The sequence below is a fragment of the Pteropus medius genome, unplaced genomic scaffold (genome assembly GCF_902729225.1).
Source record: "Pteropus medius unplaced genomic scaffold, Ma_sr-lr_union100, whole genome shotgun sequence".
Lineage (NCBI taxonomy): Eukaryota > Metazoa > Chordata > Mammalia > Chiroptera > Pteropodidae > Pteropus > Pteropus medius.
The window spans coordinates 7527997-7599631 of record NW_024349796.1 but is presented as its reverse complement, the minus strand read 5'-3'; the positions used below and the strand labels follow the sequence as shown (position 1 = coordinate 7599631).

Below are 71635 nucleotides of genomic sequence, written 5' to 3'. Positions count from 1 at the left end.
TGGGCACAGTAAGACAGCCGGCTGCATTCTGGGCCACTACTTTCAAGAGGCCACAGCACACGCACTCCACCCTTTTCCAGCCCTGACAACTAAAAGTGTCTCCAGACATCCCTAAATGCCCCCCGAGGGGCATAACCACCCCCGCTGAGAACCACGCCCCTCACACTCGTTGCTCCCTTCCGGAGGCTCACCGATGGCCTCCGGACAAGTTCTTAGGAAGAAAACAGTTTTTAGGAGATTCGGAAATCATGTTTCCTAGTTACGATTTCCTCTCTCTTGAGGTTTTGGGTTTAACCACCTTTGGGCTGGGGTTCACACTGTCCTGGGGGAAAGGGGTCTTCAAAGGACAAGCAGACAGGGCAGCGGACAAACTCCTCCTCAGTCTGGCACCTGAGGCTCTCGTGGCTGAGTGCCCCCTGGCCTGGAGGCAGGGAGGCAAGGGGCGGTGGAGACACCAGGGCCAGGGCCGATGGCTTGGATTGAGACCTGCCAGCCCCGCCATTTCCTAATCCGGGACCTGGGGCCTGCCCTTCGGTCAGCCTCTCTGCTGTGCTGTACTTGCCTCAAAATGAGGATGAACAGTACCTCATTTACAGGGTTAAGTGAGTTAATATATATAAAGCAGTTAGAAATGTCTGGCATGAAGCAAGTAATTGATAAACAGTAGCCATCCTCTTCATCATCATCATTACTACATTTCCAGCCTGAATGTGTCCAAAACACGCTCTCAGTTCAGGTCAAAGTGAGTCCAGACCTGACATGAACACAGCTTATCCTCGCCCACGGCAATGCCCATGCTCATGCTCTTTGTTCTAAAATTCTCGGTTCTCCATTTCCTCCTGTTGAAATTGTACACGCTTTCCAGGCCTACCTCAGAGGAGTCCTCTGTTACAAATGCTGCCTTCGTCAAGCCAACCGGAAGCCATCTTTCCCACCACTGGACCCTGCGATGTTCGGATTATGCCCTCGACACGTACTTCCTTCTGTTACAATCACAGGGGACAGAATCATTTCCCACCTAAATGTGTCTCAACCCGCAAGGCCAGAAGTCCCACCTTAGAGATCACTCTACACAACCTGCGATACTGCCCTTCACAGAGTGAGTACTTAGTAATTCTAACTTGAACGCATAAGTGAGATAAATAATCTAAGCCACTACTTTATAAAACTGTGATGTCTTAGCTGAGATGAGCATTTTAAGGCATACGAAGACCTGACCTCCACCCTACTGGGCTGGGTATCCTTGCTAATGCAGACTTTTAAAAGAAAAGTTTTCCAATTTTCGGTTCTTAGTTACAAGGTCTTAAGCGTGACAAATATCAATTATCTACTTTCCTTTAGCATGTTGCGTTGAATTAACATTCTCACACAAATCATTAATTGCTTCATGGGACCACTGCTTCTGTGTTGGCTTTGCTGATTCCACCGTAATAAGGCGTAGTAAGACCTCACGGTCTACGCTCACGAGTGTGACGTTCTCAGCACCAAGGGCAGGGTCCCTCCTCTGCCTGCTCCCGCGCTGCAGTCTGAGCTCAGGGAAAATGAGTCACACCACACAGCCTTCCTGCACCGATGGGCTCCCAGCCACCCACTACCACACAAAACGGTGAAGAGTTCGCACTTACATTCTCTGGAAGTAATATCGCCCAGCATGCTGCCGGAAACGGAAGCAGAGCTGTCAACAGCATTCTGGATGTCATCGGAAAGCAACCTGCCAACTGGCCTTGGGCCAGCCCACTGCCAGGGGCTCTCGGCTAAGCCTCAGGGGACTAGGGAGCCCCAGCCCAGCCACGGCAGAGGAAAGATGAAGAGACGTGGTTGGGGTGGGTGAGGGGACACAGGGTGACCTTCCCAGGGAGATGAAGACTGAAAACAACAGCATATTTAAATGCTACCCCCAAAATTGCAAGGTTTACCTGCACGTCCCCTACAACTATACATGTTCTGAGGGAAATTATAAGAAGTGCTTAGCAGCTCATAAGCACATGAAGTACATTACGCAAGACACGGAAGGGAAAAGAACCCATTCGAGAACGAGTAAATGAATTTGTGGAGAACGAGATTCACAGGAGGGAAGGAATAAGAAGCAATGAGGGCCGGCATTCGTGGAGCTCGAGTCCTGGGCCAGGCCTGTTTTAAGGGCTTTCCCGTGCATGATCTCATTTAATCCAAATAACCCCCAAAAGGTGGGTCCTATTGCCACAATCTCCAGTTGTCTGAAGGATGGCAAACGAGATTATGGAAAAGCCCCACTAGGGAGACGGCATCCCGGGTCCAGCCCTGGCCCTGGCCGGCTGTGAAACGGGTCCTCCCGGGGCCTCGTTTCTACACGGGTAATGAAGACAGCCTCGGGGACCCTCCAGCTCTAACTCCACTCACCCAAAGCTCAGACTGGGTAGCCCAGCGATCTCATCACCGGGGGCATTTATTATGTTCCTAATAGTCATTCCGGCAAAAAAAAAACAAACAAAAAACAAACAAACGAAAAACTTTTTTTCAAGTGCCACTAAACCATCATCTTATAACACTAAAAAGAGTAGCATAATCACAGTTATAAAGTCTGTAATGCCCAATATGTCATAACAACGTGGGGAATTATTGGGATACATGAGACAAAAGCGTCACTTTCGCCTGTTGATTGGAATATTTCACATTCCGCCTACATTTTCAGGGGGAAGAAATACAGATGGATGCCTTCCACACATGGTTTTCGGTACCAGCACAGGATTTGGGGTCCTGCCTGTCTCCTTCCGACTCTCCCGCCCTGTCAGGCCCCGTGCCTTACACACGGTAAAGGCTCGATAAATGTTTATTGAACCAAAGATCTTCCTACTGCTTCTGTATCTATTTATTCTTCTAATATTTATAGAGAACCCACTTAATAGCAGAGTTCTTTTTTAATTGCACAGGGAGGGTGAAGGGTTAAATTGAAGGGGCAGCTCTCTGACGGCCGTGGGTCCAGATGACTCTGTCGGACGCCCTGCTTTTCTTCTTCAGCCCTGCTTTCCCCCAGAACACCTTGAACCCCGGTCCATCGGTGTCCAAGTCCCAGACTTCAAGAGAAAGGAAACAGAAAGTCGGAAAAGTAATTTCACCAGCCCTTGAAAATGGCTTCCTTCTCTGCAGGATCTGTCAGTAGGTTAACCACAGACTCACTCCAAGCAGTCGGTTCTGTGCCTGTGATTTTTTTTAAAAAAATTCTTTTTTGGGTAATGAACCCATCTGAGAACCTGTTGAAAGCTACAGACGCTCGGCAGAGAAGTGCCTACACAAGTCTTCACGCGTGTTCTGGGGTGTGGGTGGGGTGGCCCACGGCACAGGGCTGAGAACGCCCAGGATGTGAGAAGCAGAGTTGGGGAGCCAGGGCAGGCAGACCCCAGTCGGCCTGGCCACCGCCTTCTCCGTCGAGGCCCCTTCTGTAATGAAAAGGGCCACAGGTCTCATAACACAGGCCCCGAAGAATGGCACCTCAACCAAACCCGGACCCACAAATCACTCAGACGCTCCATTTGTTTCAACTTAAAGTATCAGAAGAAGAAAAAGAGGAACAAAGGAAATGTTTTGACTAGGAGAGAAGACATTGCGCCATAAAAGAAAGATCCAAAATGACCTAAAAACACGATTGGAGATAGCCTCCTATTACAGTAGATATTAACCAGTCACTTCTCCTCAGGGTAACTCCACGTAATAATTCAATATTTACCTGACCTAAACCAGGGGTGGGCCCACTGGGTGGCCTGCAGAGCTGCTTGCAATTGATTTTTTAGTGGCCAGTAGCTATAATTGAATAATGGGAGTGTCTAGCAGTAGGTTGATTAGGTTAGAGCAAACATGATGGCCTTGTAATTTGGGAAACTCTACAAATTTGAGCTTCCAGATCATCTCTGGACCCTGCCATCAGTGTCTTAATATTAGTCTGTGTAGACCAAACCTCAGGAAATGTTTGGTGAATGACTTAATGACATGCATGAATAGGTAAGTAAACAGCTTGTAAACTCCCCACGCCCCCACCTCACCCCCAGACGCAGGCAAGTTCATGTGGCTACACGTTTGTTCATATTGCTTCTTCCTCCCCTTCTTCACCTAATTGCCACTCCTCCTTCAGAACTCAGCTCTACTATCACTGCCTCCTGGAAGCCTTCCCTGATCTCCCCTGGCTAGGACAAGAGCTCTGGGTCCTCAAATATTCATCAGAATGAACATTTATCCTTAGTATCTTTTAAGGACTGAATTGTGCCCACCCTCCCCGCCCCCCATATGACACGTTGAATCCCTAAACCCCAATGTGACTATATTTGGACACAGGGCCTATAAGGAGGTAATTCAGTTTCGATGAAATCCTAAAGGTGAGGTCCTAAGCCCATATGACTTATGCCCTTACGGGAAGAAACACCAGAGTGCTCCCTCCCCTTCCTCCCGCCCCCTCCACGCACACACGGCAAGGAGAGGCCAGGTGAGGACGCAGCTAGTGGACAGCCACCTGCAAGCCAGGAGGAGAGCTGTCACTCGACACCAACCCCGCTGGCCCCTTGATCTTGGACTTCCGGCCTCCAGAACTGTGAGCGCATAAATCTCTGTTGTTTAAGGCCCCCAGTCTGTGGGATTTTGTTATGGCAGCCTGAGCGGATCGATCGCATATCAGCACATAAACTCAAGCTCCTTGAGGGCTGGGGATATATCGGACTCCTGTTTCTAATCACCTACTTGACACAGTCCTTGCACCTAGCAAGCGCCTAACCAATTCCTGCTGAGTAAACATAACAGCAGATGATGGAAGATAAGAGGCTGAAAGACGTCCTCGCTTCTCACCCTCAGAGCTCAAAGCCACGTTTGAGTCTCTTCAGGTCAAAGTGAAACACTCAGACCCTCCTGGTGCTGTCGCTCACCAAGGAAGGGACAAGGGATCTGGGTCTGGGAGTAGCTAAGGCTGGCTGCGCTTTGAGAGCTCACCCAGGGACAGCCTGGTGCCCACCCTGACGAGGTGCGTCTGACGTCAGGGTACTCTCTCAGTAACCCCGAGTATCTAAGAACACACACAGCATGGCCAAGTGAAAAAAAAAAAGACAAATCAGCTGTGGACCCTAGCTTCCAGGAGCTTCTACAAGAAAAACAGAACAAATAACAATAATGAAGACAATGAGGACACTGACGGTCAACACTTACTCAAATCCCACGACATGCCAGGCTCTGTTCTGTGTGCCTCCCACGAGCGAACCTATTTGATCCTCACGACAGTCTGTGGCACGGCTCTTATCATGCCCATTCTACAGGCGAAGAAGCCGAGGCCGAGACAGATTAAGTAGTTGGCCCCGCATGTAAAGCCACCAAGCAGTAGAGCTGGATTTGATCCCAGGGGGTCTATCTCTAGACTCTTGTTCTTGGTGAGCACCTTAAAGTGTCACATGGGTGACTGAGACCTCCTGTGTCCCTCCTCATCAGAACGACAGGGTTGGACTGGGTATGGTGCTTTCATAGGTTGAGAGATGAGGCTCAGCACAGAAAGCAGGTGAGCACTCAGCGAAGGCAGGTAGGGGCCTGGGGTGGCATGCTCAGCCATGTCCCCTCAGTCCCCACTCTGTCCAGGCGGGCCCCGTGGGGGAGCCAAGGGTTTCGTGTCAACCCCCCTGGACCAGACCATGTCCACGGTCCTCCCCAGCCCAACGGTCCATGCTTCTCATATTCTGAGAATTCTCAGAGCTAGAGAAGGCAGGAGCCATCCACGAGCTCACGGGAGGAGTAGAAGTGAGATGCAAGCTGTCTCTTAAAGACAAAAAGGCCCTGTGAAGGCAGAAAGGGGGTGACGTAAGGGAACCCAGCTCCCAGGAGCCGCCGAGGGAAGGCCAGCCGAAGGGACCAGCGCACAGGGCAGAGCACACGAACGCGGTCAGCAGACTGAACTTGAATTTTGCCCCCTCCCCCCCGCACCGTTTCTCCAGGTCACAGGGCCATCCTGAGTGCGGCATCTGCCTTCTGGAACTCGTAATGAACACGTGGCCATCTTGCTCTTCACCTCCAGGACCACGACCGTGTGTGTCTGTCTTTCTTCAGGAACAGTCGGAGTTGAAAGGAAATCGAGGGTGCGGGGAGAAACGAGCTTGGTACAATCTCTCGCATGTCCGAGGAAGTGAGCTTCTGCTACATCGCCGGGAACGTGACTCAGTGTGGCAGTGACATCAACACAGCAGGTACTAGAGGGCATGCCAAGTCGGAGGTGCAATGAACACGGCTCACGTAGCAGAGCGGCGGTAGAGACCAGCCACCAGCTCTGCTTTCGATTAAAGCCCCTGGTAACCGCACTGCAAGGAAGAAGCTGAGAAAGAACAGTTTGAACAGCAGCGGCGACGAGGGACTCACCCGAATCTGCCCTTGAGCGCGGCTGCAATTCGCCCAAGGCGCAAAGGTGACTGCTGCAGAGACGGGGCAGGATCACTCCTGTTTTCAGACCCTCCGTGTGTTTAGGGGGCCTCCCAAGAACGAGGTCTTCCTTCATCTGGAGATGACAGAGGGCAGAAGCTCTGCACGCTGATTACCATGTAAATGGAACGGCAGAGGCGACTTTCAGCAAAGCCCCTCTCTGGGGAATAAATGCCCAGCTACCTCACGAAACCATGCGAGACCCTTTTAGATTAATTCAAAGCCCGTTGATGGGGTTTTATTTTAAGGACTCCCTCCCCAGATCAGACTCTGGAATTCCAGGAGCCCATGTGTGGCAAAGGGCTGAGGACGGTCGGGGGCCAGGAAGGGGCTGCGGTGAGGTTTTCTCGGCCGGCGGGCTGCTTTCCTGAAGGGCTCTGAGGCTGGAAGACGGAGAGAGAGGATTTCCAGGCATTCCCGCTAAGGACTAGGAATCCCAAGCTCTCCAGCCCACAGACACCCAAAAGCAGCATCCCACCTGCAGAGCTATAATGGGATTCTCAAGCATTAGAGACAGCCAGCCGACAGCTGGAGGTGAGAGGAGGCATTCGACACGGAGGAAGCACTCAGCGATTCTCTAGATCTAAATGCAGCTCCCAGTTCATCCCACTGTCCCACCTGAGCCTGCAGACGCTGGCCCGCTGTGCCCAGATGCTTCCAGCAGCAGAAACGCCACTCAGGATGATGGGGAGGCAGACAGGGACACAAGGAGCACCGGCCTCCCCCACGAACCTCTGAAGCACCTGTGATGAATCGCCAGCCTGCCTCACATGTTCAATCTCTTTTCCCCGAGGCTTCTGCGAGCCCACAAAAGGGGCCGACTAGGCATGGGCCCACAGCTATTGAGAAGTCGCTCTCAATGGCACAAGGACCTTCTCCATCTCCAGACATGGCCATTCACTGATCACGCCAGCCGCAGGAATAGAGCACAGATCGGCACGTCCCATTTTGCAGCAAAAGAGCTCCTGCAGCTGCCTGACACGGCCACACAAAATGAGCTTTCGCAGGGGTCAGGACCCACGTGCGGAGCAGCCCCGGCCCCTCCCTGCAGACCTGGGCGAGCGAAAGGCAAAAACAGCCCCAGGCGCAGTGCAGAGAGGTGTCCTTCCACGTGGGCAATCGCAACTGTTTTGTAGTTATGAAACACCTGTCTTCTGATCCTGCCTCCTCCACACCTGCACACCCCGCCCCCTGGGAAGTATAAAGGAGCAGCCTTATCACCCCTATTTCCAGATGAAGAAAGCAAAGCGTAGAGAGGGTAAGTGAGTTGCTGCTAGGTGACAGAGCTGGTCACGGGGTGTGTGTATGGGGGGTGACAGAGGGATCACTCTCTAACAATCACACCTTTGAAGATTAACTGACAGGCCAAGAAGATGACAGGGCTGCCAGCGGATGCGGGAAGGAAGGGCATGCCCAGGAAGCACTGAGCCCGTAAAAAGCCCCGGCGCCCCCAGGGATGCAGAAGAAGGGGCGACAGCAGGAAGTCCCCCGGCCACCATCACTGCACTCACCCACATGGTCCCCTCTGCTCAACATCCCCAGGAGGAACACACCCCCGAGCTGTTCGTGGCCACCTAGTGGCCCTGTTCTCTGGTTAGCCCTGTCCTCCCAACGAAGGATGGGAAATAGGCTGACTCCTCTGCAACTGGGCTTCAAACGTGGCCATGCAGATCCTCCGCCACCCATCCACAGCCTTCCTCCCTCCCGACCCTGCTCTCCTTTTGGTCCAGCTGGTATGAGCATCCGGAACTCAAAGTGCTTAAACATCATCCTAATAATAACATAAGGATGAATGTCTTGTCCTGGAATCGAACTGGGTAATCAATAGCCAAGATCAAGTTCTGTTGTTGTTGTTGTCGTTAGTTTTATTGTAACCGACATGGATCATCAGCAAGCTCCTCCTCCCTGTTACTGGAGTCTCCTCTTGACATTTAAATGTGACGTTTCCTGAGCTTGGTCCTCAGACCTTCTTCTTGGCTCATTCTACACCGTCCTCCTGCGAAAGCCCAGTCCTTCCCACCCTCCCCATGTAGATGACACAGAAATCTACGTCTCCAGCTCTAACCTCTCTCCTGAGTACCAAAGCAAGTGTTCAACAGCCTAATGGACAGATGGGGCCCAAATGGATGTCCCTCAGGCAGAGCAAGTGTCCTCATCCAAAATGAACTCATTAGCCTCCCTCCAGATGACCATTGCCAGGTCCCTACTAGCAGCCCTCGCTCCATCCCCACGTCCAGCCAGCTGCCCGGTCTCTTTATGTCTGTTGCACGCATTGATTCCTCGCTAGTGAAAGCCCCATCATGCTCCTCCAGGACCAACGCGTCAGTTTCCTAACTGGCCCCCAGGGCAGGGCTTTGTTTTGTGCCCACTGCACCTTCCACCTAGGTGCTGGTAGATGCACAATAAGTGTTTAATGCACGAGGGTCTATCTCTTCTCCATCTTCCATATTGCTAAAAAAAAATTCTTGTCCGATCCTGCCGTGCCCCTGAAGACATATTTTGTAGGCTCCCGGCTGACTAGAGTGTAACATTCAAATTCCTCAGCCTTGTCGTTAGCGGCCGTGTAGGTCCCATCTGCCTGTCCAGCCTCTTCCTCAATCTCTTTGCCCTGCACTAAGGCTGCCCAGAGCTAGTCCTTGTGTTCGGGACATGTTCTCTCTCATTCTGAGCCTCTGCTTATGTTATCCTCTCTCTGAGGCCGTGGCGGGAGGGGAGGTGCGGGGAAGCCCCTCTCAACACCTCTCTGCCTTGAAAATTATTTTATTGCTTAAGATTTAGCTCAAATTTCATCTTGGGGGAGCCTTCCCCTGCTCCGCCCCCATCTCTACAGCCTCTGAGATAAATCTCCACTTTGGGACCTACGGCACCGTGTCATGACAGGGGATTCTATGGGACTACTGAGACCAAGGCTCAGCGGCCACCAAATGCTTTCAATAGCACACACCCATCTTGGCCTGTGACACTGGGTATTGCCATGTGTTTGTCATGCTACATCCCTTCAGGACAAAGGGAGCTCTTGGTGACCCCGGCACAGTGAAAGCAGCAGGCATTCATCGCTGGTTTGTGGCTGATGATGTTGAGACCTCAAACACTTACACTTTCCCCTATTAATGCACTTGATTCTCACAGGCACCATGGGAGGCAGAGGGTGCAAGTATTATTCCCGTTTCATAGATAACGATAATAAAACTGAGGCAGTGATTAGGTCGCCATCACTTAGGCAGTTAGAGACCGTAGCAAGGGAAACTGGACCCTACACCTCTCCAGCTCTTCGCCTGAAGAACTAAAACATATCCACTAGGTCATTATGACAAGAAAATGAGCACCTCCCACCTACAGAACAATGGGATGAACAGAACGATGACAGAGAAAAGCCAGGTGCCCCATTTCCAAAGGCAAAAATCTGGGCAAGCCCTTCCCAGAAGAACCGCGAGGGTTTCTAAACGTTATTTCCCCGTTTTGTGTAAGTACGATTTAAACATAGAGGTGGCCCCAATCAGCCATTGAGGATGTGCTGTCATACTATCACTTCAATTTGCAGATGTGCATCCCCCAAAAGAAACAGTCAAAATGTATCCTCGGATTAGATTCTAACACCGAGACTCCCGAGTTAAACAGACGCAGTCTAATAGGACAATCAGAGCCTCTCACAGGATTAAGCCTCTAAACCTATCAAATTTCCACATGACGGGCAGATCCTGTTGTTTCTCGCCTGGAGAGAATCAGAGTCTTCTGAGGTTAAGTGTTTAGGGAAATCCTACAGATTCTATCGCATACTGAGAACCCCAATTTGGAAAGCCGCTAGGTCAGGAACAGCCTTGTGTGCACACAGATTTTGTAGAACCCACTGTAAGGCTGGATTTCATTTTTCTCAAAAGAACTTCCCTTACTGGCTCACTCAATTCAATCATATATATCTGCGATAAATGCAATCAGACCAAAGAAATAAGGTCTTTTTGGATTTCATTACACTGAGAAAAAGCACAGGAGTGACCCTCGTTGTATAGCTCTGCTCCCACACTGGTAATTCCAGGAGATGAAAGTCACCGATTTCAAGCAGAAATGTGAGACAGCCAGGTCGAACCTTCATAAAACAAAAACAAAAAAAAACCCACCTTACTCATCCTCTCTCTTGAAAAGTTCAATTTATTGGGATAGCAATGAAATGGTCATTGATCAGGTTCGCCGAGCTCTGCACTTCCTCTCACTTCCAAGAATAAAAATCCATGCCTGGAGCCCAGGCATCTGCTTTGTAGCTTCACACTGGTGTCCGCCCACAAGCCCTGCCCTCCAGGGGCCGGACGGGCCTCCGCTCCCAAGTTTATTGTCATTTCCAACTAACGTCAAGGATTATTTCTACTTCTTTGATGTTTCCAGTTTTACCTTGTTCAAGATTAATAAAGCGATTACGATCCTCTCAATTAAGAAGCTGTTTTAAAATGCACTTTTAATTCCGGTTTGTGAGCAACTCAATTATTTCTATTTGTTTTTCTTCTCGAGTGGATAATTTCTTCTGTCTTAGAGTAGTACGGCGATCTTTTTCTTAAAGAAAGAGGAAATATTGGGCCAAGTTTTTCCCTAGAACTTAGCATCTTAGGCTCAAATCATCAAACACACCTTCCTGGACAGAAGAGTAAGCAACTCTCAGATCTCATAAACCATCGTCTCTGTTCTCACTTCAAAGTTAACCTTTCTGATGGGCCTAGAGGGCATTACGCTGAGTGGAATAAGTCAGACAGGAAAAGACAAATACCATATGATTTCGCTTAAATGTAGAATTTAAAAACAAACAAACAAACAAAATAAACGAATAAACAAAACAGAAACAAACTCACAGATGCAGAGAGCAAACTGATGGTTGCCAGATGCAGTGGGGGGCGGGGCGGTGGTGGCGGGGGTTGGAGGGATGGTAAAAAAGGTGAAAGGGATTAAGATGTGCAAACTGCCAGTTATAAGAATAGTCACAGGGCTGTAAAGTACAGTGCAGGAACAGTCAATAATATGGTGATCACTACGCACAGTGCCAGGCGGATCTCTTCGTAAGGTATAGAAATGTCTAATCACTACGTTGTACACCTAAAACTAATATAACATCGTATGTCAACCGTAACTGAAAAGTAAAAATAAATTTCTTTAAAAAGAAGTTCAACTTTCTGAGGTGCTCCAACCATCCCCTCCCTCGGACCCCATCCTTGAGGTGCTACCTCTTCTCTAGAGCCTTTCTAGATTTTTCTTCCAGCCTCCTAGACCACCGCCAAATGGAAAGTGCCCTCAGCTTCCATGAAATTCTTGCACTTTTGCCACCAACCATGGTAATTATCTTCTAAATGATGTGGTAGGAATTTGGGAATCGTTTTTCTTGCTGTCAACCGACATCGAGCATCTCTATGTGTCAGATGCTGTGCTGGGTGCCCAGGACACAAAAATAAATAAAGTCGAGGTTCTGGCCCTCAGTGGGCTTACGGTCCCTTGGGGGAGACAACACTAGAATGAGGTGACGCTAGGGCAGGGGGGGAGTCAGTGACTAGGGAAATATGACAGCGATTAGGGCATTGGAAATTGGGTCTTGAACAGAAGTTTGACCATTGGGCAAAAAAATAGCAAGGGAGGGTTCTTCTAGGTAAAAAGGACATTGTGTACAACAGTGCTTGGTACAGGGTGGGGACAGGCACTCGACGTGCATTAAATGAATGAAGCAAAGGCCCGGAAGGTCCCAGCATTGACTCCGCCCACCCTCACTACTACGTCTCCATTTCTGGAGCGGCAACATGATGCCGCCCCTCGTGTCCGGCCCATAAATTAAGCAGCATCGTCCTAATTTTCCGGATGAGAAAACTGGAGTCTTCAGGACCCCAAAGCTATCAAGAAGCAGAGCCTGGCCTGCGTTCCTCATAATAGAGGGACGTGTGAATGAGCTCACCTTCGGGGACCGATTTCTAGAGCAAACCCTTAGCTCTCTTATTCTGCTCCTAGGTGGACCGCTCCAGGCAGCCCTCAAAGGCCCCCGAACACCACCTCTGGTGACACACACTGGGATGGAGGGAGGGAGAAGCAGCCATGCAGATTCTGGGGGTAGCGGGCACCTGTGTCGGCCTATAAACCTATCGTTAGTCCTCTCGGGGTGTTTGGTCTCAGTGGCCCCACATGAGGGCCCCTTTTCCTAATTTACAAAAGACAATCTGGAAAGAGCCGCCCAAAAGTCACCCAAGGCCAATTCGGGCTCATAAAGCTCTCCTGGGGCTTAAAGAATTGAGCGGATTCTCTGGCTTTCCGGGACAAAGCATTTCGTTTTTGATAGAGTTCTTTTTCCCCCTTTGCTTCATCTGATCATTTTCTCAATTTCTCTCTGGTTCGGGCTTTTTCTGTAACACTTGTATCGGGCACGAGCTTTTTTTCTCCCAGCTGAGACTATTATATCTCGCTATTGTGATGTTCCTTTTCCCCTGAAAGCAATCAAAAATGAAAATCCACATTTCAGAACAATGTCTATTAAATATACACCTTTTGTGGATAAAATAAAAGAAAGCGCTCGCCGAAGGCTGATTTTCAGCTCCGTGTATCACCTGAAGATTAGCTACGAGGGGGGACCTGCTCCCTCATAGGCCATCTGCATTTGGATAACTGAGAGTAATGGCGGAAAGTCTGGAGTCAAGTGGACTCATCTTCAGGAATGCCTCAGCCTACCGCATCGCGAATGAAGTGTGGTCCTCGGACCAGCAGCAAGGGCATCGCCCGTGAGCTGGTTGGAAACACAGACCCTCCGGCGCCACCCCAGACCAAGAGAAGCAGAATCTGTCTTTAGCAAGAGCCCAGGTGGCTCTATGCACGTTCAGATTTTAGAAGCGCAGGTCTAAAACGAAGGCGAATTTCCTTTTATCGTCATCCCGGAGCCTCTGCGTGGGTTTCTTCTCTAAGGAAGACACCTCCGCATAGTGAGCTCCATAAAACATCCCCCACCACCCTTCTCCCCTCAAACTGTTTATTCCTAGAGGGATTCTGAAATGATCAATGTTCTTCCAGAAATCACACTCTCAACCTGAAGGAGTCCGAGATGAAACAAAGCCGATGGCTAGCCTCCCTGTAGCATGCGAACACCTAGAAGGGGAGCTCTCTGCAACTGGGTGGTGACAGGCCATCCTTACTCCCAGCTTCTTATTCAAGGCTCTCCACCGTGTTGCTTGATAACTTCTCCCCTCGGAAGAGAGGCATAAAAGACGTGTCATACAGCGGATGGGTGACTGACATGAGACCGAAGGGGCCACGCCGTACACCGAGCTCTGAGATCTTTGAGCCAATGGCCGAACCAAGAGCACGGCCTTCAAATCCGAGCTGTGTTCAGACCTCGCACTTCCGGTAATAACACTGGAAACATCCATAGATGAACCCTGATGAATCTATTGTCTAGATGGGAGAAACGGGCCGAGAGGATGGAAAATCACGTGCGCCGGGTCTGCGGGAATGAGAGCTAGAACTGCGGGCAGAGAAGAGCAGGAGGAAGGAGATGACGCAGGCCCGCTCGTGCTGCCCCGCCCACCCGCTCCCCTCGCCCGCCAGGCAGAGCCAATGTCCGGGCTGGACAGGGGCTGTGAGCAGAGCCCTGGCGGCCACACAGGTATTTCCTTGCCATCCTGTTTGACCTGGTCCTCTATGAAGAGGAAACCTGCCTCAGAGACATTTCTATAAAATAAGAGAACCAAAAAAGTTACCCCTTGTCAAAACAAAAAACAAAAAAAAAAAACAAAAAATGAGTCCCCACCTAAAGCGAGTGTTTTCTCACTAATTCTGACAGACAGGGACATCACAGAAAGCTCCTGGACACTCAGGGCGTCGTTCAGACCTCTAAGCGGAAGGCCTGAGTTATTGATTACTCTGTGTTAAAGCCCAACTTGTTATTCCCCTCCCCCACATTGCTAATTATTGTTCAGTTTTTCTTTTTTCATCTTCACCTTGGATTTCTCTGAAACAGCAATATTTTCACACACTAAAATGGTTTATATATATTAATCAATACCTGTTTTTCCTCCAATTATAATTGGTTTCTATATCAGCAGTAGCTTCTACGAACGTGTCCTTCTACGAACGTGTTAGCAAGCTCTCAGAAAATCTGGAATGGACGGCGATGACGGACAGCGATGAGCGGGCTCCGAAACTCAGACGGGCAGTCCATCTGTCCTCCTCGACCACAAGCCAAGGACAGCCCTCCCCCGCAGAACCGAACTTGTTACAGGTGAGCCACCGATGGCCACCGAGGCTACCACTTTTATTTCGGCTAATAAACTTCATAGAAAAGCACTTGATTTTACTCCTCCCTGTAAATCAGACCTGGAGAAGCCAAACAATCCTCTAAAAACACATCTGAAAGAAAACCTCTCCGCGCCCACATGCACAGACATGAGGGAACACACCACCACCTTCCAAGGAAAGAGAAAGTTAACTTTCTAATAAGCCTGTCCTGCAGTCAGTCCCGCCAGGCCTTCAAATCCTTCCCATCCACAAAGGTGGTTCAAGTAACTGAAACCTGACCTGTCTGTCTGCTGAGGGTATAAATAAGGGGTCAGAGGTCACAAACACAGGTAACCCACAAACAGGCCACCTCTCTCCTCTCTCTCTCTCTCTCTCTCTCTTTCTCTCCCCCCCAAAGTGAGAATATGGGCCAGGCTCATTGTTTTTCCTTCAGAGAAGCCAGGTTGTGCCCGGTGGGAGCTCCAGACAGGAGGTGGGTGTGTGAAGCTAAGCGGGCTCCACACAGCGATTTCCTGGGAACTCCAGGGGTGTGGAAGAAGGTAGTCTTAGGCTGGGACCCAGGGGCTCGTTAGCTGTCAGGTACCCCCCAGAAGTCTGGATGTACGGGGGAGTGGCCGGGCTGTCCTGCCAACCAGGCTCCCTGTTTCTGCCTTCTTGGGCCCTCCTGGTCTCAGCAGGGTCACTCACCTCCCGTGAGCTGTGCAGGACCGAAGCACAGCGCCAGCTGAAACCACAGGATCACGGCCAAGAGTCTCTGGGGGGACTGAGGCTGCTGCTGTTGCTGCTGCTGCTGCTGCTCTAGAAATCCATCTCCATGGCTCGGGTTCATTCCATAATACATCTTTCATCCACAGAGGGCATCCGGCGTGCAAGAGTCTGCAACCGCGAGCGAACACGACAATACCCCAGGCTGCCGGGGTTCCGGGGGCGACGCTCCCCCTCCTCAGCCCCGGGACCGGGAGCCCCGGCTTCCCCGGTTTCATCCCTGGTCCTCCCCCACGCGGCCCCCGCCCCTTTCCCACAGCGAGATCCCCCAGCTTCCCCCCAGCGCGTGTACACCGAGTAACAGCCGCCGCGGGATGCTGCGCGTGTGGGAGGGATGGAGGAGGGGGTAGCACATATTGGCTTTGCGCCGGTCCCCGGGATCCAGCGGCTGTGACCGTGACAGTAAAGTCTAAAGCCTCCCAGCGTCTCCGAGCTGGAAAAACACTTTTCCCCGGGCCTAGAAAGGTCTCTCTTAGTAATCTCACGATGTGGCGCCGGATCCCCCCAGATACTTCTCTGATTTTCCCCAGCGTGGGGATGGATCCTACTGCCCGTTCCCCAATGAAATTGCTCTGCGCTGTCAAAAAAAAATTCCTCCCCGGGGGCGCAGAACCAGGCACCAAGTCCCCCTCCTGGGCCTGCGCACGCCTCCCCGGGATGCAAAGCCCCTTCCGGGGCTCTGGGTCTTACCTGTGGGTCTCATGCATGCAGCTTCCTTCCCTCCTCCGCCTCCTCCCCCTGCCGGTCTCACCCGCATCTGTGCGCGACCTCTGCTGCCGCCGCTGCGCGAGCCAGGGAGACAGAAGCCTCGGCGGCGGCGGCGGCGGCGGCGCCCGGCCCCGGCTCCCCCGCCCGCACCCTTCCTCCTCAGGCTCCCGGAGCGGCGGGGTGCGGGGTGGTGGGGGAGGACCGCAGCCCGGCCGCGCGCCCCCGCGCAGGCGCCCGCGCGCCCGCCACCTGCGCTCGCGAGCTGGCGGCGGCGCGCGGCGCGGGGACGCGCACGGGCACGAGCCTCGGCCGACTGAGCGGTCGCGGCGGCGGCGGCGGCGGCGGAAGGGGACCCGCGCGGGCCGCAGTGGGAGGGGTCCCGCCGCCGCCGCCGCGACCAATAGGAAGCGCGCGCGCCTGCACCTGTCGGGGCGCGGGGCGCGGGCGGCCACTCCGCCACACGCCCGGGGCCGGGTCGCCACCTCCCCGGCGCTGGACCGCTGTCCCCGCCTGGGCTGCGCGCGAGCCCGGGTGCCCGCTGCGGCCTCCACGCGCTCGGTTTACGCCGCTGCGGCGGCGGTGGCGCCAAACCGTGGGACGAGAGTCTGCGGCCGGGCCGGTCTCCCCCACCCCAGGACCCTTGTCACCAACAGGGTTAACTTGGCGGGGCGGGGCAGGGCGCGGCCGATTGCTACAGCCTCTTATTTTCTGTCGTTGTCGTCGGTTTTCAACCCCCACGCCCGGGCCGAGGTTCTGCGTGTCCGCTTGGATCCCGAAGGACATCCTTACTGGTCCCCAACTATTTGCCTTTTTTAGAACTATAGACGTCGTGCACGAGGACTCGGCCTGTCCTGGAGATGCACTAGCCCCGCTGAACCTCCGCCGGGGGGCGCTCTCCGGGAGGCAGGTTGGGTACCGAGGAGCCGGTAGGACGGAATCCAAGGGGGTCGGGAGTGTTTGCAATCCCAGCCCCCAGTGTTCGCCTCGTCCACGCTGTCTCTCTGTGTCCTTTCTTGTGCCCTCGCCCGCCTCACAGCGGGTGCGACTCTCACTCTCCACTGGCTCTGGCCACCCGCTGTCCCCTCCCAAGACTGGCCTTCCTCAGCCCGTCTGGCTCTGTGGGCCAAAGTTCCAGCTACGGTAGTCGAGGGGCGTGAACTAACGAGGTGGTGCCGGCAGGCAGCACTGTACAGCCAACGGCACCCCATTATTCAGGACAATTTGTTACTGTGAAAACCATGTTTCTGATACTGCCACCAAATCATCCCTCGCCTCTACCAAGTTTCCCCAAATCTCATATACTGACGGTAGTCGGGGAATGACAGCTCTTACTGGGTCGACTCTTGGAGTAATTTTAACAATTTCTTTCAAGATAGATGAACTTCTGGTAAATACACTCAGCATTTTATTTACATATTTAGTTATTTTTGCTTTCTAAAGTTGAGATGGCACCTAGGCACAAAATGAGTTTAAGACTTTGAGTGGCACAAGTTCATTGCTGCTAAAGCTTGTACTTTGGGACACTCCAAAAGGTTAGCCGGCTACCCTTCAATGTTTCCCAGGTCCTATGAGTGACTTCTACAATTTGAATATTTATTTCACTTTTTTCACAGCTTTTCTGATAGCCATCAAATCACCAAAGCTCAAAAATATTTGTTGACCACGAACATGCTTTTCCAGTCACAGAGATATATCTAAGCACTATTGAAATCCATTCTTCAGCTGGAGCAAATCCGTTTGTGCAGAGTATTCCAGGGTTGAAAGGAACATCCGGTTTATCTGGTTCAAACACCTGATCCGTACTTGAGCCCCCTTTGTGACATTTCAAATAAGTGGTCATCCATCCCCACTGAACACTTCTTGAGCAAGCCTGTTATATTTGCCAACAGCTCTCTTAGAAAAGCCCTCCTCGTATTGAACTGAGATCAACCTCCCAGAAACTTTCACCCGCTGGCGATGGCTCTCCCCTCTGTGCCCGCAAAACCGAATCGAATTCCTCTTCCTTAAGCACTTCATCCGTTCAGAGACAGCTTCGTGCCCCCTTGAATCTTCCCTTCTCTGGGTCACACTTAGCTCCTTCCTTCAGTGTGACAATTCCCGGACTCCTCACCAGCCTTCTAGCTTTCCTCTGGAGGTGACCCAGTTTCTCAATGCCACCCACCCCATAACAGCCAAGGTTGGTTTCCAGAAAAGGACTCGGCTTCCACACCGTGGGTTCTGACCAGCACGCGACAGGGCTACCAAATTGTTTTCAACAATTTGCTTCTATTGATGCAACTTCAGAAGACAAGCATTGGAGGGCGGCCACAGCATGTCACATGGTCAGTTTTCTACGTTATTCCGTGTATCAGTTTGCTAGGACTGCCATAATAAAATACCACCGATTGGATGGCTTAAGCGACAGTGATTTACTTTCTCACAGTTCTGGAGGCTGGAAGTCCAAGATCAAGGTGTTGTCAGGTTTGGTTTCTTCTGAGGCCTCTCTCTTGGCTTGTAGATGGCTGCCTTCTTGCTGTGTCCTCACGTGGTCATCTCTCTGTGTGTGCATGTGTGTAGTGTCTCTCTCTATGTGTTCTAATTTCTTTTTCCTGGCCATATTAGGGACCACCCTAAGGACCCCTTTAAATAGTATTGCCTCCTTAAAGACATTATTTCCAAATACAGTCTCATTCGAAGGTACTAGGGGTTAGGGCATCAACATATAAATTTTGAGGGGCCACAGTTCAACCCGTAACATCTCGCAACAAAAATAAAGCAAGTGTTACACTCATTTTACAGGTGAGGGTGATGAGGACGAAGGAGTCAATCCATTTACACCCAGCCAGTGAAGGCCCCAGACAAATCGAAATCAGGCCGACCCCAAACTAATTGTCTCCACCATTCCACGGCTATGGCTGTGAATACTTGCCACCGCAGGGTCTACAAAACAAGTTATTCTGAATATATTTTAATATAGATTTGTTTCCTCAAGAAGAAGAAGAGAATATGAATAGATGGAATGCAGGAGAAAGCATGACCTCCTACTAAGTGGAAAAAAATACTTATTTAATCGTTTTTCCTCCCTTGTGTAGGAGTCCAAAACCAATATCGACGGGGAGACATGCTAAAGCAAAGCCTGGACGTGTCCCTCCCAAACACGGGAGAGCTGGAGGGGCTTCTGCAGGGGGGGCTCCTTCCTCCTTGGACCCTACCCCTTCTTTCCACCCTCCAGGCATGAAGTTCCTCACCGTTTTCACTCATTTTTTCCTTCCCATCCCCCTTTCTCTTCCCGCATGGCCCCTTGCCCCAGGATTATTTTTCAAAACTTACCGAAGCTCTTTCTTTGTGGCGCAGACTGTGATTTCACTTTCAGGGGAAAATAATATTTCATTCCAACTATATTCATTGAGCACCTACTATGAACTGAGTGCTGGGGATGCAATAGTGAATAAAGACACAGAAATCCCTGCCCTAGAAAAACTTCCAATCTCCAATCCAATTAAGAAAGACAGATGGTAAACGAAAGGAGGAAAATGTTGGCGATGGTAGACGGTGCTCCGTGAGAGGCAGAATAATAAATCACGGAAATGGGTAGAGGGGCTGTGTAGGTTGAAATATAGGCCAAGCAGTTGTGACAAAATGATCCAAATATACAACAACTTAAATAGCTTAGTTCTCTCTCACGTAAATGTCTTACCTTGCGAGGTAGGTGAGACCTCTCTTCTCCAGAGTCACTTGGGGATGCAGATTCCTTCTGCCTCATACTCCATCACCCGCTAAGATGCTGTCTTCATGTGTGTGCTTGTAGCTGGGTCGCTGGCATGTCTGGAATCCAGCCTGAGGGAAAATGGTAAAGAAAGGAAATTTAAGGTAAATGATTGCCTTTTAGGCAAGTGAGGCAGAAGTTATACAAATTTGTTCTCTCACATTTCATTCATGAGAACCTTAGTCATATGGTCATGGCTAGCTGCAAAGGAGGCTGGGAAACAGTCATTACCGGGCAACCAGATGACCAGAAAGAAGAAGGCGGAGGGGTTGAGGAGCACTACTGGTCTACCGTATGTTCTGTGCAAGGCTCGACGTGGTGATTTTTGATGAAGTGGCCAATTAGGGCATGTCTCTAGTGACCCCAGAGTGTGAGTGCCCAATAAGGGAAGAGGTTGGGGGTGTTGAAGAAGGGGACCTGTCTAGCCTCTAGCCAGGGCCTCAAAACTGACTCAAGACAGCAGGATAAAAACATTCCCAGAGGGAAGGAGGGTAAGGCATATACGGACCAAACCTAAAAGTGGCCCACGTCTAGTCTGCCCACATTCCATTGGCCAGAGTGAGGTCATGTGGCCCACTGGTCACATGGTCTCACATGGCTTCGAAGGCAACTGGGAAATGTAGTGCCAGAGGAAAAGAAGGGAAAATTAGATGTCGGTGGGCAACGAGCAGGCTCTACCAAAAGGCTGTAAATTAATCTGAACTCCTATTTCTTTGCTTTTTTACCCCCTGCTTTCTTCGTCTCTGTTCGACCTGCTTACACAGTGCAGGTCTGGGACATCATGTTGTTTAGCTTCTGCATCCAGTGGGCTTCTCACTAAAGCAAGGCTCGAGTAATTTCAACAGGCAAAGATGGCTACCGCTTCAGAACCCGACACAAATATTTGATACTCAGAATATAATTTCAGTTAGAAAAGTTTGGATCACAGTGTGGGGTGGGGGGCAGGGAAGAACAGCCTCAGAAATGGTTTCTGGGTCTTTAGCTTTTTTATTTAATTCTGAATTGGATAATTTGGCAATAACTTTAAGCTTTGACTTCTATATAGCAATATTTGGTTCTTGGATTAAATCGAACACGTGTTGCTACCGAGGTGGTTTGACAATGTTACCACCAATAGTCAACTTTTCCGTTTCAGTGGGCTCTCGGGGGAAGGTGAACTGGTGCTCTCGGAAGCACTCCTGGTAATGCATTACATGAAAATGTTGTTTTCTTGAGCTTTTAATTTTGTTTCATCTTCTATCACCTTGCCTTTTTCCCCTTAGTTTCTTAAAGACCCTTATCTATAAAACTACTGTCAGCTTGGCATGACTATTTTCTCCACTGATAAGATAGTGGAAAGGGTAGAAAGAAAAAATACCTCACTGGAACTTATTCGACATTCATGCAGCATTTGTTGACTGCCTAAGATATGCCAAACACGATGCAAACCCATGAAAATGCAGGTAGAGATCATCTCGGTCTTCAAGAAGACCACGATTATGAACCTAAACCCACATGTCTTATCCATACGATTTTTTTTATTCCGTCTCCCATCATTCAATAAATACTTCTTGAGTCCTACTGTGTGTGAGACGCAGCTCTAGGTACTGGAAAAACAGAATTGAACAAAACAAAGATGCCTGTCCTTGGGGTTTACATTTGACAGGTGGGTGACAGGCGATACTTTACCCCACTCCCCACCCTCCGACCCAGAGGTGATTTCCTTTACTTGTGGAGTCTCCTGATATTTTAATATCTCTCTTCTGACAGTTGCTACCATCTGCTAGATACGTCTATCTAAGTTGACAAAGAGCAGGAACCAGATCTCAATCATTACATCCACCATGATACCTCGGTCAGGGTTAATACATGCTATCAGCTCAATGAATTCATAAGCGTGTCTTTCAACAGAAGCACAACCAGTATAGCTAAAGCAGGGGAAGACCCCCAGGAAGCTACACATGCCTTTTTCACTCCCATTATCCAAAGTCAACCAGGCAGCCAGAAGCTCAGTGGAGCTTCTTACATCTGCGCCCTTGACCTGCCTTCTCCTCTCGCGGTTTAGGGACTGAAATGAGAGGGGAAAAAAGTGGACTACCTCGCAGATTGCACCATAGGTAAATTTTGCAATGGGCTTCATGTCACGGTGTTTTCATTCTCAAGGGATCATTTTCATTCTACAGCATGAGGAAAGATATAGAAATTTCAAAGCACGTCTGGGAAATTATGGAAAACCCCTTATGCCTAGAGAGTATGTGTGTTTATGGGTGGATTGCGGGGTGGCTGGCTTTTAGAAACGAAGGTGGAAGGTCCTGTGAGGGCCACACAATGGCGATCTTACGTGCCACATCAAAGAGTTTAAACTTCATTGGAAAAGACAGGGAGACCCATCAAAGGGTTTTAAGTGAGAAGATCACATGATTAGTTGTATTCGACATGAGGCTTTTAGGAAGAATGAAGGTTTGGAGCAAAAGAGAAGGTTTGGTGAAGAAAGAGTAGGGTGAGGGCAGTTAGACCAACAGGCCAGAGAAGGGGGGATGATTGGGAATAACCGCCATGGCAGCGACCGCGGGCGCTCTGAAGACGGACCGTCAGAACTCAGGGATGAGTGTGGGTCGAGGGTCAGGGGAAAAAGAGGGAGCGGGGACGATATCAAAAATGACAGTCTCGGAGACTAAGTTATAAACTGCTAACAAAAATAGAGAACACAAATGCAAAGGAGGTTTCGTGAGGATAGGTATGAATTTGATGTCGAACCTGAGGGAAATCCACCTGGAGACATCCAGCAGGCGGTTGGATATTGGGGCTGAGGGGCTTTATGGAGGCGTTAGAGTGGGAGAAGCGGGAGCACAGTTGCTCCGAGCCCCAGAATAGACACACTGGTCCGGGGAATGCACAATAAGGAGAGAAGCAGCCGTGGGCAGGACTTTGGGGGACTGTACTGTAGGGAAAGGGAGGCATGGAGCGAGCGGAGGGAGACGGACGGCAGTCAGTGAAAACGAAAAAGACTGGTGAGTCTCACATCGCCGAGGGTCAGAGAGTCACCCAGCGATGTTCACGCAGATTCCTAGCCGCTCGCTCGGCACAGAACCAGACTCAGTAGGCCTGGGGTGGGGTCTGGGAACGCACAATCGGAAGAATACAACCCCGTCCTCATCTACTGATGCCTAACAAATTACCCCAAAACTTAGCATCTTAAGTCAGCAACAGTTTGATCTCATAGTTGCTGTGAATCAGGGATCTGGGAGCAGCTTCGCCGGGTGTCTCTGGCTCAGGGTGTCCCGTAAGGTTGCAGTCAAGTTGTCCGCCAGGCTGCGGACATCTACAGACTCACTTGGGGCTGGAGAATCTAAGATGAGTGTCTTCATCGCGTGGCAGCTGACTTCCCCTAGAGCAGGCGATCCGAAAGAGAAAGGTGGAGACCACAATGACCCAGCCTCAGAAATCGCATTTGTCATTTCTGCAAAATCCTATTGGTTACACAGCTGAGTCCTATTCATTGTGGGAGGAGAGGTCACAGGGTGACGAGACAAAATAAATAGGCGTGAGAGGCTGCCTACCGTTAAGTACACTCTTAGAGTTACTGTCATGCAAGTAGCCCTCAGAGAAACCCCGAATGGGAAAGAGAGAAGGAAAAAGAAAGAAAGTCAAAGAAGGTGGACCGCAATGCCACACAGGACGGAGAAATCACGACGGGGCTGAGGAGAGGCCATTAGATCTGGCATCTGGGGTGTCTTGGCCTTATTAACGCAACACTTCTAGAGAAACGCAACTTTCTTTTATGCATCTCATGGTAAGAAATATATTTGACTTCACTGCCTGTGTGTGAGTATACGATGTACTACTACTCGTAGATAGAAACAAATGTTATAAATATTCACAGAGCCCCCACTGTAGCCCTGCAAATGGACCATATCACCAAGGCGAGGGTTCGGTGCTCTAAGGAGCTCTCAGAGCAGATAGCAGGGGGTCTCATCTGGTCGTGAGGTCAGGGATGAATTCTCTTCAACCAAAGCTTGAAGAAGGAGCACCGTGCCGTGCGGCGCATAGACACAGCCACCCGCGGTTGCTGAGATCCTGCCCCAGCCCAGTGCGTAGGTGGCTTTGAGTGAAAAGAACACCGTGAGCTTCTTCCGTAGTATGATAAGCCTGCCGGATGCGGAGGCTGGAATTTTAGTGGGCCGAGGGTGCCTGCCCTGCAGATAACATCAGCAAAGGAGTCGCAATGCAAAACATATTACAATACATGCGGAGTCAGCAGTCCCAGCCGGCCATCCATCGGCAGACTTCTACTGCAGAGCTACCTTCCCTCGCTTAGACCTTTCAGAAAAACAAAGTTCCTTGGGACTTAAAAACTCCAGACTCGATTTTAGCAAAACAGAAAACAAAACACAGGACTTAAAAAAAAAACTGTTTTTTAAGTTTCAACAAAGCATATTCTTTTTTAAAAAGAAATATTTAATAAAATATCTGTTACATCGAGGATGAAGAAGTAACTCCAAATGGGATGTTATTAAGTGCAAGTGTTTTCCCAAGTTGTCACTGGAAAACCTCTTCCTATGCTTAACATGACAAACTATTCGTGGTAATATTTCAAAAATAAACAACTTTATTGTGTAGTTTCTTTGTTCCGGTGTCACTACTGAGTGATCCAGTAATGGCATTCTGTATCTCACAGTAAAAGTGAACTCACTTTCAGCTCTGAAAGTACTTATTCGAGTCTTTCCTTTCTTCCTAAGAATTCGTTCATTACTATCTCCCGCTTTTAATTGCATTAAACTTACAAATGTGAAAAAACATCGAAATCCTAAAATGTCCCCAAACTAGCCACGTTTGAAACCCTGCTCCCTTGTCCACGCATGATTTTCTCTGGCTGTAATTATGCAGTGCTGGCTCAGAAGGCCACGCAGGGAGAGCTTAGGAGTGAGGCGGGTTCCACCCCAGCTCCACTTCAAGCAGCACCTTGGGATTCTCCGTGAGCCTCAGGAGAGAACGGTCCCTACTTTGCCTGATTGTGGTGGGGTTTACACATAAAGCACTTAGAGCGATGCTCCAACACATGCTTAATACGTGTCAGCCATCATTTTTACACACATAAACTCTCATACACATGGAATATTTGTATTGTGGGTAGACTGTTTCCATGGGAACTTGACTTTCATGTTTCCAGGCTCTTATCCTACTATTTTCTTTCTTTCTTTCTTTCTTTCTTTCTTTCTTTCTTTCTTTCTTTCTTTCTTTTTAAAGACACTTATAAGTTGCAATTTTCATTCTTAGTACTGTATTACCATAAGTTTTCATTTACTGCCCTGGGTGTTCGCATGAGTTTTTTCTTCTTTTACTTTTTTGTGGGTCTGGTATTTTTAACGAGCCTGTATTACACAGGCTCATGTGGAGAGTTCTGTTTTCTCGGATACTGTGACTTGGAGGCATCTGTTTTCCTGTATAGTAAAGAAAAAGTAAAGTTGGGGCATGAAAGAACTGAATTCCTGTGAAATTGTACGGCAAAGCTGAATTTTGAAAATGAATAATTTACCCTATCGTCCAGCCATTGAGAAAAAAGCCTTCTGACCAAAATATTATCTTCTTAGAAAAGGGTGATTTCAAAGCAATACATTTACATAAAATAAAAATTACCTAGATGTCGAAAGCTTTCATTACAGCATGAATATTGGAGAAACTCAATTATCGAGAGCAGCGCTGTCAGTAGAAATATACCGTGATATATATAACATATATATGCAACTTTAAGTTCACTAGTGGCCCCATTAAAATAAGTAACATGTGAAATTAATTTTGAAATGTATTTAATTCAGTCCACTGTATTCAAAATATCACCTCAACAAGCAATCAGTATAAAAAGGGCGTTAAGATATTTATTTTACCTTTTTTTTTTCATGGTAAGTTTTTGAAATCCAGTGTATATTATATACTTACAGCACACGTCTGTTAGAACTACCGCTGTTCAAGGGCTCATAACCACATGTGGCCACTGCCTGCTGTGCTGGACAGAGCAGCTCTAGCTGGTTTCTCCCCCTTCGACCCATCCAAGAACTAGGAGCTTTGCTAAGAGATCGAATTTGAAGTCATGACGGTAACTGACAGCCACTCTGAGGAAGGGCTCAGAGCACGTTTTTATTCCATCGGTTAATTCGAACTGTGGAAGCCGAACACATTTTGCCATATTTTCCAAGCCTCCAAAAAATGAAGAACTGAGGCCCAGTCTTCATTTGGCAGGAGGCCCAAACTTCAAGGCCTCCAACGAAATGCACTGAGGACTTTTCTGCCAAATAAAAAGGAGGATGATTGTACTTAGTATCAAGGGACTGCTGGGCAGCTTAACATTTGCAAAACGTCTCTTTCATCTGCCTCCTGGACAACCTAAAGGTGGCTTCATATTCCCAGGGGTCTTAATCAGATGCAGGTGAGAAGGACTGTCCAGCTCCTACAGCCATGCTCCAAGGCCTTGCGCCTCCCCACCAGACTTATCATACTAAGGGTGTCTCTTCCCAGTTTGTCAGCCTCTTCCAGACATTCTGTTTGCTGTTCTCGGTGGGGTTCACTTGTTTTTAAAGCTTCTTTCACCTGATTTCCAAGATCACTGTTTTCAAGGTCACCTAGAAAGAGCCCTCTTGTCGCTGACACGCACCATCTGCCCAGGCACCCGGGTTAGAAACCCTCTTGCTCCAAATCAAATCCATCTTTAAGTCCTTGTCCCTCAATCTCTGAACTGTCCCTTGAATCCATCCCTTCACGTGCCCCTGCCTGTGTCCGGGTTTACACTTCCTGCTGCTCACCTGGATTACTGAATCGACCTCCTGATCGGCCCGCTGTCTCCAATTTCCCTCCCCTCAGCCCCCACTATATCTTCCGCACTACTGCCGGGGTGAGATTTCTAAAATATAGACCCAATTAGGTCACCTTTTTGGTTTGAAGACTTTTATCGACTCCTCACTGTTATCAGCACAATGGATTTAACCCCTTTTCTAAGCAGAACCCTAAATTTTTTCAGTGTAATGAAACCAGAATAGACAACATAAAATGTGAGCCGATCTGGAGATAGAGGGTAAAGGGTAAAGGCAGAGACAGAGGCCTCAGAGCCTGTCCCAAAGTTCTCCAGCCCCATCCCTATGGGGCCCATGGCAGCTGCAAGGAACCCTGGATCTCTCCGGGCGGGCCGGACCCTGCTGCCTGCTGGAGAGCCTGTGCTCCTTGGCCTTGCGGTCAAGGCCCTAAGGAATCTGCGACCAGCCCACTTTCCTGGTGATGACTTTTTCTTGAAACTCTCTCCTTCCATGACTGCTAGGACTTCAGTCTCCTCTACTCCCAGAAGTCTTTCCTGGTCCTCTTCCCCTGTCACTCCACGCAGCCTGCCCGTGCGAGTTCACCTGCTCCTGGCTCTCAGACAGCTTTCGCCACGTGACACTGCTTCTCTGTGGCGGGAAATGGCCCGGCACTGGTCAGAGCCACATTTGGTTGTGTTTGGCCAAGCTTCGATCGAGTGATATGACACTCAGGTATCAGCACAACTCAGTTCATGCCTAAATACTTCCTCGCTTAAAGTGAAATGATCCCATTTCAAATTGTGTGGTTTTTTTTAAGTTTTTTTTTTTTTTTAAGTTGCCTCCTTGTAAAAATTACATCACAAAATAATTTCTCTAACACTGGTATAAGTGATGCCAATAAAAATCTAGGGTAGAAACCACTTCTTATCCTCAGCTATAAAGGTGCTAATGGCTGCATAGGAAAACACACCCAGGCAGAGTGGCCCTTTGGGAGGAGGGCTCAGTCACTCTAGTCAAGGCTGCTAACACCTGGCTTCTAGGACATGGCTGCCACGACCTTCTGGTGTACATCTGATAATAATTTTCTTAAAAGCATGTCATCTTAGGCAGCTCGGGCTGCTATAACAGAACACCATAGACTGGATGGCTTAAACAACAGACATTTGTTTCTCACAGTCTGGAAGCTGGGAAGTCTGAGATCCAGGTGCTGGCACACTCAGTTCTGGTGAGAGCCTGCTTCCTGGCTTACAGACAGCCACCTTCTAGCCATGTCCTCACACGGCAGAGAGAGGAAGCTCTGGTCCCTTCCGCCTCCTATAAGGACACTAATCCCATCATGGCTTCACCTAAACCTAACTACCTCCAGATACCAACCCACTGGGGGGTAGGGCTTCAACATTGGAATTTCCGGGAGGCAGGACACAAACATGTGATCCATAACACATGCACCAATTCGAAGTGCATTTCCAGAGAGGCAGCATGATGTCATAGAAAGAGAAATGAATCTGAAGTCAAAACTCCCACCACTGACCTAGTGACCTCTGGGGAAAATGATTAAATTGGCCAAGTTTCAGATTTATCTTAAAGAAATGTTGTCGATTCTACTGGCCCCGCCTAGCTGGGGTTGCTCTGCAACTCCCAGCAGATGTGGGTAAAGAGGACTGGGGTGAGTAAATACTCACTTTTCTTCTTTAAGGAGTCGCCCTGTTTGGAGAATGTAATCCAGCACCGTTTCCTTATTGCACCCCAGAGAAGGGAAGTGACTTAGCCAAGATCCACAGGACGGGATGAACATGACAGAGCCTGGGGGTCGCCCCTCCCAGCACGCCACCCTTTACCTAAACTGTTTTAAGATTACCTTAATTCCATTCTTCTTTCCTTAAACTAGGAATCTATAGAAATGTTTGTAAACCCACATATCAAGTCTTACCATCTTTAACTGAAGCCTAGCAGGACATCAAAAATAATATTTATTAAATGCAATAGGGTGCTAAGCTCTTGACATATAATTTTATCTGACCCCCCAAGACAGCCTGCAGTGCTGGTGTTATCCTGGCCCTTCCTCCACCCTACTTTTCCAGAACTTGGGGGTCAGGAAAGGTAGGTAACCTGCCCAAGACCACGCAGGTGGAAAGTGGCAGAGGAGATTCAAACTCAAGTTTGCACGACCAAATCCAGTGCTTTTTCCATTAGTCCAGGGTGCCTCAACACAGAAAAGTAATCTCACAAAATTGGAGGAAAAGATATACATACATACACACACACACACATACATACATACATACATATATACATACACACACATACATACATACATACATACATAAATGGGTTTCGGAACGGTGTTCATTGATGCTGTTTCTGAAACGTGCACACGACACTCATATTTTGACAAAACAGTAACTGCCAGATTAGGAGGGAAATAGACTAGCCTTTTCCTGTTCTAAAGGTTAAGAATTAACGGAAACATCCTTTGGATTTGCTAACAAACAGGCAGAACAATGGCACATACTCTGTAGAGGTGCACAGAGGTAGGGACCGTGAGGAGAGGCTAAGACTGACTCAGAGGACTCCCCACCCCACCCCTCCCGCCCCTGCACCTCAACCTTTTCCTCCACATTCCATTCTGGGGGTGACACCTTCACCTGGATGCTTTTAAAAGACTGTTGCTTTAAGGTGTACAAATGCGAGATCAAATTCCTGCCTGAAATACTGGTGGGGGGCCACTGTGCACCCTCAGATTTAAGGGTCACTCCTGATTTCCTACAGCCCCCCTCCACCCGACACCCTCCGCCGGCCTCCTGCCCCTCCCTCTGCCTCGCTCGCGGTAGGGGGTGCTAGAGAGGGCTGCCGGGGCCGGGTGGCTCCAGGCGCATTGTGAAGTGGCCCTGGCGTCACAGGCGCCCAGGACCCCAGGGATCGGAGGGCGAGGACGTGTCTCGGCAGCGCCCCCTGGAGGCCCCGAGACCCTGGCTCAGACGCTGGGCGCCCCGGGAGGAAGCATGGAGGGCTTCGGCCACTTCTCCGCGAGGCCCTACCCGGACCCCTGGGAGTCCCCGCTGCCCCGCGGAGATCTCAAGTCCTCCGAGAGGCTGTGCGGGCCCCAGACTGAGCCCATGAGGGGCTCCTGGGCCGGGACTCTGGGCGAGTGGGGCGAGGTTACGGCACCCTGGTCATCCCCGCGCAGCTCACCCACCCTGCGGCCTCGCCGGCCCCGGTCCCCTGACTCGCCTCGGGAAAGTCGCCACCAGAGAGATGTGGCCCGGAGGCCCCAGGACCGCGCCAGGAAGCACCGGACCCGCAGCAGGCGCCTGGAAGATGCCTGGGGGGAGCCAAGGACCCAGCCCCAGTCACTGGGGAGCAGCGGGCACAGCCCGGCCTGGCCGCAGCTTTCCCAGGTGTCACCCCAACTGCCCCAGCCCAGTCAGCACTATCCTCCTGCCCACGGAGATTCACCTTCACCATACCCCGAGGGCGCTTACACGCCCCTGAGTGGACCCTTGGGGGCAGAAAATGGGCAGAGTGGAGACCCGTGGGCAGTGCCGGTCTACAGAGGTCTAGATCGCTGGTCCCTTTCCTCACTTCCCACCGAGAAGTCTCCTGCACCCGCCCAAGAGTTCAGGACGCTGTCCGCTTGTGTGTACACCCCGAAGCGGGACGGTAGTGAGCGCGGGGCGTCATTAGCCAGCCAGTACTCCCAGCCCTCAGTCTCCAGCAAGGAGATGCAGAGCCAGCACACTCAGATTCTCAAGAACAAGCTGGAAGAGGCAGTAATGTCCTCCAGAGACCAGAAGATTGTGGCTCTGGTGCTCACCCGACTCAAAAAGGCCCAGAGGATGCGGGAGCTGCAGCAGCAGGCGGCCGTAGCCTGGGAGGAACTGAAGCTCTCGGATCAGAAGGTCCAGATGACCCTGGAGAGGGAGCGCAAGCTGCTACTGCAGCAGAGCCGGGAGCAGTGGCAGCAGAAGGAGCAGCGCAAGGCTCACCTGAGCTGGGAGCAGCGGGTCCCACGGCCGCGGGACAGCCAAGCCAAGAACACCGTCCAGCAAGAGAACCAATGCAAGGTGCAGTCGGAGGACCGGGACACACAGCCCCAGGAGAAGCTGGAGAGGCCCTGCCCCGAGGCCGAGCACAGGAAGCAGTGCCAGGTGCAGCGCCTGCAGGAGCAGGAGAAGATGCTGCAGGCCCAGCGGGAGCAGAACAGCCTGGAGCTGCAGAAGAAGCTGGAGCAGGCCTGTCACAAGAAGCAGCTGCACATCACCGAGGGCCAGAAAAAGGTCCAGGAAGCCAATCTCAGCTCCCTGGTCAATTACCAAGCCCGGAAGGTCCTCATGGACTGCCAGGCCAAGGCCGAGGAGCTCCTTAGGAAGCTGTCCCTGGAACAGAGTTCCCAGCGGTCCCAAGAGATCCACCAGAGCCTGATTAAGGAGCGTCACCGAGAGCTGAGGGAGAAGGCCCGGAAGGAGGAGCAGCAGTTCCAGCAGGTCAAGTGGCGCGCGGAAGAGTCGGAGGAGCAGAAGGTGGTGCACAAGCGGCTGCTGGTGGAGCTGGCGGATCAGAAGATCCGGCAGGCCAGGGGCAATGTCCGCAAGAGCATCAGGGACAAGGCGCAGCACGTCCGAGAGCTCAACATCCTGCGGGAGAAGAACCATCACATCCTGAAGCTGAAAGCCGAGAAGGAGGAAAAGTGCCACGTCGAGGGCATCAAGGAAGCCATCAGGAAGAAGGAGCAGAGGATGGAGCAGATCGCCCGCGAGAAAGATGCCACCTTGGAGGAATTCCAGAAGATCTCCCGGGCCTCCAGGAGAGACGACGTGAGAGCCCTTACCAACAGCTTCTTTGATCAGATGGCGCAGGAGGCGCAGCGCCAGGCAGGTCAGCAGAGAGGGGGCTACTGAGACCCTGAGGACAAGATACTGCACAGCCCAGGCGGCCAAGACGATGTGTGGTGATGGGATTCGTTTTGTAATCTGACTATAAGTGAACACTGATTTTAAAAAAAAAAAAATTATAAAATAGCTGCGATTTCCTCTCATGAACTAGTTTGTTGATTCATTTGGATAGTTGAGAGGGTGGAGAAAGAAGTTTGGGAATTTTAGGAAAACGACTTGCCTTTGTAAACGTTGGTTTAAACAAAATATGCATTTAGCTCTCAAGTTAACTTAGAAGCACACATCGGATGCATCTTGGAGGAACCAGAGAAAAAATCTACAGTAGGAGAAATAGCTCTGTCACATCTTTTCCCGTCCCAGAACTTATGAAAGGGTGAAGTTATAAGAAATCTCCAAGAAAAAAAAAAAAAAACAACTGTGGGGAGGAGGAGAAGTTGGGGGGAATGGGCGGGATTTCTGTAATCACATAGATTTGGGAACTTCGCATACTGCATCACCTCTTGAGTGTTTACGATGCACATGAAAATTCTGAAGGCTCTGAAAAGGCCTGCAGTAAAGAAACGTATTTGTTTAACCTAGTGTTTTTCCCAAACCGTGGAGTGCTTCCTTTCCTCAGAGTCTTCCATGGAACAGGTGTTGTGTGAAATGTTTCTGGAAACAGCTCCCTGTGGTTCCTCCCGGATCGTGTCCTCCTTGGGCCTTCCCTCCCTGCCTTGACGGAAAACGTTTACAATTCCTTCCACACTAGCGCTTGAAGCCTCCGCCACCGCCATGCTGCCCAAGAGCTCCCTGGAATACTTCCGTCCGATTCTTCTTTTCCCCGCTTTCGGTCAGTCTCGTCCAGACTTTTGGAACAAAGACCTATTGGAATCCTCCTCTTCCCTTCTATTTCACCTCTGTCTCTTTTGCAGGAGGTGTATGATGTCATCCTGTCTGCCCACGTTGTGTCTAATTAACCTAACCAGGCTCTGAATGAATGACTAAGCACGCATGATTCAGGAACATGACATTTTCAAAATAAGCAGCCAGAGCCAAGTAGAATTTAACCCACCACATCTTATCAAAAAATTCTAAAGGTTTGTTTTGTTTTTTTTTTTTTAAGAGCCCCCTAAGGTAGGATGTATCTTTAAAAGAGAAAAAAATAGAATAAGCCCCATTGGAAGATTTTTGTCATATTAGTATTTTGGATGTGACGTGAAAGGTAACCTGGCAAGGGAATTTGTTCCGAGGTCAGTATAAGTGTCACGTTCTCATCTTATTTAGAGGAAACTGAGCCCTCTCCCCCATTGTGATTTCTTCCTCTGCCCTAGGACCCTTCTCCCTGCTGCCCCCGAAGAGGCCTGCTTGGGCCTCCCTCACTCTTCTGCTCAAAAATGAAAGGGCTCATACGTGTTGCCTCGGGTTCTAATCTTAGTCTCTTCTCTTTGCCCAAATGAATCCTGATTCTATCCAAATGCCACGTGTGCTGCCGAGCATTCCGGGACGGAGTTGAAGATGTTTCAGGTAGACCTTAAATGAATATAACTCTTCCTCCTCATATAGTTACGTGACTTTGGGCAAATTAACTTCCGGGGCCCCAGTTTCCTCATCTGTAAAACAGAATTATAATTTGTGTTTCAAAGGGATGTCGTGAGGGGTGATTAAATAAAATAATCAACATAAGGTGTTTGGCATGGTGCCCAGAACCTAATATACACCCTACCCATTAAATATTGAGGGTTTTTTCATAACACGGACCTTCTTTTTTTGTCAGTTTCGTTCTGCTTGTCTCTGGGTCTTCTCGTCAGCTGCCCCCTCCCGTCATATCCGAGTCTAATTTTTCCGAGCTTAGTTCACGTTCTGTGACATGTGGGGACACCCTGGCTGCCCCATCTCGACGTCACCCTTCTCTGACAAAGTGCACGGCTCATTGAGCACTTAGCGGTCGCTGTCTTGTGTGCCATTATCCATTTTGCGAGCCATGTCCTGGCTTCCAAGCTGGACTGTGTGCTACCTGAAGCCAAGGTCATTGTCTCCAAGTTCTTTATACCCAGGCTTAACGTGGTGATCAATATACAAAGTAAAAGCCATTAAGCAGGATGTTTTGACCCCACATGGATATCCACCCCATGCCTTTACTCTACTAATGTCCTTTGCTCTTTGCTTCAAGAAATAAACTTTCTGCTTTAGAACAAGGAGACTTTAAAACATAAAAGCAATTATATTGATAGGGTCTCTATACAATAAAATGTTCAATTGATCTGGGAGGTAAAACAATTCTTAAACAATCATATATATGTAAAGCAAAATTGATAGAATACATAGACAAATTAAACTCATCATCAGAACGGGAGATGTTCGAGGTATCTCTTATTTACTGATAGGACAAAAAATAGTAAAAATATAAAAGTTCAACTAGCAAGTTTGGTTGATTGGGTATATACAGATTCCATATAACAATGGGATATTTACAAAAATTGACCACGGAACAGGCCATAAAAGAAAGGTCAAATTTTTAAAATAGTCATCCTCATATGGACCAAGATTTCTAATCACAATGCGATTAAATTAACACTCGAAAATGTATGCTCAGAACTTTAAAACCTCACTTTTAAATACTTTGTAGATAAAAAAAAAATTAAGAAAAATTTAAATATATTTTGGGCTAGACAATAATGAAAATACAATAATATACCAAGGCTTATGGCATGCAGTGAAGGAGATAATATGAGAGAAATGCAGAGACTTAAATACTTATTAATATAAGAGGAGAAAGGCTGAAAATTAATGAGCTGATCACTCAACTTTAGAAATTAGAAAAAGGACAACAGAATAAATTTAAAGAAAGATAACTGTAAGTACAGAAATTAATGAAATAGAAAACAAAGATATAATGGATGTGATTAACAAAAACTGAAAGTTGGTTCTTTGAAAATACAAATAAAATAGGCAAGCTTCTGGCAACATTGAAGAAAGAGACACACACAAAAAATATGAAACATAAACGAGATATAATGAGAGCTCCAGCAGAGACGAAAAAGATGAGAGTCTACCATAAAAACTGTATGCCAAAGAATGCATGAAGATGCATTAACTTAGAAGAAATTAACACATTTCTTTAAAAATAACCAACTCAAAAATAAATAAAAATTCCAAATAGCTCATAACCATTAAAACAAGTGAATCAAATGTTTAATTTCCCTACAAAGAATCACCAGGCCAGATGATTTTACAGGTATAATCTACCGAACATTCGTGGAACATATTCTCATCTTATGCAAATCATTTGAGGCAAAAAAGAAAAAGACGACTCCCCAACTTATTCTAAGTCCACTATACCTTTGATACTAAAACTAGAAAAATGTAATAAAGAAAAATCATAAGAAAGCCTTATTCATGAACATAAAGGCAATAATAATAATCCTATACGAATATTAGCAGAATGAATCTCATACTTTATGAAAAGAAATAGCGAGACGTGACTAAGCTAGGTTTATTCCAGGAATATGAGGCTTAACTTCAGATAACCTGCAATTATCATTCACCACATTAGCATATTAAAAGAACAAAACAGTACGGTTAACTCAATAGACAGAGAACACGTTTGATGAAATTCAAAATACTTATTTACGATAAAAAAAAATTTTAACTAACACAAAATAGAAAGGGATTTCCTTCATCTGATAAGAGGAGTCTACCAAAAACCTATAGCAAACAACGTTTTTAATGATGAAACAGTGAAGGCTTTTAAAATCAGGAAGAAAAAAGAAAAGAAACAAAACTGTAAGATTTCTAAAGGGAATAAAAGCCCTCAAAATTCTCATTATTAACAAATACAATTGTCCCCATCGACTATTTTACCTACAACCTTAAAAGTTTATATATTTATAATAGCATTTTTTTTTTTTTGCAATAGCCAAGAACTAGAAACAATTCAACATCCATTGATGGTAGAAAGGATAAATAAATCAAGGCACAGATACACGGTGGAATTCCACTCAGCAGATGGCTTTAGATTTCAAGACATTTCCTCCAAAGCTGCTTTGGGGACCCTCCACATCCCAGATACATCTTGTTCAGCCTACTACACTGGCGATATTCTGTCATTGAAACTCTTGCCAAGGTCATAGGCGGCCAATTGTCCCATGATAAATTCCGCAGGGGAGGGGCCAAGATGCTAAATCAGCTGCTTGCTTTACTGCGATTCTTACTCTTCTCGGAACCAGCAACACAGACCTTCATTCTTGCCTTTATGATGGGAGCTGCTTGGTCTTGGGTCACCTGGTCCGGAGCCAAAAGTGGCTGTGTTTGGAAAGCTTTCCACCGCGTTCTAGTAAAGGCTGGTTGTGCGGCCCTCCACCCCACCCCACCCCGCCTCGCCCCTGGTGCGCAGGCATTTACCACAAAAAGAACGCAGCACCTCCTTCCCCCCACCACCCGGCCCAAATTTCCTGCTTTTCATAAAACCTTCTAAAATAGATTTTGAATTGTATAGTTCTCATGCAATCCTCTTTTTTGCAAAGTGTTTCTTGAGTTGTGCTTTGGTTATTTGAAAAATAACCTCACTCAAAGGGAAGGGATATAAATGTGCCTAATTAATATAACCTATGTTAGTGGGAGTGCCCCCCAAGCCAAATTGAAGGAGATGGAGAAGGGAGCCAGGGAGGACCCACATTTGAGCTTCTGGGAGGGAGCCGTGACCAGGAAAGGCTGGACTTACATAGAGCTTTGTCAAGCCGTGTGCACTCAGCTCATCCATTAGTCAGGCGAGTGGAGAAACACCAAGCATGCACGCACGCACATGTGTAACGAGCGACTGGTCCACGCATCCTACCAATGTGATTTTCGCTGCACCCCAAGGTGAGTCTGAGGCATCGAAAGTAGTGAGGAAAACAGGAACCGCTCCCCTAGTCATGACATAAAGCAGGAGGGAACTTGAAGTGGGCCAGACTGGGCTAGGGGTGCCGCATAAAGCCCAAAATAAAACCAGGAGAAAAGCCACTCTCCCGCACCTCTCCCCCACCCCCACCCTCACCCCACCCCACCCCTCAGGCTGAAGAAGACACTATCCAGAACATTAATTCTGCCACGCTTTGGGCTTTCAGGCAGAAAAAGTCCTGGCGGAAGTGGTTTTTGCAGGTCGAACAAAAAAAGAATCCTCCTTGGAGCACAGGCGATCGATGATAATAGATGTGAAAGCCCTTTAGAAAGTTAAAGGGATTATACAAGGTAAGGGATCACGGCCGTCAGTGCTGCGTTGGCTAAGATGCTAGAATTCTTCTTCTCCGTCAGCGGTCATGACACCACAAGGGCCAGTCGTGTCGGTGAGGACAGTGTCAGACACAGCCCCACAAGGCCAGGGGTCAAAGGCAGCCCCACTACTGACTAATGGCTACCAGCAAGCCCCCCTCCTCTCTGGCCTTGAGTTTCCACATCTGTAAGTGGGGCGTCATAACACCCTGCTCAGAGGATTGGGGTGAGGCCACGGGTGAAAAGGCCCTCGAAAACAGCTCTTACTCACTGAGCTCTTACATGGAGCCAGATGCCATGCTGAGTACTTTGCGTCCAGTCCCCCCCTTAACCTGTACATGACACCTAGGCGGTAAGAACTGCTATTCTCATTCCTGATGAAAACACGGAAGCTGCAAGAGGCTCTGGGAGATCGAGCAGCACTCCCAAGGTCCCCAAACCCGCAAAGGACAGGGTCAGGGCCCAAACGCAAACCCAGTGATCCCAGTCTCTGGTTCTGTTCGTTCTCGACCGTTTTCCTCAGTAAATGGTGGTCGGATCCCAACTAGGTTGCCCATCTTTTGAAGGCAGGTACCGCTTTGCATTTCCTGAACTCTCACGCCAGAGCATCTGTTCTAGTGTTGGCTGCCAATAAATATTTACCGAAATTGAATTGTGACAGCTCTGTGGGAAGGTCCCTGCTGGACAGGTCAGGGCTGACAGCTGTTCCATGAGTTCCACTTGAGTCCCCCACCCAAGTGGGATGACTTTTGCACAGGAGAGCCCGAGGCCATGACGCATGTAGTTTCCAAGGGCGGTAGATCAGCCAACTGTGCCTGTCCCCCCCTGTAAAGAAGGACCCAAATCAGGTCCCCTCTGGGTGGCGGGGCAGGTGTGTGACGCCCTGGGGGCATCATCCAGTCCTGCTTCAGGAGTGTAGCTTGGCTTGTCACAAAGCTTCCAAAAAATCATTTAAGAAGTAACCTTTGAGAGAGTACGCTGTCCTGCATTGTAAATCTTGGCGTGTTTTCAAAAGCTTGCGTCAAGACTGTATTATAGAAAACCCTGCACCAGCAGCGACTTCCAAATGAAAACTACTAAAGCATACACAGTGGGAAATGCACCCAGCATTTCAAATTAAGGCTTCCTAACATAGTATGTATTTCTTCATTCTAAAAGACAGATGCACAGGGCTCGATTTGATTTGATACTTAAATACAACCGAAGTGTAATTTAGGGAGCTCAAGTTATCTTTGAGTCGATGATAAATTAATACCATTGTAAATTTCCTTTAGGATAACGTCTTCACATGCCAGAGAGAATAATGATCTGGTCTACAATTAGATGAAAGATGGGATGGACTATTTCCTGGGGAGCTAATTGGTAGATTTGGTGAAGATGCTTCTCTTAGGCAACATATCTCCTTTCCTGTCTTCCCTGGGTATTCCCCTTTAAGCAGACCTTCTCGTGCATTCATCACTCCTGGCATGCAGAGTTAGTTCCTTCGGGGGCTACATAATCCTGGAGGAGAAGGATTGTTACCCAAGGAAGCACTGATGAGTGAGCAGGAGACAACCAAATTGTGCTGACAAGCATGGGAGGCTGGCAGATGGAGCAGCTCACCAATTTGGCACCGTGCTCCAAATCAAAGCAGCCCCACCTCTCCTGCAATTAGTATAATCTTCCAGCGACCATTTGCCAGGCTGAAAGTGCTCTATGGGTTGGAACTGAGTGTCCCAGCCTCTAGCATGAGATCCCACTTCACTTTAATTGGTGTTTATCTTGACCTGCTCGCATAAGATCTTAGATTTCTGCAAAGTTGCCCCTGAAGGACCCAGAGGAGCCCCTGCCCCCCGCCATGCTTATAGGCATGTTCTGCCTCTGTCCTGCTCCCATTTTCCTGAAAGCCCACGTGAGAGTGGCTGGCCATGTCCCTGTCCCCTGCACTGCCACTGCTGCCAGGTCCTGAGGTTCTGCAGCACGGGGTGCCTCGTGCCCAGAAACGCCCCTGTCCCGCACTGAGTCCCACTTTGCCACAAAGACACACACGTCTGCTGCTCATGTGCTTAGACTCACGGTCTGTCGTGCAAGACAGTTCCTTCAGCCCCTGCCTGCTGCCCTCTACACCTGCATGTCATCCAGAGCCCAGCACCAGCCCCGCTCCCAGAGGCCCATGCAGTTCAGCTCTGGTCAGCTGAGCCCTCCTGCCAGCCACCAGCTCACCGCACAAGCCTGGACACGTTCACTCTCAGTGAGAACTCCAGGAAGGGCAGGAATAGTTAGGTGTTTTTAGTTGACGTGATTGATTTTATGCTGGTAGTTTTGCCTGATAACACTGAGAAAATAAATACATACATATATACATCGTATATACATACAACATACATGCATACGTGCATGCATGCATATATACATATATGGGGGCGGGGTGCGAGAAAGTACTTCCAGTAGAAAGTCAACAAATACATGCAGAAGGAAAAATGGATTTAAAACATCAGCATTCGGCAACCATCGTCATAATAATAGACTCAAGCCCAAATCATCAATGGATGGTCAAATCATCAATAGTGAGGGAAATCTGGAGTGTATGCACAATCTCACCAAGTATCATCCCACAAGATCCTTACAAAGAAAGTTTACAAAAAAGGGAAGAGAAGCTACTTTACAGTGGAGCGATCTGGCCAGTCCCACCTTAACCAAACGGTCAAAACTGACATCACTGGGAATGAGACAAAGTGACAGCGTGTGACAGCGCGTGCCTCCCGACGACACACCACTTCTCTGGTATTACTGCCAAAAGCACACAACCTGAGTGTAACCACGAGGAAACATCAGACAGACACAAATTAAGGAATTTCCTGCAAAATAGCTGGCCCGTACTATGAAAAATATATCAATCTCAAGAATATGAAGACATACTCAACACTGAAATTAAAGAGACACACCAACTCAATATATTTTGCTTTAAAGCAGCGGGCTCCAACATTTTTGGCACCAGGGACCAGTGCTCCTATGAGAATCTGATGCCTGGTGATCTGAGGTGGAGCCGAGGCGGAGATGCTGGCGCTGGGGAGCGGCTGCAGATACAGATGAAGCTTCGCTGGCTTTCCAGCCACTCACCCCCTGCTGTGCAGCCCCGTTCCAAACTCTTGGGGGTTGGGGACCCCTGCTGTAAAGGACTTTATCAAGAAAACTGGTGCAATCTGAATAAGGTCTACAGATTAGGTAATAATACTGCATAACTCTACCATATATCAATATATATGGTGAGAGAGAAAGAGATAAAACAAATGTACTAAAATGTTAACATTTACTTGTGCTTGAGGGTAGTTCTTCGTACTGATCTTGCAACTTCTCTGCACATTGGAAATTATGTCAAAATTATTATTATTTTTTTAATCCGAGCTATTCTTTGAGGTGTCTAAAGACATGTTTATATGTTGCCAAACCAGGACGGCAGGGGAAACAATTGCTGTTTTGAGCAGTAGTTCAGCCCAGTCTTCTCTCTGATGCGGCGAGCACAGCTGGCTCCCCAGGCTGTATGAGCAGAGAGTCAGTCATCACTGTTGCCTGACTCTGAGCTGGTTCTAAACCTTTTCATAGCTGTTTCAAGACAGCTTAGGAAAAATTGGTGGGCGAGGGATATGGCATGGACAGGGGGAGTGGGAGCGGCTGCATTCTACAAGAACACATATCCGCAAGCCCCTGCCTGTGTCCTCTGCAGGGTCTTCCTCTCGGCTTCTGAGGGAGAAAGCTGGAAGATGAAGGGAAGACCCTCCTTCCCCCGCAGGCGGGGGCTCCAGAGTTCCACATCCCTGGATGGATTCCTCTGAGGCAGTTCAGTGACTCAGGCCTAAGGAGCTGATTTCTTTTGCTACTAAAAATAATTCGGACTAGCCCCAAGCTACTCACACATCAGACTCCCTGAGGGCACTTTTGCTGGCATCAGGAAATTCGAACATACTCTTCTTCTCCTTCCCTCTCTGGGATCACAGACAAGAAATCATGGTCAAGTCATCTTAGGTGTCTCCTGAGCAGCGGGGTGGCCTTGCACCCCAGCAAGGAGCCGCCTGAGGCTGGTTCTCAGGAATGATGAGTCCCCTCGACTTCTACCTTCTGTTCAGGGGCCCGCCAGCCTGGCTGGGACAGTCCTTCTAGGGTCAAGGAGAACTGGATATTTGTGCCAGAGAAAGGCTTCAGAGCAGCACGTGGGTTGTGATAATCAGGAAATACTCTTTTCAGGTGAACGCGCAGCAATCTACCATTTCCCTCCTGTGTAGGAGCAACGGATATAAACAAGGGAAGGGGTGGTTCTCCCAAAATGAGTCAGGGGGTGGCCTCGGGTTTAGACAGGAAGGAGGCCTAAGAAGAGAGCCCCTCACCTCAACCCTTCAGCACCCCCTTCTCACAGTCACATACCTTGAGTGAACAGGAAGTGCTTATGTACCTGTCAGGTGTGCAACAACATTTCTTGGTTTTGAATCAAATAAATCACATCGCAACAATATTCAATATTCATTAAGGACCTGCTGTGTTCCAGGCACTATGCTAATCACTCCAGTAGATGATCTCATTTAGTCCTGAAAACAACCTACCTGTGGGTGTTATTAGTCTCGTTTCAGAATTAAGGAAACTGAAGCTAAGAGAGGCAATTTACCAAGTCCCCTTTGAGAAAGTGGGAAAGCAATTAAGAAGTTTACAATCAAACGGGGAAGGCAAACAACCACATGAAATATTAAACAGCAATAAAAGAGCTCCTCAGAGAAGGCTGTCGCCATAGATTCTGTCGCTGACCTCATCATTCTCAAGGCTTCCATCACCTCCTTACAGGGCTCCCTAAAGCTCTAGCTCTTGGTCCAGCCTCTCTCCGGAGCTACAAAACCTCCCTAAATTTGAGCTGGCTGCCTGATTTCTCCTCGAGATGCCCTCGCTGGAGCTCACACTCAGCCTCGCTAACGCCGACCTCGTCGTCACTTCTCTCTTCACCGGAAACGAACTCCGCGCCCATGCCCTGACTCCTGGCCCGGAGACTCCATTCTCCTTGGGACTGAGGCTTGAGGGCTTGAGCTTTTTGCACCTTCATTCCATCATTTGCCGCCTGAAACGCTTTTTCCTCATTTTCCTCTCTCGTAAGTATCTGGACCACTCCTCTCTCCTGACCCACGACGCCCCGCCCAGAGAAAATCTGGGCTCTTTTAGCATTGAAATAGGATATAACTTCTTTATCCATCCCCCAGTGCCCAAAAATAATATTTTGGAAGTCGATCAGCTAGAAAAAGGAATGTCAAGTGCTGGACACTCGCTTTGCCTGGATCCAATTTTAATGGATCACATAAACACCTTTATTACCTAACCCAATGGGATGCAGATACTTGGGGTCAAGAAAATAACATTTCTTTAGAGTCTACCAGGCCCTGTGCCAGATGCTTTCATATACATCATCTAACTTAATTCTTCTCGCAACTCTGCAAGGAAGATGTTATAAAACCCATTTTAAAGACCAGTTTAAAATCAAGCTCAGAAAAGCTGTATAACATACTCAAATCACACACCTAGTGAGTCTAGGATCCTTTCTCTCCTCCCATTACAATCTCTGCCCTAAATGATCCCCAAGTATCATTCGTAAGTGGATGATGCCCGGATTCCAATCTACAGCTGTGTTCTGGACACCACTGAACTACCCCCTTACATCTTCATTTGGATGGCTAATCTCCCCAGATGACTTAACATGTCCAAAACATGTCTTGACTTTTACCTCCCCCACTAAAATAGTCTCTTCCTTCCTCCCCGTCTTCCTCAGCCAATTCACAATAGCACAGTTGCTTGGGCCAAAGATCTAGGAGTCATTCCTGATTTGCCTTTCTTCCTCCAACACGCTTGTCTATCTAGTCCTTCGGCAAGTCATTAGCAAGCCTTTGGAGCTCTGACTCCCAAGCGGGCCTAGGATCCAAATACTTTGTAGCATTTGCACAGTCAAACGCAATTGCCTCATTGACTGGAACGGTCTTCCAGATGCACCTGCCTCCCCTCTTGCTGCCTGCCCGGCCTCCACACGGTACGCCCTCCCCACGACAGTGTGAGTAATCTTCTGAAAGCATAAATTGGATCATGTTGCCCTCCCTGCTTAAAACCCTATGATGACTTCCCATCACCATGGCCAACAAGGCCTGTGGAACGTTCTGCTGTATTCCAACCACTCGCCCTTGCCCTCCAAACTCCAGTAACACAAGCCGACTTGATGCTACTTAAATATGTTCATCTCATTCCTGCCTCAAAAGGTTTGTGTTTACCTGGAATATCTTTCCCTCAGGTCCTCCTAGCTTTTCCTTCCTACGACTCAGATCTCTCACTTCCTCTGAGAGTTTCCCTCATGACCCACTAAGGTAGCCAAAGGCCCCAACGCTCTATCCTACTATTCCTATTCTTCTATTTTCTCCTTAGTAGATATCCGTATATGAAATTAGCGTCAAAAATACGCTTTTTGACTGTCTCTCCAGATTAGGTAATAATCTTCATGATGGCAGATCTCATTTCCTATATCCCAGTTCTTAGTATAGTGTCCGACACCAAACGGGCGATCGATAAATATATGCTGAGTCAAAGAATGAGTGAGTTTCAGAATAAGAATTGGAATCAGGCTCATGTAAATGAAAATCTCACGTTCCTTCTCTTCACCATACTAGATGAAGAATAAGTGATGGCCACTCGTTTTGGAAATCCCAAGACGAGGCAAGTTCCTAGATGTGCATCATTTTCTTAAACACTTTCACAGCCAGTTTGCTCTCAAATAAGCCAAGGTCAGTGGTGGGAAAGAAGCAGGGGTCTGGGGTCTGTCATAGTGTTTCATAGTGGGTGACATGTTGAATAATGCATACTTCCAGCTCCATGACAGGACAGACATTGTGACATGGATTCCAACCCCTAATTTCACCCTAAAATAGATGCTATTGGCTGCCTTCCCAACAGGCATTCCCCCTCTTTCTAAGGTCTCAAATTTTGTTCGTGTGTCTACCATCAGCTTGCCCTGTGACTTTGGGAAGGCTAGTAGCACCCCCAGTCCCAAGGGTCTATATGAGTCTAAGGCAGTAATGGCGGTCCCATTCCCCTTGCCTGAGACTAGATTAGGCGCAAGCATGGTGTGCAACTCTGGCCAACATCACGCAGTGGGAAATCTTCTGCAGGGCTTCTGTGAAAGAGTCCTTCACTTGCCCAAAAGAGCCACAAGAAAGGACTGTTTCTCTTCTTCCACAAGAGTAACAGTGTCATGGTGTCCGAGTGTGATGCCATGAACAAATCATCTTGGCCTCAGACCGTGACTCACCTGCTAGAAAGGGCAGAGCAGAAATACAGAAAGGAACTGGGGCTCTGATGACAGACTGAGCCACAGAGTTAACCAACCGCTGGAGTCCCTACCTCGAGGCCTCTTTTCAGGGGAGATGATGCATTGTCTTTACTGTCCAAACCCTTCTGGATCGAGGTTTCTGCTTCTCACAGCCAAAAGCAGCCTCGGGGGCCATGCCCTGCTGGAGCATCATCAATCTGCTTCCTGGCTTAGCTTCAGGGCTGCACTAGTCACTCTAGAAGGGATGCTCCAAGTCAACAAAGAAGTCTGCATGTGGCCCTTGGCCTTGAACTAGCCTCGCTACGTACAGACTGAGAAAAGCCACATAAAACGAATAACAATTCTGACATACTAATTGTGCTTTCAATATTTTCTTCTGCAAATAATGCTTAAGCACCTAGTACGTACCAGGCATGGCACCAGCTGCACGATGTAGCTGTGAACAAACCAGACAAGATCTCCATCTTTGTGAAGCTTACCAGGAAACGGGTCCAGGAATTTCAAATCGAGGTGAGTAATATGCAGCAAAGTAATAAGATAATAAAACAGAGAGAAACCAAATAACTGAAGGGAAGGGTCTTTTTTAGACCAGATGGCCAGGGAGGTGACCTTTTTCTTTCTCAGGTGTAACTTCCATCTATGTTTTTTTGTTGGAAAATGTACATAATATAAAATTTGTCATTTTAACCATTTTTACGTGTATAGTTCTGTGGCATGAAGTACATTCCCACCGCTGTGCAGCTACCACCAACTTCCATCCATCTCCAGAACTTTTTCAACCCAAACCTAAATTCTATACCCTTTAGGCGCCAATTCCCCGTCCTCTCCTCCGCCCAGCCCCTGACGGCCACCTCTGTACCTCCTACCTATGGCGTTTGCTACCCTTCATAGCTCATATAAGTGAAATCATATAATATTTGCCTTTCAGTGACAAGCTGATTTCACTTAGCATAACGTCCTCAAAGTTCATCCCGACTGTAGCCTGTGTCAGAACTTCCTTCCTTTTGAAGGCTGTGTAATACTCCATTGTATGGATAGAGCACATTTTGTTTAGCCATTCATCCACTGGTGATTGCTTTGGCTCAAGGAGGTGGCATGTGCAATAAAAGTTAAAAGATAAAAAAAAAAAAAAAAAAAAAAACAGCCATCTAAACTCCTAGAATATACAACGCTAAACCTGAAGCCTAATGTAACCTATGGACTTTGAGTGACAGCGCTGTGTCACCGTATGTTCATCATCTGTAATGCCTGTGCCACCCCGGTGGCAGATGTGGGTATTGGAGGAAGCTCTGCATGTGTGGGGCAGGAGTCTCTGTACCGTCCCCTCAATTTGCTGCAAACCGAAAACTACCCTAAAAAAAGATTTATCTTGAGAAATTTTTTTTTTTTTAAAGAACCAGCTACAGAAATTGCTGAGGGACGGCTTCCGGGCAGAGAGAGCAGCAGATAGAAAGGCTGGGCAATTTCTAAGCTCCCCTAGGGCTCAACTCCAAAGCCAGCCCCTCTCAAAGTCTCTCTCCCGCTCCTGAGCCGCTGATCAGCCCCCGCCTGTGCTTTCAGGGACCTCCGCTTCTGTTTGTCACACCACACTGCTGTCTCCCCACCAAATGGTGGTCCCGCCACCCTTCCCCGTAGAGCTACGAACAATCGAAAAACTGGTGAATGTGAGCTGACTACAAACTGCAAACATGACTGATCTGAGTTTCTCTTTACTTTTAGTCCCATAAGGCAGAGGAGATAAGGAACAAGAAGCGGCAGCAAATGCAGGCGGCAGAGGAAAACAGGCCGAGGGCCTGCGTCATCGGCTGGTGAAGCCCCAGATTTAGAACCACAGCCTCCGGGAGCTGCGAGGGATTCTGGAGAACCTCATACAAGGCGTTTGCTTTGTTGTGGGGTGAAATGTTTCATGCAAGCTTCCAGGATGGACGCGGTCCAGCTGGGAGCAGAGCAGGCTCTCGGTGCTTAAAGGGAGCGTTCGGTGTCTCTCCATGTCATCCCAGATCCTCATCAGCTGGAACAGCTCATGTGACTACACTGTTGGGTCCTGTAGAGACTCGCGACTCACATAGCAAGAACTGCAAACAGCCCCGAAGGGATTTGCTTCCCTCTGGGCGTTTGCTGGGAGGGATGAGTGGGTGTTACTGTCATTGCCCAAAGGGTTCTGGCTGAGAGAGGCAGAGGGAGAGGAAGAGAGACTGAAAACGTCGTCCCATCGGCAGAAGCAGGGTGCTGAGGACTCAAGAGCACTGCAGGGGCTGGCGGGTGGGCAAGCCCTCCCGGAGTGGCCGGTCATAGGCCGCCCCTGTGTTTGGTTCATCCGCATGGGCCTGAACTTGTCAGAGCCGTCACTGTGCTTTCCGTGAGCTTGTCCTCTGCAGCCCAAGCATCCCTGTCACAAGCTCTCTTGGAATAATGCCCAGGCCCTGCCACCTCCTTCAGAAGCTATTTTCTCCCTTTACATACAGCAAGCGTTTGTGGGGATGGGATACATGAAATACTGCCAGTGCTGAATCCCAGAGAAGGGCCAGGCATCGGATCTGCCCACTCAGCAGGTTAGAGGGAGCTCCTACTACGTGCTAGGGCCTGGGGACAGAGCGTGGGACAAACAGACAAAGCTTGCTGCCAATACCTTAGAACCTAATGGAGCTTATATTCTAGTGCGCAGAGCACTAGTAAAATAATAAGAAATTCTATAGTATTTAGAACCCAATAAGGGCTGTGGAGGGGAAGAAAACAGGGAGAGTGAAGGGGTGCGCTGGGGATGGTGAGAAATATCAAAGCCAAACATGGTGGTTAGGGAAGGCCATGTGACATCTGAGCAAAGGTTCGAAGGAGTTCGTGCAGAGAGCCATGTGAAGACCAGGAAGCGTGATCCAGGCAGACGGACTAGCAACTGCAAAGGCCCAGAGGTGGGCACTACCTCCGCACACCTGCAGAGCCGCAAAGAGGCCGAAATGGCTGGAGTGAAATGGGCGAGCAGAGCACAGCAGATCAAGTTAAAGAAATCATGGGGAGAGAGATTGTTCAGAGCCTCGCGGGCCATTGAAAGGCCTCCCTTTGCCTTTTACTGTGATTGACATGAGAGGGGATCTAGCAGCTCACCCCAGCTACCGAGTTGGCCGAGGGAAGAAGCTAGGACGCCAGTTAGGAAAGAATGTGACAACCGAGGCAAGTGATCACGACGATGAACCCAGCGTGGCAGCTGCGCGGGTGAGAAATAGCGGAGTTGGGGTGTGATTTTCAGAGTCTCAGTGGGTCCGCTGTAGCTTACGATACGGCCCGGAGTGTACGAGAAAGAAAGCGCGCAAGGCAGGACCCACGCGCGTTCCACCCGGTGACTGTAGAGAAGGAGATTCTGCGGATGCAGACAGTTCGATGGATGGAGACGGTTCGATGGATGGAGACGGTTCGATGGTTGCGACGGGCAGAGGACGAGGCGGGAGGGGCCGCGCTTTTCACCGCAGAGACTCGGGTCTCTGGCCCGCAAGCAACGGGGAGGACGTAGACTCCTGAACACGTGACTTCGTGTTGGTGACGAAATTAGTGTTCCCGAAAGGCAAACCCGGCCATCATAAATAAGAGGGACTGGAGCAGAGAGAGACGAGCTCGGAGCCTCTGTCTTGATCTAGACAGGAAGGGGTAGTTAGGGTCATGACAAGAGATTAGATCTAAATCTGATGCAAATGTGCAACCGCGTCGCATTTGCGACTCAGTAGAGACAGGTCCAACCCTTCCACATGCCACCATCATTCCCACGCCCTCCCCAACATTGCTAGGCTTCCAAAGGCTTAAGCTTGATTGGCTATTTCTTGTGCTGTTCTCACTGACCAGAGTCACTTCGTGGAGCTGGTACCTTCTCTGTGGCTCGGGAGGTAGGACACACCTCCTTTCCTTTGATTTTCCTCCTAAACCACTCATGCCAAAAAGCGGAGTGTAACTAACATAACCGAAGATTTGTAGGGTCGCCACAATGGCCTGGGCTGCTGGGAGGGTGACACCACCCTCCTGCCTGGCAGAAAGCTTGTTCTTAAAATCCTACTTCACCACACTCGCCATAACACGCTCCCACTGGGGGGCGTGACAGACGCCCAAAGGAACAGCAGCGTAGAGTCGAGACAGAAGCTTATTTCTCTCTCACGTGACAATGCCAAAGTCACGAGTCTGCTGTGAGTCCAGGGCTGGTGTGGCCGTCCACAGTGCCAGGGCCCAGGCTCCTATATTCCTGCTTTACCATGTGTGGTCTCATTCCCAGTGTCTCCAAAGGGTACGATCAGTTATTGGAAAGATAAAGAGGTGAGAGTCCCCTCCTACCTGGAGGAGATGTCCCCACAAGATGCGTCCTCCCCATAGCACTGGTCAGAGCTGGGGAAAGCTCATAGCTAGTTGCAAAGAAGGAGGAGATTGGCCGACTTTATTCTGGGATGACGTGTGCCCAGTGAGCACTTAGGGATTTTTTTTTTTTAACTAGAAGAACAAGGGGACTGGGGACTGGTAGACCCCTCTTTCCAGAGCTGTCTCACCTCCAAGACTCTTCCCACTCAGCCTTCCCCCCCCAAATTCAGACACACCCTCTAAGTTGAATTCCTAAATCAACACTGCTTTCTTCCTGAGGACTCTATGCCAGCCTCTTAGAGTAATGCTTTGTCTCCCAACCCACAAAAGAACAAACATTTGAAGGAAAAAACAAAAAACAAAAAACCTGACAGAACTTGGAGATGAAGAAGAGAGAAAATTTAGGTTCCTGTCATTGAGAATTGGAAAAACAGAAGTTTCCCTGTTGGAAATAAGGTCATCAGGTGGGATGGAGATGGGAAGCGTGCGTTTTAGGAAGAAATGGGTGTGCGAGGTTTGGACATAATAAATCAGCGGTCAGGGTGGGCATCGAGGTCAAAATGCAGGAGAGAATGTCGGGTAGAAAGTGAGGATGTGTGTAATTTCGTATACCTTAGTTTTCTCATCTGTCAAGTGGGGGTAATAATAGGACCTATTAAATGATGCCGAGACATGAGTGAGAAAGACGAGGGATGAAGCTCTCTCTGTGGGGCCGACCGAGTGGGAGAGAGGGAGAAAGGGCATCTGAGAGGCAGGAGAGCCTGGGAGCGTGCAGGACTGCGGAGGACGGAGGGTCACGGAGTGGGGGCCGCACGTCGAATGCTGCAGGCCAACTGAGGACAACAGGGACCAAGAAGCAGCACTGGGTCAGGGGTTCACGTTGAGAGGGAGCTCCACTGAGATATTGGAAACAGTAGCGAAGACCACAGCCGAGAAGGTTGAAGAGCATGGGGTACGAAAGCCGGACGAGAGCGGGGCAGACCCGAACTGGCCGCCAAGACACAGGAGCTGGGTGGGAGGAAGCCACCGGGACGCGAGTCTGGAAATCTGCCCGAGTCGATAGGCGAGGGGACTCGGCCCAGGGCGGACACCTGGGCGCTGAGAGGCACTCGGACTAGGGCTCCACGGGGAAGGCTGAACGTCGTGGGGGCAGCAGCCTCCGGCTCCTGTTCCAGTGTCTCTGTCTCTGCATCTCTAACCTACTCGATTCTACGAACAGGACAATTCTGAGGGTTGATCTGCTCCACTCAGGGAGGCGGTGCCCTTCGGTGGGGGCCCCTGGGTCCCCACCGCATAGACATGCCATGGGGAGGCACGCTGGAAACTGACGGGGGCTTCCCGCCTACGCTGGTTCCCAGCTCATGCCCCTCAGAGCTCTCCTGCCGCACAGCGAGTTAGAAGCAACCCGGCCAGAGACCCTTACTGGCCCTTTTCCTCTCCTAGTATCTCAGGGGTGATGGGTAAGAAGCTGTCACATTACTGATGACTACGTGCCACACATACACTCCCTTCGACATTCAAATCTTGACTTAAATGCCATGAAACATGTGCGCCCTCTCTAAAGCCTGGCTTTTCCGAAAGCCAATAATGCACCGTTATCTCAACACGACCAGGTGTGATTTGCGGGACCAGAGGATTCATTTTCCTATGTAAAACAATGAATGGAGCTGAGATGCCGATTTGGACGGCAGCTGCTTCAGGCTGCCAACTGTAGATGTTTTCATCTTTGATGTAGGCTGCTGTTTGTTTTAGAGCAAAACCAGCCAGGAACAGTCAGTGAGATAAACACACGCCAAGCGGGGAACTTTCGCAAAGAGGGACAATCTTATCTAACTCATGTGGGACGAAGATGGGCTGGCCCACCAGCCCAAGTCTGAGGACAGGCTTGAGGTCCAGGAGGAAGAAGGAAGTGGCCAAGAAGTCACACAGGCCTTGCCTCTGCCTTCACGACGGGCCACACCAGTTAGAGTCGTGCAGATCTGTGTTAGTTCGGGCCCTCCGGGGAGCCGATACCAAGATGGCAAGAGATTTCACTGGGGAAATGTCTGAAGGGTAAAGGGGAGGGAGCAGAAGACTGGAGAGGCTTCAGACTGGCCCCTGGTCGGGGGGCGGCGGCGGGGGGGTGCAGGAATAAAGGAAGGATGTAAGGTTAGAAAGTCTCAGACTTCAGCACGTTGATGGAGTGTCTCTGAACCGAGACGGTTCATCTGAGGAGTCCCTGTCCTGTAGGAGGGGGCTGCCACAGCACCTCCATCCGGCTCAGTCTTTAGCTAGGATCAGTCCCAGGGGAACCGGGGCCTCCAAGCCGGTGCCACGGTGGATCCGCCACGGTGGATCCAACTGGAGGCATCAATCAATCTTGCTCCCTCCAGTGGAAGATTTGAGTGGCACCTTTTTATGGCTGCCACGTGGACAATTTGCAAAAAGCCACATCTAAAAAGACCGATCACGATTCTCGTGAAAATGCCTGTGACTCGGATACCAACAGCAGTGAATTCTACTCCAAGACCACTGTGCATTTGAAAGGATGGTCAAGGAAAAGAGTGGACCCTACTCATGGGGATTCGGCAGGGACTGGATCCGGTTCCAGTATGTCCCACGTACTGTCATCGCTCCATAGAGCTTATTATGATAACAATCGTAATAAAAATAATTCATAATAATAGCAATAGCTGCAGCCTCTACAAAGAACAGAACGGGATTCTTAGGCTTGCTAAGTGTGATGCTTTCCGTAAAAAGCCAGGGCTGAGATGATCAAGACAGAAGCTTTTCTTTCCCCTCTCGAATATAGGTTTCAAATGATGGTAACCGCTGTACTCAGGGCAGCCTTCGGTTGGAGAGGGACCGGGCAGCTCAGTGAGGAAGGACAGGAAGAGCCACAGGCTGGAGAGGCACGGGGAGAACGCTGTCACAGTGTGTGAAACAGCAAACACCAATTATGAGGCCCGCTGGGTGAGCCTCGACTACATGGCAGCCTCTGAATGGGACATTTTTACATATATTCATTATCCGCGTTCCTCACCACGGTCTTGCAAGATCACTTTTAACTGAGAAACCGATTCACCTGTTCACACAGCAAGTGACAAAGCTAAAATCTGGTCCCGGGTCTGCCTGACTCCAAACCCCACAATTTTCCTCCAGATCTTCTGAAAAAGATTGGATGCAGCATACGAGTTACCCGCAACTGCTTTTTCTGTGGCATCAAGACCAAAAGCTCTAACCTGGGATTTGAGGCTCCCCATCCTCCTGTTCCCCACACTCTGGGGACTCCTTTCTCCAGGATTCAGTCCCCCTCCCTCCACTCTCTCCCCATGCCTACACCCCCCAACCGCCGTCACCCCAGCCCCAGCCCCAGCCCTGGCTCTCTTTCTGAAGGAGCCACTAGTAGAGAGAGGACAATTTAAGGAGTATAGTTTCATTACATATTCATTTGACCAATTCCTTGCCATTCTGCCTTTTGTCTCTGGTGGGGTCGTTGCCAATATGATGGGTCTATCCTCACATTTCCTTTGTACTTTCTCTGGGGCCACCTCTGTGCTATCGACATATCAAATGTTCAATCCATATTTTGGGGCCAGTTTGTTGATTCTGTAAGTAAATACCTATCAAAAAGGTAAGTACATTTGCAACACACTGACTGCACCACAAAATCTAGCACTGGTTCCATGTGACCTTAACGTAGAATACTTCTGATATTAAAGTATCGTCTTCCAACTGGACTAGAAGGAACCTAAGGGGAGGAAGAAATGTAGAGTGATCCGCAATCCTTTATCTACAATCCTGGGGTCCAAAAGCTCTAAGAGCCATAGTAGGGTTTTTGTTCCCAATGTTTGAGGCAATTTCCCTAGCTGGCAAACCTTGGCCCGAACCGATGTAAAACTATCCAAGGATATGGAACCAGTTTCTTTTCTCATTCTACTTTGTCTTCCCAAGGCTGACTTCCTCATGGCGGCAAAAAGCCTGCCACCACTCCGAGCATCTCACCTGCACACCACACTGTCCAGAATGCCTGCATGGCTTGAACTGAGATGTGGTCTGGTCGGGGAGAGGAGTGTGCAGTTGGATGAAAGCCAGACAGGGATCATTTGGGGGAACAGGGGTGGGTGAGCCTTGCTCTGAGAATTGCATAGCATATTAGTTTGCTGGGGCTGCTGTAACAAAGTTCCCAAACTAGGTGGCTCAAACCACAGAAATTTATCATCTCACAGTTCTGGCGGCGAGAAGTCTTAAATCAAGGTGTCGTCAGGTTTCGTTCTGGGGAAAGGCTATGCTTCAGGCGTCTCTCCTTGGCTTGTCAAGGGCCGTCTTCTTCCCATATTGTTTCACATCATGTTCCTTCTATGCTCGTCTGTCTATGTCCCAATCTCCCTTTTTAATAAGGACACCTGTCATGTTGGATTAGGGGCCCATGCCACTCCAGTATGACCTCATCTTCACTAACTATACCTGCAATGACCCCGTCCCCAAATTAGGTTACATTCTAAGAGTATTGGGCGTTAGGACTTCAACACATGAACTTCAGGGGGACACATTTCAGCCCATAACACAGAGGACGGGGGAGTGGATCGATAAATGAAAATCCGAATGCAATTACGGAGAAGAAACGAGAAAATGGATGCTGAGTCAGCAACCTTAGAGGTCCTCTACAATAATCTTTTTCTTTTTTTCTATAAAGAAAGAATGCATTTTCTCTTTTACATGCAGCTCTCGTGGAAAATCAGCCTTCCTCCCTCTGGGCCACGTAGAAGATAGCGCGACAATAAACCTAAGACAGGGTTCTCGCCACCACCCTGCTCTCCCTCTCTGTGGGGACACGGAACCTCCCTTAGAGGACAAAGGCTCGAGGAGACCAAGGGTGGACGTGCCCAGAGGCGAGGCTCCCAAGGCTGCCCTGCTGGCGCAGGCAACTCTCTTGCCCCAGAATATTCAGCGTGAGGAATTCAAAACCACACGTTCAGCTTTGGGGGTCTGGACGGCCTGGAGGGGAGAGACGGCCTCACTAGCCGTGTCCACGAGCGTGCAGAAGTGACGACAGCCCTGGTCCCAGGCAGGGGCTCTAAGGGACGAACGAGCTGGGAGGGAATGAAGGTCACGGGAGGACCTGGGCTGTCTCAAGATGCCCCGAGCATTCAGAGCTGTTCCTTCAACCCAGGGGGCGGAAATGCTACCTACCACCTGGTGTCCAAGCCTCTCTCGAACGTCTATTCAGAAGAACGCAGTTGAGACCAGGTATGATGATGTCATATTCTTCCTATCAAAGAGGTCACGATCACCTCTAAGGGAAGGGTGTGTGGGGTACATGGCTCCTTTTTGAACAGCCTCCTTGGGGTATGAATGACACACGACGAATCGCACTTACTCGAAGTATACAATTTGATACGTTTTGACATATGTATACAACTGTGAAACCATCGCAATAATCGAGATAATGAATATACTCGTCGCCCCCAGAAAGATGCCCCCCTCCTCTCCCGCACTCCCCATCCTCAGGCAACCACTAATCTGCTTTCTGTCACTATAGATTAGTTCGCTTTCTCTAGACTTCTATAGAAATGGAATTGTCCAGTACGTACTCTTTTTGTCTGAGTTTTTTTCACTCGGCATAATTGAGATCTATCCACGGTGTTGTGTGCGTTGATGTTCTACTCACGGCTATGGCTGACTGGGAGTCCGTTGTCTGTATGTCTGTCGATCACGATTTGTCTGTCCGTTCACCTGTCGATGGACATTTGAGCTGTTTTCGGTCTCTGGCTATTATAAATACAGCTGCTATGAACAGGCGAGTGAAATTCCCTGCCTGGACACGAGGTCTATGGTTTGATCGTGGCGTATTGGTTTGCTGGGAATGGCTGTATTTTCTGTGGCGAGTGTGTGGGCCACGTAGGAATGTTCCAGGGGGTGAGGGGCTCTGGCAAGACCCCAGAGCTTCACCTGGCTGAGGCCAGCCTGCTGCTGCTGACGCCTCAGCCACCGCTGGGGTCCTCTGACTCACGGGATCCTTCCCGGCTTCTGCTTTGCTGTCCTTCCTTCTCCAACCCCCATTGCTGCCATAATGAGTCATTAGACTGGGACTTACAGCCAATAGTCTTCAGGGAAAGGTGAAGTGAGTTTAAAAGGCTCTGAGATTGATCTTCTTTAAAACGAGCTCTGAATCACCAAGCTCACCAGCTGGCCCCCATGGAACCACCCCGAGACCAGGTAAGGGGGGGCCAGGGCTCTAAACCCTGTGGTGAGAGGCTCCCTCTCCGCTGCCCTCCAGCCACACCACACACAGGACAGGGAGCCCACCCAAAGCCTGTGCCACCATCACTGCCACCTCGACCACACTCCCAGGGCCTAGGACCCTGCACTCGCTTGCCCAGATGACCTCAGCTCAGTTGTAAAACAACCCCAGATCTGAGCTGTCGAAAGGGTGGACAGCTGTGTACAGAGGGTGTGGACAGAGCTTGCACGTTTTCACAAGGGTCCCCTCATGTGTGTGCACACACGTGTGAATGCACTAGCCCTCAAGACCCCTTGCAGCACAGATCGGAGACAGAAGGGAACAAGAAAGTGGGCAGACCGCGGGCCAGAGGCCAGCTCTTCCCGTGCTCCCAGCACAGACCTCCAAGGATGTCTTTGCAAGCGTTTTAAATCCAAATTTGGCCAACGGGCTATTTTGACGGTACATTTATCAAGGTAGGAGGTTAAAACGTATTTCACTTCATGCTTTTGCCGGATTCAGCACTTTTCCATATTTAGACCTCTGGCCTCGGCCTCCATGTGCCCTCTCGCCTGGAGGCCCATCAGGCCAGGGCCTGGGGCCACCCCACCCCCTCCTGCGTCACTCATCTCTCCTGCTACTTGCTGAATTTTGATCCTTTTTTTTCCCCCTTTCAGGACTATCCTCAACGTTCATTTTAATCTTTTTTCAACAGCACAGACATTGAGAGAAAGAAGTGTGATTATATTGCGGAACGTTGTTGGGCGGGGGAAGCATGCACGCAGTGTAATCTACCCCATGCCTACAGGTCAGGGGGTCAGGCTCCGCTGAGTCTCTAGAGGAATGGGCTGCTGTTTCCCGTCTGGATTATGGAAATCAGGGCAGAGTCGCTGCTTTGAAGTTGGGCAGCTGGTTTCTCACGCTGTGGAAGGACAGCAAACAGGGCTCCAGTTCTCCACCCCTCCCCGCACCCACCGCCTCGCGGCCCTTCTCATCAAGAGCTGGAGCCCGTTTCTCCACCCCTTGGGTCGGGGCTGCCATCGTGACTTACCATGACTGACAACATGTGGCAGAAGTGACAGTGTGCCAAGCCCAAGCCTAGGCCTCAAGAGGCTCTGTGGATTTTTACTCTGTCTCAGGCAGGTCCCTGCATTTGCTATGAAAATATGGAGGGGCTGGACTGCTAGAGTATGACAGGCCCACGGAGCAGAGCCTAGACCAGCAGTCCCCGACCTTTCTGGCCCAGGGACCGGGGCTCCCATAATAATCTAATGCCTGATGATCTGAGGTGGAGCTGAGGCGGTGATGCTGGCACTGGGGAGCGGCTGCAAATACAGACGAAGCTTCGCTTGCTTGCTGCTCACCTCCTGCTGTGCGGCCCGGTTCCTAACAGGCCACGGACCAGACCAGTACCAGTCTGAGGCTCAGGGATTGGGGACCCCTGGCCTAGACCATCCCAGCTGAGGCTGCTGCCGGCCTACCTGCCAGGTGAGCACAGGTACGTGAATGAGCTTCACTGAGATGAGCTTGGCCTGGCCCAGATCGGCAGAACCACCCATCTGACAGGTAAATTGGCAAGAAATAATAAATTGTTTTTTAAAGTTGCTAGGTTTGGGGTGGTATGTGATTGTAGAGAAACTATTTTTATGTTCTGCACAGTTAGTGCTTTGTAAACAAATTTCACTGAGATTTGCTTCCTGGGCGAAAAGCAAGCCCTGGAAGGCAATTTACAACTCATTAGATGCTGAGAGAGAATTCTAGAAAGATTTACCTAACTCTGGAGGTATGTGCACATTTCAAGAGAGGATGAGGTCTGGGAGTTTGGAGACACTTCTGAGTTGTAAAACTGGAGACACCGGTTTCCAGTTTTTTACACGCTGGAGGATGGGTCAGGATGCTGCCATCGAGACTCCACAGAGACCCTGTCGGAGGGGAAGCCGAGAAAGCTGGCTCCCCTTCCTGCGCAGAGAATGGCGCTAGCACGGAGCTCACTCCATCCGGCCCTCAGGGTGTCACTCTGTGGGGTGGCCAGCCGCGGAGGCCCAACCTGCAATTTTATTCTGGCTGGTGATCACCTTGCTGTGAGTATAATAAGAAATTTGTCTCTGACCCAAAAGCCTCTTGTGTGCATTAGGATTAATAAAGATAAATATTTTGTTTGTGATGAAGCAGTCATTGTGGCAAAGGCTGATTAATACGACCACTAAACTCAGTGTCCTTATTGGTCACCAACGGTACGTGTGGCATAGCATGCTGCACATCAGCCGGAGCTAGAGACTAGGCACAGGTTTAAGTCAGAATTTTTTCTTAATGTTGTTACAACAAAGGGCCATTTCTATGCTTGAGAATGTTGAAAAATCAACCAATCCAGATTTTATCCAACCGTCTTTTATGAAACTTCAGTAATTTGTGCAAGGTTCTGCAAAATGATAAACGGATTTGGAAAAGTCTGGGTTAAGCCTGGTTCACCTGGTTAAACAAAGTTAAATCTGTTTCTTTCCTTCAGGATTTTTCAGACCTTTAATACAGAGCTGTCTAATCACGATGCCCATGCATTGCAGACACAACAAAGGCCATCAGATTTGCGAGAAAAACTGTAGTTTAAACACAAAACTGTTAAAGTCAGAAACTGGGCTCTAAGATGTGAATTACCACAACTGTGGATTAAAGTACATGATAATCCGTTTCTTCCTCAACCTTGTAATTCTACTGGCATGAACAAGTTATCGAAAGGAAGCAACGGCGCCAAAAGCACAGGCAAAAAAAGTGAAAATAGATAAATGGGACTACATTAAAATTAAAAACTTCTCTGCACCGAAAGACACAATCTACAGAACAGGAGAAACGGTAAAACGTATACCTGTTAAGAGGCGAATACCCAGAGTATATAAAAAACTCTCACGACTCAATAAGAACAACAAAATAACCAACCCGATTTTTAAAAATGGGCAAATGAGGGAATGACATAAGCAAGATGGAGGAGTAAGAGATACTAGACTTCATTCGTGGAAAAAAAATATATATATATATGCTATCCACAGATAAAAATAGCCCTGGAGAGCTAACGAGGCCATGTAGAGGCTGCAGTAACACAGTGGAGTAGACGATGCAGAACAACTACACGCAAAGCCTGGCTGGGGAGAGCGGCTCAGCAGAGACGGCTGGAGAGCAAAGTCGTGAGGGGACACTGTCAGCACCAGCCGTGTGGCAGATGCCACTGTGGTCCCCGCTCTCTTTGTCTCTGGGGACCTCAACAGCCCCCATGATAGCCTCAGACTTCCCACAGTTTTCCCAGTAGAGGACCCCGTAGCATCCATCGGCATGGGCTCCAGTGGAGTTCTTGGAGCCCTCGTCAAGGATTAGTTGACTGTATGTGCACGGGTGGTTTCTGGTCTCTCGATTTTGTTCCATTGGTCCATGTGTCTGTTTTCATGTCAGTTCCATGCTGTTTTGATTACTATGGCTTGTAAAATAGTTTGAAATCAAGAAGTGTGATGTATCCAGCTTTGTTCTTTCTCAAGATTGCTTTGACTATTCGGGGTCTTTTGTGGTTCCAAACTTTAGGATTGTTTTTCTATTTCTGTGAGAAATGTCATTGGGATTTTGATAGGGGTTATACTGGATCTGAAGATGGCTTTGGGTAGTATGGACATTTTAACAGTATTAATTCTTCTAATTAAGAACAGGGGCTATCTTTTCATTTGTCTTCATTTTTTTTTTTTTTTAATCAATGTCTTGTAGTTCTCAACGTACAGCTCTTTCACCTTCTTGGTTAAATTTATTCCTAAGGATTTTATTGTTTTTGATGCTGTTGTAAATGGGATGGGATTGTTTTCCTAATTTCTGTTTCTGGTAGTTCATTGTTAGTGTTTAGAAATGCAACTGATTTTTGTATGTTGACTGTATAGAACCACAAAAGAGTCCGAATAGTCAAAGCAATCCTGAGAAAGAAGAACAAAGCTGGACATATCACTCTTCTTGATTTCGCATTATATTATGAGCTATAGTAATCAAAACAGCACGGGACTGGCATAAAAACAGACACAGAAACCAATGGAATAGCATTGAGAGTCCAGAAATAAACCCACACATATATGGTCAACTAATCCTTGATAAGAGCTCCAAGAACTCCACAGAAAATAGAATGGTGGTTACCAGCGGCTGGGAGCAGGAGAAAATGGGGAATTGTTTCATGCATATGGAGCTTCAGTTCTGCAAGATGAAAACGTCTCGACACTGGTGGCAAAACAATGTGAATACACTTAATGCTACTGAACTGTACACTTAAAACGGTTAAGCTGATAAATTTTATGTTATGCATATTTTGTTAAAATTAAAAATAAAGGAAAGATAAAAAATGAAGAAATGATGCCAAGCAAACTATGTCTGCATGTTATTGCAAAACATCCACCTTAACCAGGTTAAAAACAAACCAAAACTAATGTTCTAAGTATCTCCAAGTGCATAATAAGAAACAAATAACTAAAAAATCAGTTACGAGATTATTGGATCAAACCGAAGAAGCTAGATATAAGTTCAGGTGATGAATAACTCAAGGCCAAAATACCTCATACAATTGCTCATTTTACCTGGCTGCCTAGAAATCACCAGCTCTGTGTTTGAGACTCATCAAGAAAGGAAATAGAAAAGGAAACCCTTTTGAATACTGCTATTAGTAGGTGCGTCGTAGCGTTTCGGAAGGCACACGGGCAAATTCCTGAATCCAAAGGTCTCCACTGCAGGTCGATGAATCCACAGATAGCAGTGACTGTGTCCAGTCATTGCATTGGTTAGAATCCCCGAAGAACAAGGCTCGGAAGAATCTTATCTGTTTTGCAAAGAGGTACCGAAACGAACCACAGGTGATACCATAATCAGAGTGACAAACGGAAACATTAAAACAAATACTATGGAAACCACACGAGTCTGTGCACAGACGGTACAGCTGCAGAGACAAGGAGAAGCAGAGCTCTACGTCAAGACTTTATGCTGAAAATCATGAGATACAAGTAATACCATCTTTTATTCGCAGAGAAGCCCTCCGACGAGCAAGTTTAGCTATAGATCTGAATTTCATATCGAATAATACTATAAAAATGGTAAAACTCATGAAATTCAAGCTGCACGGTCCCATCCGTTTTCAGCTTTATCTGAATAAATTGTATGACGATACCCGTTTCCGATGTTTCGCATTGGCTGACCAGGGAAAGAATTGTGTCAGAAATTTATGGACAAAGAATGAAAAATTAATGTATAAACCATTTACACTATGGAGATATACTAAAGAATAATGACTTTTTATGTGGTTGGTTTAACTAATAATTTTTGAGCATTCGCTAGAAGTGAATTAAAAATTACAAGAACAGCATGAAAACATGTAAATGTGTATAGACGAAGTTTATGAATTCGAAGCAAAAATCTAACTTCGGATAAGTGGGGTTAATGTGATTTATCAGGGATATTAATCAGGACTAATATACGAATCCTAAAAGTGATTAAAGACCATTAGAGGAACATCTGTACAGACTTAAGGAAAAGCTTCATTATTATTGAGGAATGACTCAATATGATCAAGTTTGATTGCATTCTAAATCCATTCCGATCACCCTAAGATATTCTATTTGTCAATGACAGAAAAGGAAACGCTGCTGGATTTAAAGCATCATCTTACCCTTAAAATACAATTTAAATAGATCAAATTATATTAACTCTGACTAATAACGAGAGGGAAATTTCTGCCGGCCAAGGAATAAGAGATACTATTCTGCCATTTGCTACGACATATGTGCTCCAAGGGTAACTATTAAAATCTTGATTAAGATTTATATGCTGCCATTTCACATATAAAACCTGATACTAAAAAGTAAGTTCATGAAAGCAAGCTCAAGTTTCTCATTAAAGATTGTTTCTGAAAAGACTTCGTGTTTTATTTTCTAATCACGAGCACATAACATGAAGAAAAATGTAATGTGTTAAATGTAATCCTCACCTGTTCACTCCAGTGAGCCATTGAAATCGTGTGTCATCATTTTCTATGTGTGTGATGATGGGGAACTGTGCTTTCACATCTCACAGGCACTGTGTATACGCAGAAGCATACGACAGTCGGCAGCTTCTCCCAACATTTCTCAATCATAGAACTTCTGTTAGACTTCTGTAAGCGGTTAAATCTTACGGGACACTGGTGTTTCACGGAACAAGCATGGAAAAGCTGATGCCATCTAACCTCTAGCACACAGATGAGGGCCTGCCAAGAAAAAGGAACTGCCCAAGGTCAAGAGGCAAAGCATATCTCTGCTTTCAAATCACTTGCTCTTTTATGTGGCTCCCCCAAGAAGGCAATCCAAGTAGGATTTGAATGAGCCCATAAACAATGCTGTTTTCCCTTAATGATGAACTGTCATCACTTTAACGTTGGCCCCATAGACACTAGAGTTGCGTTTATCCTGTGTTTTCCTGTTGCTTGTTTTGGAATGTCTATCCCCATTTTCTATTATTAATTCCCAGGGCTGGTTTATAGTGTACCCTCCCCCTCTGTGGGGTTTGCCAGGTACGTACCCAAGCAGCACTGACCTGTGCCCCAGCGTCTGTGAAGTGTCTAAGGAAACAGCCTTCAGGGCTGATCTGCAGCTTCCTACTCCCGCGGCTCCACCACTGGACTTGGCCTGGGCGGGGTGACAGCCCATGAGCCGTGTTTACGAGCAGCACAGTCTAGTTAACTACGCAGATTCTGGGACGCAAGCCTGGCCCTGCCGTTCGCTCTGTGTTCTGGCTCAAGTTACAGAAATCTGTGTCTCTCAGTTTTCTTCTCTGGTGAACGGAGATTTGGTACTTCCTACTTCGGAGGGTTGGTGGGAGAATTTTAAAAATTAATATATGTGACGTGCTTAGAACAGAGTGTGGCACAGAGTCAGGATGCAGGAATAGTACTTCTTTTCAGAATCCCTCTCCCTTCCAAGCACGAGCGCCCGCTCAGCTAACTGACTCTCTCCCCTTAAGATTTCTCTCCAGGAAGATCCCAGTTCCTCAAGCGCACGTCTGATTGTCCTGCCTCTCTACCTCGCCACACGGGCCTCAGTGATGGGCACAGTGCAGGCTCCAACTGGGACCCTATGCCTCGAGGCATTTATAAATGGACCTCGTTGCCTTGTTTTGCAGGGGGAACCCTCCAGGTCTCTGGGTCTCTAACCACCCTTGGCACCTCTGACCTAGTTAGTACCAAGGGAGCCCCATACCCAGCTCAGTGACCTCCCAGACAGACAGGAAGTAGCCCAAGTCCCCGGCGAGTTGTGTCAGTTGATCTCTCCCAAGGCTGCAGCACAGAAATATCACCTCTCTCCCTGCAGTGCCCCTTCCTCTTTTTCTAATCATTGCCTGGGCAGTGTACCGCATTCCCCTGGGAGCAAAGCGAGAAGCAGGCTCTGGCTGCCCACGTGCCTCCGCCATCTGGAGCGCAGGGCTGGGACCATGAGGGACCTGCTGGGCTCTGCAGTGTCCCGCCCACGCACAAACAGACCTCTGCAGGCTGTTCCCGCCCGCCCGTCCCCTCGCCAAGGTTCAGCCCTGCTTCTGTCCCTGGATGACTCTGGCCAAGTCACTTCTCTTCTCTGGACCAGCTGGCTTACTCACTCTCGAAACGTGAGCACTCAGTGAGATGGTTTTGTTGGCTCTCTCCATCTCTAACTGTCGATCGCTGGGGAGAAGGAAGACCAGAGGTAAGGCATCAGGCACGTGAGTGCTCGTCTCGGCCTTGTCACCTCTCGCCACGTGGTCTCGAGCAATCTCTCTAAGCCTCAGCTTTCACGTCTTCAAGGAGCAGATGACCGTCCCAGCTTGATGACAATAATGCTCCGACCCCATGTCCTCCCCGCCCTTCAACGAGGCCTTTCCCAAGAACCCTTTACTCGGCTCATCTAAATGCAGTTTTTTCCCCCATAATTAAGTCCCTGCCACAGTGAGTTCAATCCTCCTGAGTGTACAAATGATGTGTACTTTGCATTAAAAGCATTATCATGGGGTGGGGGCAATGTCACCCCCATACCCCATGCTACCCCAATACTGGGCTTTACACACAGTAGGTCCACAATGACAGCAGTTTGCTTGATCAGTAGAAAAGAAGCAAAGTTTTAAGTGTACCCTTCATCTCTAAAGTCCTGGCATCATGGGCATCTCAAAGGAGGGGCCCCAGGGTGCAGAGTGCGGATGTTTTATTAGGAGGGTGTGTTAAGAGAATCTGTGGGATTGAACTTGGGAAACCAGAATGTACACCTGAGGAATGGTATGAATCTAATGAAATAAACCGGACAGACCCCTGACCCTTCCCCTGGCTGCCACCACGACATCTTAGATAACCCCAGACAGCCCCTAGTGGGCTCTCGACAGCGCTCCCCAGCATCGTCCGCGTGTCACTATGCTTGCCCATCTTAGCGGGGAGAACCCCGGAGGACCTGGGGGGCAAGTCGAGCCCCATCCGCCCACACTTGGAGTCTGGCTTCGTGGGCAGCTGGACACAGCCCTTCCCTGTGCATGATTTCACATGCCCACCTGTTGTCCTGTCACATGTGAGAAAGAAAAAAATGACAGTAGTAAAATAATCTTTTTTTTCATACCTAGGCCATCTCTCCTGGACTCGACTGTAATTGTTTTAACCACCACGAAAGCCCCTTCAGCAGAAGAGCATCCGGGTTAATTCCCCCTTCTCCGCGGTGAGGTCACGATGGGCTCCTCCCTCCGGGAAAGGCAAGCTCGGGAATCAGCGAAGAAAAGGGACGTTAGGCCTCCGCTGTCATGGCTAATCCTCTTCACACGAAGCTGGTTTTCTCGTCCCTCCAACAGGTATTTACTTGGAACTAGAAGCCACCAGAGCCCAGGGTCCTCCAGCAGAATGGCAGTAATTATCCGTCCACACTTCAGCGTAATTTAGCCCTTGTTGCAGTATCTGCGAGCAGACGGGCCCAGAATGCAAATGATACGATTGCTTTCATTAAATCATCTTTTTATGACTGTATAATTTCAGTAATTAAAACCTTTACTAATATATTCTATGAAGCAGGCAGAATGTTACACTAATATATGGCCCTTATTAATTTTTGAAAAACAGGGGTGAAATTAGAATAACCTGCTTCCAAACACTTAAGAGCTCTGGAAAGAAAAAATAATAATAAAAGAAGCTGGGTGTAATTTTGATTAATGTAAACTAATTAGCATTCATTGTTTTGCATTCCCTCTTCTCTACCTAAGAAGTCACCACAGGAGGCATGCGCATGGCTTATTGCGCATTTCAAACCCTTTCTTTTTTTCTGGCATACCTTCTGCTTTGTTACCAAAAGACAAAGAGTCTGCGAGTCTTTAATCATCACAATTAGAGACGGAGAAATCTGAACATCTTCTCTACACCCTCGGTTAAGTCCCCAGTGCAATTCAGCACTCGTGTGTATCTGTCTGTCTCAGAGAGTTCTGGAAGCAATTGTTTTTTCCCAGCAGGACTTTGCTACCTCCTGAGGAATGCTGGCTGTGCTTGGTTCTTAAACGTGCCTGTGGGCATCCACGTGGGCACGCGGGCACACGAGGCCTCACCCCAACGCAGAGCTTCTGCCTGGGCGCTGTTACTGAAAGATCAGCGGCAACTGAAATTTGGAATACAAATGGTTTCAATTAGGTCTGGAGGTTAGCGTCACACACTGTGTTCCTCTTCCATGTAGCTAGAGAGGTCAATGTTCACGCTTTACCGTAACAGCCTCAAAAAGCACACCGGGATGGACGGCGACTGAAGTCAGTTTAAGTCTTAGGTTAAAAAATAGCTCCTCTATCTACAATACGCCTACGAATGTTCCTTGTGAAAAGGACAATTTTCAATATGGAACCTAATGCCTGTGACAGGAAACTCCGGAGGGGATAGATAGGGTCCGTTTCTATCAAACATTTAAGTAGCAAGGAATTAGCCGGGGTTTGTACATCAGTAATTTTGACATCTGGGTTTTGTTATACGAATGTGTGCTATAATTCAGTCACCATCCACCCTAATATCAGCTTTTTTTTCAACAGCTTTTTCGAACTTCCAATGCGTGTCAAACTCCATTCTGAGCTCTGGATCCAAAGCCATCGGTGGCTCCCCATTGCCCATGAAATAAAGTCCGTTCTTCTAAGTCCTCTGCGATCTGCTCCGGACCTCACTTCCCAACATTCCCCTACATTCACCTTCAGATCTACTTGCTACTCCTGATATACACGCTGTGTTTAACCAACTCTGCCTCCGCTGATGCTCTATATCCTCTGCTCACTGGTCTCTTCCTGTCCAAATCATGTGCTCCCTCGGGCATAGCACACACATCATCTCCTCTTTAAGCCCTCCCCATATATAGGGCATCTGTGTTATCTGTGTGTTCGTATCTGTGTCCCACTGGTGCTTATGACATTGGGAACTAAAGATGTCTTCTCTTACAGACAGTGACTAAGGAAAAGCAATGCCACTTGACCCGAGCTAACGCCAGCCCTTGCTGTGCTCTTTAGTCCTCTCCTGACAGGAGCTGTTGTAAACACACACAATTCAAATTGATCGCAAAGTTAAGTGCAGACTCTTGGGAAAGACGCAAACTTCACAGAGTCGATGAAGCTGACGTCGGAGACCTGTCTAATCGCATGCTAAGCCATCAACACATGACAGTCGAAGAAGAGAACACCAGTAGGCATGATGACTCTGAAGGGCTCCAGAAAACAATCTGAACGCCGAGCAATCATGAGAGCCTTTGGGAAATTAATAAAGCCCTCGAACATTTTTGAGGAAAAAAGACTGCCTTTCGATTAGTTCGTGAAAGTTGAAAGAAGGTTGTCTTCTGCTCTCATACGGTTTTGTCTGACAATTATGCAAAAAAAATTCCGGAATCGACCCTGGATTCAGTCTTCGTTCATTCTAAAAATTAGTAGAAATTGTGTTAAATCAAAGATAAAACCATTTTACTCATAATTTGAAATGTGATGTTTCAAGATGGAGCCTCAAACTATTTTTTCACACTGTTTACTAGTTAATGCTCCCATTCCAACAGGCTTTTCTCAGAAGCAATTGCCTTCTATTCAGAGAAGGAAGCTCTTTATCCTCTAGCTCGTGTTATAGCTACTGATGAACAGGTATTAGCCCCTTTGCCATCCTGAGACCAGGCCTGTGTCCTGAGGATTGGAGCCTTTGGGGTCAGGCTGCCTACAGTGAAACCTCGGCTCCATGGGCTCCATGTCCTTCTTCAAGCCGTGTGACCTTGGGCAGGTTCTTTACCGTTTCTGTACCTTAGTTCCCCATCTGTGAAGTGAGGACAATAAAAGTGTGCACCCCATAAGACTGTTTTAAAGACAAAATTATTCAATAGAAATAGAAGTGCTTGAACTAATGCCTAACCTGTTAATTACTCCATAAATGCTAACCTTTTTTAATGTTGTTATTTCCACCCCTGCCATGTGTAGTGGGTAACAATCCTTGCCTAGTCCTGAAGGTTCCTCCCATGAGGCTCCTGTCATCATCCCTGTCTTCCATTAACTTGCTTAACCCTGGGCAGGAGATGTGACTTTATCTGATTAGAGGTTTGGTAGAAAATAGATTGAACATACTGGCCCTGACTCAGTGCCCTCCTTTTCCTCTTGGGAGCCAGCTTCTCACTCTCCCCTTGTGGGGAGCAGGTCTGGGGGCACCCAGCACCTCTGCGACTGGGTCGATTTGTCTAATTTGAAAAGTCAGTTAATAAGCCCATTTGCTCTTATTCCAAGCTGCATCTTTCAACCACTCAGTCCTAATTGTGAGGTTTTGGCCTCCATCTGCCTTATTCTTTGCCTTATTTTTCAGATAGTTCAGAACTCGAGTGTGTGGAGTGGGGCGGGCATTTACTGGAGGTCAATGTCTCCACTAAGAGTCCTGGCTGGTAATTCAGTTAGTGTTGGCTGGATAAATGAATAAAGAAAGGCATAATTTCTAGATTCTAGTTTTGCTACTTGAGACATTATTCTTCCGATAAGAAGGACTACACTATAGCAAGCAAAACCCTTATTGTGTTCAGGTCCAGTGAGTCCCATTAAAGGGTTAGTAGATCATCCATCAAATACATTCCTGTGTGCAACGTACGGTCACCCAGACTGGGAGGAAGGGATATTAAAAATACAGCAGCTACCCCCAAAATTCCTTCCCCAATTGCCATTTCAACCTGGAGGTCCCAACTCCTCAACTGTTTTTTCAAGGATGCCAGCTCTGAAAATAGAATATGCCTCATATCGGACCTTCTCTGGCCAGAAATTTGCTTTGTGCATTGAGACCGGCGAAGTGGTCAGCCTCTGCTGGTGGTTCGATGGCTATTGATATTTACGTTTGCGCAACTTCCTTCTCTCTGCTGGAACCGTCTTTCCCCTAAGCAAGCTCCGTTTCTCTCTCAGGCGTGGCCTGTATCCGACGTGTGCGTGAGCCCTCCCCAGCCTGGTACTCCTCATCACCTGCGGTCCCCACTGCTGGGCTTGTGACACGCCTACGCGAGGCCAGAAGGAACCTCCAGGCTCCTCGGATGGCGATGCTGTGGGCACCGTCTCTCCGGCACCACCGGGCTGCAGCGGACCCACATCCCCCACTTCCCTTTCCCTGGTTCCTTCAACTTTCCGGGCCCATCTGGACTTGCTTCCGGCACCTGCCCTTTATGAAACTGGCCCAGCTGACGTTCGAACTCTGTGCCTGGCTGACCCCAGTGACCAGACTCCAGAAGCCTGAGCTCAGCCTGCTCCGCCTGACCTCTCCGGCCCTGCGGGGTCCAAGACGCCTGGCCCCTGAGCTCCCCGCTGACTGGTTCCCTAACTGCCCAGCAGCACGCCCAGGCCTGCCACTACCTCCTCCATGCTGAGCCCTCCCCAGGTAGCCCAGCCCGGGACGTCCAGCAGCGCCTCACGGAAGCATCACGTCCTTCTGACTGTCACAGAACCAGCCTCCTCCTACTCATCCTTAGGTACTTAAGAGGGCAGTCACCTGCCTCTCCTTGTCGCCCGCCCCACTCAGCTCTACTGCCCAAACCCGGAGCCCTCAGCCCCAGCCACGGCAAGCTCCCATGCCCCCAGACTCCAGCCTTAAGCTTCCTGAATCACGGCCTCCCCCTCCCAACTCCCTGGGTGGACCTAGTCTAGGAATGACAAGGAAGCGCCATATCTTATGCCAACCTTTTCCAGTGGGAATGGCTGCCTACGACACTGCGTGGAGGCTGTTTCTGGGCTTACGGGAAAGAATGATGGGATCGCTTAGCGATGTCTACGTGGGAGCAGGAGCAGGGAGCAGTGGTCTGTCTGCTGAGTGTTCGCCATCCGTTTGATAGAGCTTCTGCCTCAGTTTCCCTAAGCAGCTCTGACCCCCCCACTGACTCTGAACTCTGCCCTCATCGCTGGAGCCCAAATTCCTTTCGTCTCTGCTGGTTGAAGTAACCCAATTTCCTATCTACTCTGCTTCTAGAAGGGTCCTGCCCACAGTGGACTGATCACTGGGAACCATGCACAATCACTGCTTGCTCTTTTTAGGTATGTTGGTTTGCTCAGCACCTCCTGCCACCCGCTTCCACCCGCAAAACGGGGTTCAAGGTCATAAGGAGGTATGACTTCACACCTGCTAGGAAGGCAAGAACCAAAAAGTCAGACAATAACAAGTGTGAGTGAGAATGTGGAGAAATTAGAGCCCCATACCCTGCCAACGGGGATGCAAAACGGTATAGCCGCTTTGGAAAGCAGCCTGGAAAATTCTCAAACAACTTGATTGAGCAATTGGACCCTTAGGCATATACTCAAGGGAAATTAAACGTATGTCCACGTAAAAACTTATACGTGAATGTGTATAGCAGCATTATTTATAATAGTCAAAAAGTAGAAACAACCCAAATGTCCATCAAATGATGATGGATAAACAAAATGTAGTTATTTCTATTCACTGGAACATTATTCAGCCATAAAATATGAAATTATTTATTCCATATTTTGGAACATAAATGGAATATTATTTAATTGTACCTACATGTGGTTGCATAGTGAAGCAAGCTACTTTGCAGAGAGGTAGGAGAAGAGAGAGAGAGAGAGAGAGAGAGAGAGAACTGACACCTTCTACTTAGATGAAAACATTTTCCTAAATGAAAAGACCGCATATTATTTGATTTCATTTGTATGAAAGTCCAGAATCGAAAAATCTACAGAGACAAAAAAAAAATCCGTGGCTGGCTAAGGTTGGGGAGGGAAGGAGCGGGTAGGGTGCAGGGTTTCCTCTTGAAATGAAAATGTTCTAAGATCAACCATGGCAATGGACGCACGACTCTGCGTGTGCACGAAAAACCACCGACTCGTCCACGATAGATAAGAAAACTCTACGTTGTGTGATCATATCTCAATACAGCTGTTTAAAAGAACATACGAAACAAGCCCCACCCACGCCCAGAACTGATTTTGCCTCTGTATGGGTGACATCTCCACTATCAAGAATGCAGGCTATTCCAGAGGGATCTCAAAGGACTGAAGGCCACAGGCGTCCTGGGCCTCGGAAATGGTGCGTGACGAGGAAGGAAAACACCTTTGCTGCTCTCACGCTCTGTCCTTCTCTGTCTCTGTCTCACCTGTCTGCAAAGCAGCTTTCCTCGTGCAGCCGCGTGGAGGCAGCTGGTCCTGCTCCCCTGAGCATCCATGAACTCCATCCAAGGTAACACCCCTCACGGAGGCCGGAACCCCATAGTCTCCGTCCCAAGTGCCCACGGAAGGATTCGTCCAGCCCACATTGCAGACGGGCCTCCTTCCGGGCTCCGTTCTTTCTGAGGTGCCACAGAGGCAAGCGGTTGCTGAGAATGTGAGTGGAGACATGTCCTCTAAGCCAGAAACTGGCAAGATGCTAAGAGATGCTGAGGAGCACTCAGAACAACTTGGTCCCTTCACCCCCGAGGCGGCAGCTGCACACGGGGTGTTTGAGTTCTCGGGACCCTACTCCCAGAACCCTGGTTTGGGTGGGGAGACGTGGAAAGAGCCAGAAGCTCCCAGCAGGGGTGCCTCGCTGTCTCGAGAAGGGCACAGAGAGTTCTTTACGATCAGTTTCCAGGAGCCAGAGGGAGCTGAGGGAGGTGGAGGCAGGCACAGATACAGTCCTCTTCACCAGTGACTCGGCCTAAGGACCCGTGCCTACACGGCCAGGCCAACGGCTGTCACAAGAGCGAATTCTTCCTTCCTTCTCGGGCCTCGCAAGCACCTTCGGACGGCTAAGTCTCTCACGGAGGAAGCGACCAAATGACATTTGCAGAATGGTGTCATCAAGAGTAGCGTCCCTGAGATGGTGGCCGCAGGGGAAGGGACGCGAAGACGTGGGTTGCAGCCCCGCCCTTGACCTTCATCTGAGAGGGAAACCATCTTCCTCGGCCTCTCCGTCTCCCGCCTCATCTCCCGCACCTGCTCCTCTCCACACGCTGGGCGCCCTCCTCCCCCTGCAGACCGCCTCCCCGTGCTGCCTCCATCAAGGCCGCCCCCACACATACCGCCCGAGGGGCTGTGCAGCCCAGAGTCCCCTCTTCTCTGAGAAGACCCCTAAGTCTCAGAGGTGAGGCCCGCAAAGCTATTTCTGCCCCTGGCCAGAGCTGATCGTCCCAATAGTAGGTGCCTGACACAAACTGGGCCGGCCAGTTTCTCCTGCAAATGTGAACTTGGGAAAAGAGAGTCACAAGGACTGGAGCTGGAGGGGCAGAATCACGTTGGTGGCAGCCCAGGAGAGCCTGCTGCCTGTGTCTGCCTCAGTCCCAGGTCCTCTTGGTCCTGTGTCAACTGGAATTAGTATTATTGCTACTTCTTTGCTTAAGGGAGCCAGTTTCAATCCCGTCGGCTGTTACTAAAAGAACTCAGAAGCTCACTAAACCACTCTCTCCATGTTTCTATCCCAGACTCCCTGGGGAGACAACCTGGCTCGACCTCGCCTCTGGAATGGCTTTTCCTGGGTCAGTGTTCCCCCCCAAGGCCAATCGGCGGTGGCTGGGGAAGGCAGGGTCACTTCGACATGTGGCTATAGCAGCCCGACCTTTGGGAGCACTGGGGACAGCTCAGGGCCGAGGAAGGAAGACACCTTTCTAGGTGGGCTTGGGAGGCCCCCACGAAGGTCCCCTACAGTGAGCCCACGCGGGGGTGGGGAGCCAGGCGGAGATGAGGGTGTGAGGAACCTGTTCTGACTGAGGCGAAGGGCCTGTGATGGAAAGCGCTGGTATTCGGTTTGACTTGCGCCTATAAAGCCTTTCTGAGGCAGCAGAAAATCTTTCTAGAATTCCATCTCCAGTCGGCTCTGCAATTCTTCTCACCTTGCAGCCTTGGTGTCTGGAGGCTGCCGAGATGTGCGATTCAAGGTGAAGAATCGCAGTGCTGACTAGCACATTTCTGTAAGAAATAACTTATTGGTTATTCAGAGATCTGTCCAAAGCTGTGAGTCTAATTAGCTGTAATATCCTATTTGCAGCAAAGCCTAATGTGAGAACACAGACACATGCAAGGAAAACACATTTGGCTAATTTGCCCTGTGCAAACAATGCTCCTTACTTCTGCTGCAGCTTCCAGGTCTCCCCACTCAGCAGCCAGAGCCTCGGCTTCCTGGAGAGAGCCAAGGCCTGTCTCTCTGATGATGAGAGTGGGTCCCGGGGTGTCCTGCCTGCCACGCTCTGGGCTCCAGAGGATGGGAGCTGGCTACTTCTTTCCATCCTCGCCAAAGTCACTGTCAGAGGTGGAGAGAGTAGTGGAGTTAGACCCGGACGGGCCACCGAGAAACACCTGGCCCAGCCCCCTCATTTTATCATTTTATTCGTTTGTTTGTTTAGTAGCAAAATAGACAAAAACATAAAATCGACCATTTTAACCACTTTTAAGTGAACGATTTAGTGGCATTAAATAAGTTCACATTGTCGTACAACCGTGACCGTCATCCTTCTCCAAAATTCTTCCATCATCCCAAATGGAAATTCTGTAACCGTTAAAAAATAACTCCCCGTTCCCTCCTCCGCCAGCCCCTAGCAGCGG

General features: G+C 48.8%; 2 protein-coding genes across 5 annotated transcripts in view; one reads left to right on the top strand and one right to left on the bottom strand.

Annotated features, from left to right (window-relative positions):
• Positions 1-16321, bottom strand: part of SUSD4 (sushi domain containing 4) — a 102836-nt gene extending 86515 nt beyond the window's left edge. For all 4 annotated transcript variants that reach the window (XM_039883326.1, XM_039883327.1, XM_039883328.1 and 1 more), the window contains exons 1-2: positions 16114-16321; positions 15346-15534 (exon numbers count right to left, since the gene is read on the bottom strand). In XM_039883326.1, coding sequence (XP_039739260.1) covers positions 15346-15499 — 154 coding nt within the window. In that variant the 5' untranslated portion in view covers positions 15500-15534; positions 16114-16321. The remainder of the gene's footprint in view (positions 1-15345; positions 15535-16113) is intronic.
• A 13129-nt stretch (positions 16322-29450) lies between these two features.
• Positions 29451-31538, top strand: CCDC185 (coiled-coil domain containing 185). The gene has a single exon (XM_039883652.1). The coding sequence runs from the start codon at positions 29643-29645 to the stop codon at positions 31536-31538; it is 1896 nt and encodes a 631-aa protein (XP_039739586.1). The 5' UTR covers positions 29451-29642.
• The last annotated feature ends 40097 nt before the right edge of the window (positions 31539-71635 follow it).

Excerpts from the sequence above, each read along its gene's own strand:
- CCDC185 (XM_039883652.1), top strand. The coding sequence starts at position 29,643 with ATGGAGGGCTTCGGCCACTTCTCCGCGAGGCCCTACCCGGACCCCTGG.